Source organism: Crotalus tigris, unplaced genomic scaffold (genome assembly GCF_016545835.1).
Source record: "Crotalus tigris isolate CLP2741 ecotype Arizona unplaced genomic scaffold, ASM1654583v1 scf7180000017628.32516253702:7417878, whole genome shotgun sequence".
Lineage (NCBI taxonomy): Eukaryota > Metazoa > Chordata > Lepidosauria > Squamata > Viperidae > Crotalus > Crotalus tigris.
This window is the reverse complement of record NW_024096523.1, coordinates 1-72,089: the sequence shown is the minus strand read 5'-3', so window position 1 is coordinate 72,089 and position 72,089 is coordinate 1. Positions and strand designations below refer to the sequence as shown.

The 72,089-nt window shown below is 38.6% G+C and overlaps 1 protein-coding gene across 2 annotated transcripts; it reads left to right on the top strand.

Annotated features, from left to right (window-relative positions):
* The first annotated feature begins 26,318 nt into the window (after positions 1-26,318).
* On the top strand, positions 26,319-68,242 carry SLC12A2 (solute carrier family 12 member 2). 2 transcript variants are annotated; one of them, XM_039334149.1, is made up of 25 exons: positions 26,326-27,119; positions 27,479-28,297; positions 35,599-35,718; positions 37,614-37,689; positions 39,224-39,319; positions 40,126-40,265; positions 41,274-41,384; positions 42,360-42,468; positions 44,036-44,163; positions 44,242-44,326; positions 47,291-47,442; positions 50,348-50,455; positions 52,171-52,294; positions 53,300-53,401; positions 53,785-53,940; positions 55,083-55,182; positions 56,111-56,222; positions 58,255-58,395; positions 59,965-60,071; positions 60,531-60,610; positions 64,573-64,698; positions 65,696-65,743; positions 66,443-66,565; positions 66,680-66,791; positions 68,085-68,242. In XM_039334149.1, exons 2-25 carry the CDS (start codon positions 27,566-27,568, stop codon positions 68,173-68,175), a joined length of 3,279 nt encoding a protein of 1,092 aa, XP_039190083.1. In that variant the 5' UTR covers positions 26,326-27,119; positions 27,479-27,565; the 3' UTR covers positions 68,176-68,242. The 2 variants fall into 2 exon arrangements, 1 of the variants encoding a protein (XP_039190083.1); XR_005555598.1 differs by lacking the exon at positions 68,085-68,242 and having other exon boundaries at positions 26,319-27,119; positions 66,364-66,565; positions 66,680-66,707.
* The last annotated feature ends 3,847 nt before the right edge of the window (positions 68,243-72,089 follow it).

Sequence of the window (72,089 nt, the reverse complement as noted above, 5' to 3'; positions counted from 1 at the left end):
TCCACCTATTAAAGGGCAAGGGTTAAAGGTATAATTACAGGATGTAAGCAGTTCCATATAAAGCTGCCTTCTGTAATTGACTGATGGTGATTTTATTGATACCAAAGTTGTTCAAGTGGTCTTCCAGATATTTTGGGATTGCACCCAAAACACCTATTCCTATTGGTTCGAGGCGCCTATTACTATTATTACTAATTTTTTCTGCTGCCCATCTCATGGTTTGAGGCAACTCTGTGACTTTGAACTACGAGCTGACAAAAAATAAAACAAAATAAAACTGGAATAAAAAATTATAATAAATAAAAATATAAGTGATCTGGACGTTTTGCTTAGATTCTTGTAAGATGCTATATGCAGCAGCCTTTGAGAAAGTCTTTAGAAAATCCAGTTAGAGTAAAATACGGTAGTTTCTCTGCAGCAATCTCTGAAGCAAACATATTGCCAAAAGGACATCTTGTGTATATTTAAGTCAATATGCAAATGCCATCTTGTGCTGGTGTCCTGACATCAGATGCAAATATGTAAGTTGTAGCATTTACATTATGTTGTTATACATGTTTGGTCATTCCCCCTTGTGTCTCCCCATTCCGGAAATTATATTTGACCAACTAATCAAACCAATCTACTACAATGGGTTCTCATGTATGAGCTTCATCTAATATGCCAATTTTGACATATTAAATCTTAAACAGTTTAAGCTCAGGATATCTTCTCTACACATGAGCATTTTTGTTATCTGTATTCTTTATATACTACTAATATCTCATTAGGAAAAAGAAAGCTTGGGAGGCGGATCAATGTAACCCGTTACCTCAACTGACTATTTTACCTGGTTGGAATAACAGTAGAGTAGAATAGAGTAGAGTAGGAAGGGACCTTGGAGGTCTTCTAGTCCAGCTCCCTGTTCAAGCAGGAGAACCTATACCATCTCAGACAAGTGATTGTCTAGTCTCTTTTTAAAAATCTCCAGTGATGCAGCACCCATGATTTCTGGAGGCAAGCTGTTCCATTGGTTGATTGTCCTCACTGTCAGGAAGTTTCTCCTTAATTCCAGGTTGCTTCTCTCTTTGATCAGTTTCCAACCATTGTTTCTTGTTCTTCCCTCTGGTGCTTCCCTCTCTTCCTTGTGGCAGCCCCTCGGATACTGGAATACTGCTATCATGTCTCCCCTATTTCTTCTTTTCTTTAGACTAGCCAAACCCAAGTCCCACAGACATTCTTCATATGTTTTAGTATCTAGGCCTTTGATCTTCTTAGTTGCTCTTCTCTGAATTTTTTCCAAACTATCTTTTTTGTGATATGGTGACAAAAATTGGCTGCAGTATTCCAGGTATGGTCTTACTATGGTTTTATAAAGTGGCACTAATACTTCATGTGATCTTGATTCTATGCCTCCATTTATACAACCCTGGATTGTATTAGCTTTTTTGGTTGCTGCTGCACACTGCTGGCTCATAGTCAAGTGAGTGTCTACTAGGACCCCAAGGTCCTTCTCACAGTTACTGTTTTTAAGCCAGGTCTCGCCCAATCTGTACTTGTACCTTTGATTTTTCCTGCCTAAATGTAAAACTTTGCTTTTCTCCTCATTTTGTTGGATAGGGCCTGTTGAGTCCGTGGCGGGAAAACAGACACGAGAAGCAGCTGGAGTTCTCAGTTTCATTTATTCAGCGTTCAGCTTACAGGAAGATGGCTTCAGCCTCGCCCAAACGCCTCGCAGCCTCTTATATAGGCAACTCCCGGGTAAATGGGTTACTTTTCCCGCGCCAGCACCCGCGCATGCGCACGGCGCTGGCGACAGCCTGTCTGGTCCCGGGCAGCTTTGCACCTGCCCGGGACTGCCTGCAAACGCCCGAGCCGTTTGCAAGGCTCGGGACATAACACCCCTTTCCCCCGGGCTAAAACTACTACCAACATACAACATTTATTTTATACGACAATTTGCTCCCCAGTGCTCCCACTGATTTACTGGCTTTTGCCTTGCCAGCAATGTTATGTAATCTTCTAGATACTTAGGAGATTTCTTTGCTCTCTGTGACCTTCTTAGCTCTGGGTTACTGGCATAAGTCCCCTGACTGGAGGGAGGCGTGAGCCTGTTCTCTCTATGTGCCCTGGTGTCTTCCAAGGACTGTGCCCCGATGCCTGGCCTGCTTGCTTGCCCACCGGGCTCGTCAGGCCAGGGCTTCTTGTTACTTTGTGACCTGGTTGACCTACCTAGCTGTAGACCCTCAGGCCCCTTGAAGTGATAGCCGCTGCTGGCGTCTCTGTAGAACTCTCCTAGGTCAGTCCAAGACCTGTCAGGAGGCTGTCCATCCCCCTGAACCCCATCTGTGTTCGGGCTCGTGTGGGTTTCTGTACATTCCCAAAACTCAGGTGTTCCCTGATTTTGTGCTAGGGTGTTGTAGTCGGGACTTGGTTCCTCGACTAGCTCTGTGTATGTTTGACCCCCTGTAGGATTTGGGGTAAGGTCGGCCAACCTTGGGAATTGTGTGCCAGCTCTCGTGCGGGGAATGATTTGTTGGGATGCCCCCGGGTATCCTCCATTGCTGGAGTGCTGTGTGATGTGTGTGGAAAGTGAGTATGCCCCCGGGGTGACTCCCTGGCTGGAGTAGGCGTGAGTGCCTGTTGTGTGGGTAAGCTCCATGACTTTCTTTTCGGAGCAATTGCAGAACCTTGGGACGAGCCGTTTGTGGCTCCCTCAGTGGAGATGGGCAGTAGCTCTTGCCCTTCCCTTTGCTCCAAAGGGTCCCCCTCCCCCCCTGGAAAAGACCCAGGAGTCTCAGCAGAAAAGTCTCGCCTAGAGCGAAGTTGGTCGATGTGCCGACGCAGGATACGACCGTTGTCCAGGGCAACCTCGTAGGAGAGAGGACCTGTGATCCTGGAAATAGAAGCGGGGACCCATGTATGACCAGGCCCGTAATTGCGAGCCCAAACCGGGGCACCCACAAGTAGTTGTCTAGGTGCCCTAGGATGTGAGGTAGATGAAGGCAGTCTGTCCGGATGCAACCGGTCAAGTCTAGTAGTAAGTTGGCGCCCCCAACGAAGTTCAGCTGGACTTCTCCCTGTAGAAGTGGACGGTGTGGTGCGATAAGAAAGGAGAAAGTCAGCCAACCTGTGATGCCAGTCCCCGTAGGTGAGTCTCTTCAAGGCGTCCTTTGCGATGCGCACCATGCGTTCAGCCATACCGTTGGTGGACGGGTGAAAAGGCGCAGACGTGGCATGACGAATCAGGTTTGCCTGTAAGAAAGCTTGGAATTCGGAGGAGGTGAATTGAGGGCCGTTGTCGGACACAATGACATCTGGCAGCCCGTGTGCAGTACCTGAATAGTCTTTGCAGTGGTGGTGGATGAGACAGGCACAACCTCAAGCCATTTTGAATGGCTGTCAACAAGGACCAAGAAGAACTGGCCCTGAAAGGGCCCAGCGTAGTCAATGTGCACCCTAGACCATGGGGACTGTGTTTCCTCCCATCTATGCACAGGAGCTTGGGGCATCTCTGGGCGAGATCGTTGGCACAGGTGGCATGCGTGTACCTTAGCCTCAATATCTTTATCTAAAGCAGGCCACCACAAGTGGCTGCGTGCAAGAGCCTTCATACGAACAATGCCAGGATGACCCTCGTGGAGGGATTCTAAGACCCTAGTCCTCATTGAGGTGGGAATGACAACTCTGTTTCCCCAAAGCAGACAACCCTGAGAAAGGGACAGTTCGTTTCTTTTGGACCAGAAACTCTGAAACTCAGGACTAGGGCAGTGCTCAGGCCACCCGGACAGGACCCAGGAGCGGACACGTGAAAGTGTGTGATCTGTACCTGTTTCAGCGGTAACATCCCTGGCACTAAGAGGGAGCTCGGGCAAGGCTTGGATTGATAGAATGTTGACAGCTGGCGCGGGGTCAGCTTCTACTACTGGCAGAGGCAATCTACTGAGGCCATCAGCATGGCCCATTTCTTTCCCAGGCTTGTGGAGTAATGAAAAATCATATGCAGACAAGAAAATAGACCACCTAAGCATTCTAGGGGAAATGAGGTGGGGAGTCTGCTTACGTGTGGTAAACAGTCCCAGCAGAGGCTTATGGTCAGTGAAGACCGTGAAATGCCTGCCATATAGAAAATCGTGGAATTTTTTAATTCCAGCAACAACAGCCAGAGCCTCCCTGTCTATCTGAGCGTAGTTGCGCTCGGCAGAAGACAATGTTCTGGAGTAGTATGCAATAGGAACCTGAGTTCCATCAGACCTGAGGTGACTCAGGACAGCTCCAACCCCGTAGGGGGATGCATCACAAGCGATGCACACAGGGAGAGACTCGTTGAAATGTGCAAGAACACTGTTAGAAGTGAGCAAGGCCTTGACTTCTTTAAAGCAAGCCTCATGCGCTTGTGACCACAGCCACACAGCCTGTTTGTCTAGTAGCCTGTGAAGAGGCTCAGCTACACTAGCTTTATGTGGAAGAAAAGAATTGTAGAAATTCAGGAGGCCTAGAAAGGCCTGAAGTTCGGCCTTAGACTTTGGCCTGGGTGCATCTAAAATAGCAGTTAGTTTGGATTCAGCAGGATGAATCCCAGCAGCATCAATTTTGACTCCCAGAAATTCAGTAGAAGGCACCCCAATCTGGCATTTGTCTTTTCTGAGCTTGAGGCCTGATTTCCTGAATCTTAACAGGACAGCCCTAAGCCTTTCAGCTAGAATGTGTGTGGAGTCTCCTGCAATCAAGACATCGTCAAAGTAGGGGCAGACCCCTGGGATACCTCGTAGTGTGTTTTCCATAACGCTTTGGAAAATCCCAGGAGCGACATTCACTCCAAACTGTAGCCTTTTTACTTTAAAGGCTCCCCTGTGGGTCACAATGGTCTGAGCTATGGCAGCATCATCATCAACAGGCAGCTGTTGATATGCTGGAGCTAGGTCAAGCTTTGCCACCCCCCCCCCCCCAAAAACACGCCCACCCTTCGGAGAGGCACAAGGATGGACTGACCACAGGAACAGGATAGGCATGTTGCTGCAATGCCTTATTGAGTGTGCATTTGTAATCAGCACAAATGCGAATGGTCCCCATTTGCCTTTAGAGGCGTGACAATGGGGGTCTCCCACGGGCTGGAATCAACAGGTTCTAGGATTCCCTGTTGGATTAGTTTGTCTAATTCAGTGTCAATCTTACTTTTTAAAGCAAAAGGGACCCTTCTTGCTTTAATCCTAATGGGAGTGACAGTGGGGTCTAGCTTTAAGGACACAGGTGGGTCCTTTGAATGTGCCCAGCTGGGGGCTGAAAACATCTGCAAATTCTTTGCAGACTTCCTGTAGGTCGAGTGTTTGTAAACTGTTGAGTCCTGTGACGTGTATCCCCAGGGCCTCAAACCAATCGAGTCCTATGAGACTCGTTCGTTCACCCCCTACTACTAATAAGTCTAGTGGACCTTCAAAGCTCTTGTATTGCACGTTAAGGGTGGCCTCCCCCTTAACACACACTCTTGAGTTCTGAAAATCTGTTAATACAATATCAGAAGGCCTTAACTTGGCCTTAGACCCACTACTGGAACAAATCTTCCTAAATGTATGCAATGAAATGATGGACAGGGCAGACCCTGTGTCTAGTTCCATAGATAATGGAACCCCTTGTAGCTTCACGTTGAGTGACAGCTTTTTCTTCATGGGCTTGTGTGTGCCTGTTCTACAGATGCTTCTTCGCGAAGCGCAAAACCCTACCCTATTCTGGCTGGGGAATCTGGTACCCTTCAGGCGTTCTTCTTGGGGTTGTGCCTTTCGTCGGCCCAGGCACACAGCTGCAATGTGCCCTTGTTTACCGCATGTCCGGCAGGTAGCGGAGCGGAACTTGCAGTCGGTTCTCCTGTGGCGACCTCCACAGCTGATGCACTTGAGCGGAGCCGAAAAGCTTCCCTTCTGGTTCTCTTCCTTCGCGGGGTGTAGACGGTCGACTTCCTCGTCCGGATCCTCCTCGGAGTTTCGTCGGACGTCTTCCTGGTGCACGGACGCACCCTCTGCACTGTTTCTGATCGGCCGCATGTTTTTGACGGCGCCGCCTGCTGCTTCTTCTGCGGTGACTTCCCTTAAGGCGTCTTGGAAGGATAATTCTTCCTTTGCGAAAAGTCTCTGTTGTAGCTCGCGATGCCTTAACCCGCACACGAATCGGTCCCTCAGTCGTTCCTCGAGGTCCTTGAACTCGCAGGGCTTGGCGGCCTTCCGTAACGCGGCGATGTATTCCTTGGCTGACTCACCGGACCGTTGATCCCTCTGTTCGAAGGTGTGGCGCCATGAGATAACGGACACCTTGGGGTGGAAGTGCTCCTTCAGCAGCTTCTTCAGGTCTGCGTAGCTTACAGACTCTACTGGGACAGGTGCTGCAAGGTTTTCTGCGATTTCGAAGGCGTCTTGGCCGCAAACGCAAAGCAGGGTGGCCGCCTTCAAGCTATCTTCCCTCACTTGGTTTGCCTTGAAGTAGTTCTCCATTCTGGATACGTAGGACTCCCACCGCTCTGGATGTGAGACGTCGAATTCCGAAAGCCTTCCGATTTTCGCCATCTTCGGATCTTCAGGAGACGGGTCTATCAGCCAGCCTACCCCCGAATGCGCACCGGATTGGCGGGCAGCTGCCGAGTCGACGCCGTTCCTCTTCGCCGCTCAGGACTCCTTGGGTAAGCTTACACTTCTTCCTTTCCAGGTAGTGCAAGGCATCCCACCTTCGTCGCCAGTGTTGAGTCCGTGGCGGGAAAACAGACACGAGAAGCAGCTGGAGTTCTCAGTTTCATTTATTCAGCGTTCAGCTTACAGGAAGATGGCTTCAGCCTCGCCCAAACGCCTCGCAGCCTCTTATATAGGCAACTCCCGGGTAAATGGGTTACTTTTCCCACGCCAGCACCCGCGCATGCGCACGGCGCTGGCGACAGCCTGTCTGGTCCCGGGCAGCTTTGCACCTGCCCGGGACTGCCTGCAAACGCCCGAGCCGTTTGCAAGGCTCGGGACATAACAGGGCCCATTGTTCAAGTTTGTCTAGATCTTTTTGGATTCTGAGTTTGTCTTTTGGGGCGTTGGCTACTCCTATCAGTTTGATGTCATCTGCAAATTTGATGAGTTCCCCTTCAATTCCCTCATCTAAGTCATTGATGAAGATATTGAAGATTACTGGGCCTAAGATGGAACCTTGTGGTACCCCACTATTTACTTTTCTCCATGTGGATGTAGTGCCATTGAGGACTACTCGTTGAGTATGGTTTGTCAGCCAGCTACAGATCCATCTGGTGGTGATGTTGTCTATTCCACCTTTTTCTTGTTTACCACGGAGTAGGTTATGGTCTACTTTATCAAATGCCTTACTGAAATCTAAATATACTACATCCACAGCATTTCACTGGATTACTAGTTTAGTCACTTTATCAAAGAATGAAATAAGATTGGTTTGGCATTATCTGTTTTTAACAAGCCCATACTGGCTACTGGTTATGACTTTGTTTGCTTCTAGTTGTTCGCAGATCTGTTTTTTGATTATCTTTTCTAGGATCTTCCCAGGTATTGATGTTAAACTAATTGGTCTGTAGTTTCCTGGATCCATTCTTTCCCTTTCTTGAAGATGGGAACCACATCAGCCCCTTTCCAATCCTCAGGTACTTCCCTGGTGCTCCAGGATTTATGAAAGATGTGGTACAATGGTTCTGAGATAACATCTGCCAACTCGTTCAGAACTCTGGGATACAATCTGTCAGGTCCCGGTGATTTATATTCATCAAGGTCAGATAGGTGTTCTCTTACCATTTTCTTGCTTATTTTAATTTTTGTTTCTAGTATGTCTTTTGCCGTGGGTTTTTTGGTATGTTGGGCTATAGTTTCTTTTTGTGTGAAGACTGATACAAAGTATGAGTTAAATAGCTCTGCTTTCCCATTGCCTGTTATTTCCTTGCCATCTTTAGCGGGCCTACAGTTTCCTTGACTTTTTTCTTGTTGTTAATATGTTGGAAGAAACTTTTTTTTATTATCCTTGATTTCTGTGGCAAGTCTTTGTTCAATATGAGCCTTTGCTTTCCTGACTTCAACTTTGCATGTTCTGGTTATCTGCTGATAATTGGCCTTAGTTATGTGCCCCTCTTTCCATTTTTTGTATTTGTCCTTTTTGTCTTTCAGTTTGTCAGAGAGATCTTTGTGGAGCCATGCTGGTTTCTTCTTGAATTTCTTGTTTTTCTTTCTCAATGATATTGTGTTGGTATGGGCTTTTATGATCACATTTTTCAGGGTTTCCCACAGTTCTTGGGTTGTTTTCCTCTTTAGGATTTTCATCCATAGAATCTTTCTTAGGTTCTCTCTGAGTTTGTTAGTCAGCTCTTTTGAAGTTTAAGACACTGGTTGGATTATTTTCTATTACTAGTGTTTGCATTATATTAAATTCCAGTATGACGTGGTCATTTTCACCCAAGGTTCTGGCAATTTCAATTCCCTCTATCGCTTCTTCTCTATTTGTAAGGATTAAGTCCAATATAGTATAAGTCACATTGAAATAAAGTGTTTAAACATGGAATATAGGCTGATAGTTTTTTTTAAATAAAGCTTCTGAATATTTTTTTTGCACATGCAATTCTAGCTAAAGTCTACTAATAATTTATGTGTATATATAAAATTCATTTTAATCTTATATGTATGATTATATTAATATAATAGCAAAAAAAACCTCTTAACAATTCAGGGGATATACTTTGTTTCAGAATAGTGCTAAGGATATAGAAATAACCTTGTTTAATTAGGTTCAAGATCCATCTTATTATTCTCTTTCCAGCAATGATCAGAACAATACTTTTGGGAGCTCTTTAGCAAAGTATGAAGGCAATAGTGCTCTGTTGTTGTTTGCCTGCAATGTTCCCTCATATGAAATAACAGGAAGAATTTTGGAACTATAATTGCAATACATGGCAATGAGAAAGATAAATTATAAAAAAAACTGTTTATCCTCAAAGACTTAATCTAAGTCAGGTTATTTTTTCTGCAACCTCCCCCCCCCCCCCACAGTCAGCAACATGCTGAACTAAACATTTTACAGCTTTAATCAGAAATATTTAGAAATCAGAAAACTGAGGCAGTACCCAATATGTAGAACATATCTAAATTAATGAATATAATCTATAAATCCACAAATCATCAATCCCCTGCCAAAAAAATCAGTGACATAATCAAAACAAATAATATTGGAGTTTTCTCCTTCTGACATGCTTCATCAACAACTAGATAATTTGACAAGTAAAATACAAATAGATTTACACATGAAAGTTACTAACAGTAAATTTTACCAGTAATAAAACTGGAACAATTTTAAGATTGTTTATCTTTGTTATTCTCACTGTCTGTAACTCAAACTTCTAGAATTGGCCCTATTGTGAAAAGTAAAGCATATTTTGGGTGATAAAATGTTCAACAAATAGTTTCTGAATAGATAATTCTTTTGAAGAAACAGCATATTTATCTGAGGACCCATTGTTCTATTAAATAAATATTATAGTGTTGATGATACACAAACCTAATTATTTAATCTTCAACTTCTCACCATAAGAAAGAATTAGTAAATGCCTTTGTGATGGCTTTTTGCAATATGTTGTCTTGAACACATATTGGATTACTCTGGGCTACTATTCAGAATCTCTATGTTAAGATCTTTCTTTTCCTCTAAAATGCCATTGATAATGAGGGAAGAAGGTCAAAAATTGTAAGTTGCCATCCACTACTGAATAAATTGCCCCAGTGAAACTGGCTCCTTGCTGTAACAAGGTCCCACTTTTTCTAAGATGACTGGACCATGTTTACAACATTGTCTCATTCAGCATACAACTTATGAATTTGGTCCATGTCCTAAGTTCTCCTATTTGATGATACTAGGAATGTGAAATAAGACACACAGCAGAATCAAAACAGATGTAGAAAAGCTTTTGAATAGATAAAGATCAGCAAAAATTTGGTTCCTATGTTGTACAGTTGCAGTTCTGTACAATAGTTGTACAGTTGTGCAGCTCTTCACACTATTCTATTCTGAAATTAGGAAAGTTCAAGCAGAAAATCAAGGGTGTGTTTTTGTATGGAAGATTGAATTCTCTTCAGTTGTAAAATTTCTGGGCTCAGAAATCATTTTCAAGTGTACCTTTTTATACCAGTTTTTCACAAGACAAGCTTATGGGTTATTTTTAAAAAAGAGAAGTAGATTCCACAAGCTTGAAATCTGCTATTCCTGACTGAAGCTACATCTTCTGCGAGTTCACCAAAACTTACTTCAGGCATGTCTCATGTTCCATTTTGTCCATGCGCGCTGACCCTAATCAAACTGCCAAATTTTACATTATGGATTTAATTTATAATAAGGTGACCAACCGTCCTCCTTTAGGGAGGACAGTCCTCCTTTTGTAAGTTCTGTCCTCCCTCAAAAAGTGTCCTCCTTCATGTCCTCCTTTTCGATATTTGAAGACTAATCTGCAGGGCTTTTTTTTTCCCTCATAGAACGTTCAGAACGGCGTTCTGGCACCTTTTTTTGATGGTTTTTTTTTTCAACTTTTGCATGAGCTATGCGACTCCCACTATTGGCTTTCGAAAGCCAATAGGAATTGCTGCTGAGCGCGCCAAAACACCCGGCTGGCAAACTTTGCACATGCAAGTTGTCCGTATTATTGTTGCAATGAATAAAATGTTTCTTTTATTTACGATATTTTTTTCTTCAATTTATTTGTGTCCTCCTTTTTATTGTAAAAAAGTTGGTCACCTTATTTATAAGACTGATTGCAGTTTCATCTCTGGATTTTATTTTATTTTTTGGGGGGGGAACTAGCAGACTGAAAACTGTGAAAAGGAGTTTTTTGTTTTTGAGAAATGTTATGTCCTGAGCCTGTGAAGGCAGGCTCGGGGCATTGCAACGGTCCTGGGCAGGTGCAAGCTGCCCGAGACCAGACTGGCTGTCGCCAGCAATCGCGCGCAGGCGCGGGTGCGAGCGCGCCAAATGTTGCAGTTTGGCCTGGGAATCGCCTATAAAAGAGGCAGGGAGATTTGGGCGTTGTCGGCGTCTTGTAACCAGTACGCTGAACAGAAATAAAGGGTTCCTGAGAACTACAACTGCTTCTCGTGTCATTGCCATTTCGCGAAGGACTTAACACTGGCGACGAAGGTGGGATTGCCTTACATCGACTGAAAACAGGTGTAAGCTTACCCTAGAGTCCTGAGCTGTAGGAACGGCGTTGACTCGGCAGCTACCCGCCAACCTAGCGAGCATCGGGGGTAGGCTGGCTGATAGATCCTTCCTTTTTCTACAAAAATGGCAAAAGTTGGAAGACTTTCAGAATTCGACGTCTCGCATCCGGAAAGATGGGAGTCCTACGTAGCCAGGGTGGAAACTATCTTAAAGTCAATCAAGTAAGAGAAGATAGTTTAAAAGCCGCCACCCTGCTGTGCGTTTGCGGTCAAGACGCATTCAAAATTGCTGAAAACATAGCAGCACTTGCACCTCTAGAATCTGTTAACTACACAGATCTCAAAAAACTACTAAAGGAACACTTCCAGCCCAAGTTGTCCGTCATCGCTTGGCACCACACCTTCGAACAGAGGGATCAGCGACCCGGAGAATCAGCCAAAGAATACATTGCTGCGCTGAGAAAAGCCGCTAAACACTGCGAGTTCAAGGATCTAGAAGAACAGCTGAGAGACAGATTTGTATGCGGACTGAGGCATAGAGAATTACAGCAGAGATTTTTTGCTAAAGAAGACTTATCATTCCAAGATGCCTTGAGAGAGGTTACTGCAGAAGAGGCAGTGGGCGGTGCCATCAAGAACATGAGGCCGATCAGAAGCACTCCAGAAGCTGTGTCCGTGCACCAGGAAGGAGTCCAAAGGAACCCAGAGGAGGATCCTGACGATGAAGTAGACCGTCTCTACCCCACGAAAGAAGGGAAACAGAAAGAAAGCTCTTCAGCTCTCCCCAAGTGCCTCGGTTGTGGAGGTCGCCACAAGAGGACCGACTGTAGATTCCGCTCCGCTATCTGTAGGGCATGCGGAAAACAGGGACACATTGCAGCTGTGTGTCTGGGCCGTCAGAAAGTACAACCTTGGGAAGAATTGCGCCTGAAAGGTACCAGGGTCCCCAGCCAAAACAGGGTGGGTTTCTGCGCTTCGCGAAGAAGCATTTATAGGACAGGCACACACAAGCCCATCAAGAAAAAGCTGTCACTTAAAGTGAAGCTACAAGGGGTTCCATTGGCTATGGAACTGGATACGGGGTCTGCACTTTCAATCATTTCTATGCACACGTTTAGGAAGATTTGTTCTGGCAGCGGATTTCAGGCCAAGCTGAGGCCTTCTAACATTGTGTTAACAGACTTTCAAAACTCCAGAGTGTGTGTTAAGGGGGAAGTTACCCTTAACATACAGTATAAGGATTTTGAAAGTCCACTAGATGTAATAGTAGTAGGGGGTGAACGAACGAGTCTCATAGGACTCGATTGGTTTGAGGCCTTGGGAATACATGTCACAGGGCTCAATAGCTTGCAAGCAATTGACCTACAAGAAGTCTGCAAAGAATCTGCAGATGTCTTCAGCCCCCAACTGGGCACGTACAAAGGACCCCCTGTGTCACTGAAGTTAGACCCCACTGTCACCCCTATTAGAATTAAAGCAAGAAGGGTCCCTTTTGCTTTGAAAGGTGAAATTGACACCGAGTTGGACAAATTGATTCAGCAAGAAGTTTTAGAACCTGTCGACTCCAGTCCTTGGGAGACCCCCATTGTCACGCCTCTTAAGGCAAATGGGGACATTCGCATCTGTGCAGATTACAAATGCACTCTGAATAAGGAATTGCAGCAACATGCCTATCCTGTTCCTGTGGTCAGTCATATCCTGGCCTCCCTCAAGGGGGGGCGCGTTTTTGCAAAGCTTGACCTAGCTCAGGCATATCAACAGCTGTCTGTTGATGCTGCTGCTGCTGTAGCTCAAACCATTGTGACCCACAGAGGGGCATTCAAGGTAAAGAGGTTACAATTTGGAGTAAATGTCGCTCCTGGAATTTTCCAAAGCGTAATGGAAAACACACTACGGGGTATACCAGGGGTTTGCCCCTATTTTGATGATGTCTTAATTGCAGGAGACTCTACACACAACTTAGCTGAGAGATTAAGGGCTGTCCTGCTGAGGTTCAGGAAAACGGGCCTCAAACTTAAGAAGGACAAATGTAAAATTGAGGTGCCTTCTACAGATTTTCTGGGATTCAAAATTGATGCTACCGGGATTCACCCTGCTGAATCCAAACTGAAAGCTATTATGCATGCTCCTAGGCCAAAGTCCAAGGCCGAACTACAGGCCTTTCTGGGCCTTCTGAACTTCTACAACTCCTTCCTTCCAAACAAGGCTAGTGTAGCCGAGCAGTGGTCACAAAAACACGAACCAAGTTTCAATGAGGTTAAGGCCTTACTCACTTCTTAACAGTGTGCTTGCACATTTCAATGAATCCCTTCCTGTGTGCATCGCTTGTGATGCTTCTCCTTATGGGGTGGGAGCCGTACTAAGCCACCTCAGATCAGATGGAACTCAGGTTCCTGTTGCATATTACTCCACAACCTTGTCTTCTTCTGAGCGAAATTATGCTCAAATTGACAGGGAGGCTTTAGCTGTTGTTGCTGGAATCAAAAAATTCCATGATTTCCTATATGGCAGGCATTTCACGGTCTTCACTGACCATAAGCCTTTGTTGGGGCTATTTACCACACATAAACAAACTCCCCAAATCATCTCCCCCAGAATGCTGAGATGGTCTATCTTTCTGTCTGCCTATGATTTTTCCTTACTTCACAAACCTGGGAAAGAAATGGGCCACGCTGACGGCCTCAGTAGATTTCGCCTGCCGGTAATAGAAGCTGACCCTGCACCAACAATCAATATCCTCTCCATTCAGGCCTTGCCTGAGTCCCCTTTAGATGCCAGGGATGTGGCTGCTGAATCAGCCACAGATCTCACACTTTCGCGTGTCCTTTCTTGGGTTTTATCTGGATGGCCAGAGAGCTGTCCAGGCACTGAGTTTCAGAGTTTCTGGTCCAAAAGGAACGAGTTATCCACCTTCCAGGGTTGTCTGCTTTGGGGGAGCAGAGTTGTCATTCCTGCCTCAATGAGGACTAGAGTCTTAAGTTCCCTCCACGAGGGTCATCCTGGCATTGTACGTATGAAGGCGCTTGCGCGCAGCCATTTGTGGTGGCCTGGGTTAGACAGAGACATTGAAGCTAAGGTGCATGCATGCCACCTTTGTCAACGCTCGCGCCCTGAAATGCCCCAAGCTCCTGTACATAGATGGGAGGAAACACAGTCTCCATGGTCTAGGGTGCACATTGACTGCGCTGGGCCCTTTCAGGGTCAATTCTTCTTGGTCCTAGTTGATAGCCATTCAAAATGGCTTGAGGTTGTACCTGTCTCTTCCACCACCACTGCAAAGACTATTCAAGTACTGAGGGGGATTTTTGCTGCACACGGGCTTCCTGATGTCCTCGTATCTGACAATGGCCCTCAATTCACTTCTTCCGAATTCCAAGCTTTCTTACAGGCCAACATGATTTGTCATGCCACCTCTGCGCCTTTCCACCCGTCCACCAACGGTATGGCTGAACGCATGGTTCACATCACCAAGGACGCCTTGAAGAAAATTACCTATGGAGACTGGCATCACAGGTTGGCTGACTTCCTCCTTTCTTATCGCACTACATCTTCCACTTCTACCGGGAGGAGTCCAGCTGAACTTCGTTGGGGGCGCAAACTGACTACCAAGCTTGACCGGTTGCACCCGGACAGACTACCTTCCACAATTACACACCCCAGGGCACCTAGACAATTGCTTGTGGGTGCCCCGGTTTGGACTCGTAACTACGGGCCTGGTCATTCATGGGTCCCTGCCACTGTTTCCAGGGTCACAGGTCCTTTGTCCTACGAGGTATCCCTGGACGACGGTCGTGTCCTGCGACGACACATCGACCAGCTCCGCACTAGATGGGACCTTCCCACTGAGACTCCTGGTCTTTTCCAGGGGGGGAGGGGGACCCCTTTGGGCAAAGGGAAGAGTGCGGGCTGCCGCCTATCAGTAACGAGGGAGCTACAGACAGCTCATTCCGAGATTCCGCGAGTGCTCCAAACAGGAATCCATGGAGCCCAACTAGAACTCAGGCACCAGTGCCTACTCCAGCCAGGGAGTCACCCCGGGGGCATAATCACTACTCACCCGCATCACTCAGTACTCCAGTCAGGGAGGATATCCGGGAGTGTCCAAACAACCCACACCCTGCAAGAGAGCTGGCACACATTCCGTCTAGTTGGCCCAACACTACCCCTGACCCTAGAAGGGGGCAAGCACATAGGGAGTTGGTCGAGGAACCAAATCCCAACTACAACACTTCTGACATCACTCAGGGGACAACTGAGTTTTGGGACAGCACTGAAACCCCAACAAGCCCGGGTACAGAACGGGAACACGGGGAAAGACAACCTCTTGACAGGTCTAGGACAGACCTTGGAGGTTCTACCGAATTGCCCAACAGTGACAGTCACTTAAGAGGGCCAGAGAGCCTGCAGCCAGGCAGGACAACCAGGTCAAGCAGAGAAAGAAGCTCTGGCTTGATGAGCCCGGTGGGCAAGCAAGCAGGCCAGGCATTGGAGCACAGTCCTTGGGAATCACCAGGGTTTAGCAAGGGGGACAAGCATACATCACCCCTCAGTCAAGGGGTACTTGGCAGGTACCCAGAAGTCAGGAGGTCACAGAGAGCCAGAAGATCTCCTAAGTATTTAGAAGATTTTGTAACCCTACTGACAAAACAGAGTTAACAGAGAGTATTCCTGTACACATAGGAAAATAGAACACTGGGAACAATAGAAGCAGAGGGGATAACTGGTACAAAGTAGTATGGGCACCACACTCGTATTGGGTTGTATATTATTATTGTATGATCATAATCTTAGCCGGGGGGGAAGGGGTGCTATGTCCTGAGCCTGTGAAGGCAGGCTCGGGGCATTGCAACGGTCCTGGGCAGGTGCAAGCTGCCCGGGACCAGACTGGCTGTCGCCAGCACTCGCGCGCATGCACGGGTGCGAGCGCGCCAAATGTTGCAGTTTGGCCCGGGAATCGCCTATAAAAGAGGCAGGGAGATTTGGGCGTTGTTGGCGTCTTGTAACCAGTATGCTGAACAGAAATAAAGGGTTCCTGAGAACTACAACTGCTTCTCGTGTCATTGCCATTTTGTGAAGGACTTAACAAGAAAAATGTCAGAGTCAAAAGTAGCATGAATCTCAGACCAGTAGTCAGGAAATGTGCAAGACTTCTGTTTATGAAACTTAGGGAAATTAATCAACATGGGTTATAAGATATATGTCCTCCAGTATTCCAATTCTGAAGTTCTTGTTTTCAGAAAACAGTTGTGTGTACCAAATATAATTGCCAGAATCTGGTACTGCCTATTCAGCAACTGGTTGTTTATATCAACTTCTCAGGTAGGTGTGTAACATTTTAAATTCCTGCAACAGACGTGCATAACCCATGGCTTTCAGGGTAGCACTGAACAATAACTTTCAGCAATCCTGATAACTGACAGTGCTATATGGTCTATTGGAAAGCCGAGTGAGTAATCCCTGAGGGTTATGATGTTCATATTCCTATAGACATAAGAGCTGATAAAAAATTTTTATTTTATAAAATAAGTGTTTTGAATTAACTACTAATTTTCACATCACTGGAACTGCTATTGAATAAGAATCACATCTCTCTCTTAGTTCTGACGTGTATATATACATTAAATATGTTTACAATGCCATTAAAGAATCTTTTGTCAACTGAAGGTTGCTAAGTGTTTCTGCAGTTATGAAATTATCTTAAATGCCAAACAAACCAACTTAATTTCAAATCCAAACTGTCCTTATAGGAAAACAGATTTAATCTTATACCTGAAAGGGGGACCAGAGAAAATCTTACCAAAGAGCGAAGTAAGAAAGAGACCCAGTGTTGGTGACTTAAAACTAAGAACATGCTGTTCCTGCTCCCTAGCCAAGCAAATTTAGGGAACATGAGCTGGTTTAAGTGAGAAGTACAGAAGTAAATATTTGAGGTTTATTTAAAACACAAATTATATTTCAAGGAAAATACAGGAAATATACTGTAGAGATACAGAACTGTTTTTTCCTCATAGAATAATAAATAAGTTTGTTTGGCACTTTAGTATTTTTGCATAGAAATCAGAACTTTAGTAAGAAAAGCTGAAGGTTTAGATGTCAGTTGTAAAGGTCCAAAATTCAATCTCAATAGATAGTTGACATTATGGGGTTTCCATCTGATACCAATATTTTATAGCATTAAAAGCTGGAGTTGACACTGTTTTGAATGGAAGCCAATTAGCATTCATTAAAACAGGAGAAGCATCTATAACTTTATTATAGGAAGAATCTATAAATAGAAGATAAAGAGGTACCAATTAAAAAGTAATGTGAGACAGTACATTTGAATCAGGAAGGCCTACATTTAAATCTCACTCAGTGCTTATGTAATCACTTCATTTTTCAGAATAGACAATTTTAGAAGAAAGGAAGAAATGAAAGAGGAAGGGTAAGATTTGGACTGCACTGGGCATTAGCTTCATAGAGCCATAACATAGAAGAAACAAATGTGTATACTACCAGTATCTATCCTCACCCATTTAAAACACACACACACACACACACACACACACAAACACACACACGATACTCAAGATGCAGTGGCATCACAGGAGAGCAGAGAATACCTACAAAATGCTTGCTCTTCTCCATGTTCTCGGGAATCAGCAATATCCAATCAGGGTCCTTATTTCCAATATTTTCATGTTCCTGTTTCTGTGCTACTGAATATATGAATCAGAATTATAATGGTAACAGTTAATAAGCCCTAGTTATTTGTTAATTGCCAGATTTATACATTTTTTTTATGTTTTAATTGCTTTTGTATTTTTACAGTAATTGATATAATGATTTCTGTGAAAACTTCACTATACAATATAATAAATATTTTGATGTAGTTTCTTTTGCAACTATCAAATACTGCCTTGCATGTTATATCATTATTACTATTAAGAATGGGAACTGTATGGTCCAAAGGTAATGACTACCAGTGAATCAAAATACACAATGGGGTTATTAGCTGCTTTCAAGAAATTAGCAATGAGAATCATTACAATCATCATCCATGTTTTATGATACTGTTGCTCGTGATATTCCACTTATGTATACATGGAAATCATATGTCAATATTAAGTGTTCTATGTTCCATCCAAAAAATGCACTTGCTGTCCTTATAATCTTACTTAACATAGCTAAACCCATATTGTGAAAGCAGGGACAGATATTTTTAACTTCAAGTACCAAAACTTGAGAGAGATTCAGTAGGGTAGGTTCAATAGATAAGATGCTACAAATTCAACTCCATCTATACATTTTTGACAAAAGAACTATATAAACATAAGCATTGTAATTGCTTCAACCCTAGAATAAATAGATGCAGTCAACTTCCACATTGACTTTTATGAACCCCATTTCCTTGCAAGCATGGGTTTTACTGTCCCCATGTGGTATCTTATAACGAAAGGCATGAGATTGTAATAGTATGAAATATCTCTATGGAAAAATTTCTGAGAAAGCATAGGATGTGCACTTGTGCACCACAATTCCCCTACAATACTTTACTCCTTGCACTACTGGTTTCTGTCATTCACAGGCCAAGTTGCCTATTACTGATGCTATGCCGAGATTTATTCGGACTTTACCAACATAATGGAATTTTGTAGCAATCGTGTCCACACCCAGCAGGTTTAACTCAAGGATAGGATTAATAAAAGCTTTGTTAATGCTTATGAAAAAGGTCAGCACAAAGCACAATAATTACCATTGTTCAAGGTTATTATAATTCTTATCTGTTGCCATGTCTTCAGAAATTATGCAAAAGATAAAGTCATTAACACCAGTTATATGAGTATGTGAGATAAGGGTTGAAAGTAATAAGAAACCATTTCCCCACATACCTTCAGGTTTACCTTCTGCTGCGGGCAGCCAGGAATTTTACAGAATCTGACATAGCCAGATCCAGTGATAGGCTGCCAGGCCTCTAACCTTTTCCAACAAGAACTCATATATTTCCTCTTCTTTTTGGAATGAGGCAGAAATATTCTGTCAGTATTCTCCAGCTTTGGGGAATACAATTTAAGGCAGAGGTCCTCAAGCTTTTGGGCACCAGGGACTGGTTACCTGGAGAGATGTTTTTCCACAGACAGGAGGGGGAATGGTTTTGTGTGCTGCCTGCATCCCGCGGTGGGATTTTGCTTGTTTGTGCGGACCGGTTGCTGCTGGCATGCCATGGACTGGTACCAGTCCACAGACTGGGGGTTGGGGACCCCTGGTCGAAGGTGTTCTGTTTGGTAGATAGTATTAGGTTATTATGTGTTTTGTAATTCTGTAACTCAGTAGTTGTCTTTTCTTCACCATGGACTCCCTTTAATTAACCTTTTGTAGTCATGTACCATGGCCACAGACTACTAAGACTTAACTCAAGATTTAAATCATAACATTTCTTCAAGCCTTCATGGACCCTGTGGTGACATGCAGACCACAGGCTGAGTTTCTGCCTTAGTATTACCTCCCCATGGAAAAACTTAATTAACTAGTTTTGATATTTATTCAGATTTTTCCTGTATTTCCAGGGGAGAAGTGAATACCCTGGTTTCATGAGTACCAGTTTGAAATAATCGTTGAGTTTAAGGCATGGAATCAACATTAAGCCCAGACATTAAAGAAGTCATTGTTCTCAACTCAAAAGTGGCTGGAAAGCAATCCCATTCATTCGTTGAGTCAACAATGAAGAACTTGAGGCAGGAGATAAATTAATTTGGTAGGACTAATTCTGTAATTGAAAACTAAGCAGTTTGCTACTGAAGAGAAAGAGGAAGGATATAAATACCTAGGTGGGAAATTCTGGTGTATTCTCTGAAATATCTTCAGAGACAGAATGGGAACTTATAATAACACTTATGTGGCATAGCTTGGATTCTTGGCAATAGCTGCAGATTATATCCATTCAACACATTCTAGATTTCTGTTTTACATTTTGTAAAAATGTAGTTTATATTGATCAAAACTTCATAACATAAATACAGCTCTCCAGATGTGGTGTTATTAAATTCCTAGAATCTTGGGTGGTTAATGGTAAGTTTATGTAAACACCTGGAACATTATCATGAATGTATTCAGGCAGTGGGATTCAAATATGTGAACAACCGGTTCTCTGTATGGATGCCACTTCCGGAAGTCCATTCTGGACTTGGGCAACAAAAAATTAGCTACCGGTTCTGCCAAACTGGGGCGAACTGGCTGAATCCCACCATTATATTCAGAACTATCTTCATGTAGATGTAGGCTGGATTTACATTATAATTCCTGTATTAACAAATAGGCTCATGGCTGTAGTTTTATCAGACATTCCAGCCAAAGTTTTGACATTTACTTTAGATGCAGGAAAGCAGGCAATAGAGTCATAACCTTCTTAGAAGCAATTTTTTCACCCAAGACTGAATCACTGCAGTAGGTTTGTAGATTTTCTTAGTAGCATAAGTTTGGAGCATAGACATTTCCTTATTTTCCAGAACAAGAGGCTTCTACAAATTGTAAGATTTTCAATTTTATAAAGCTATCATGTTTTTCTCTAATTAGATGCCAGCTTACAAAAGTCATGGACAAAATCTAGGTATGTGGGATTCCTGATTCATGTATGACAAAACTAGTTGCACCCATCTAAGCATTAATAATTAAGCTTGCAAGGAATATTTGATGATCTGAGAAAATATAAACATCATGTTCTACAAAGATATTTTAAACAAGAGTCTTTATTTAATAATTGTGTTCCTGATTCAAAACTTCAGCATAGATTTGGAAAGCAGAAGACATAGCAGCAAATATAAATATCACATCAGTACACTGAAAAAAGCTTTTTGGCCTCTGACTTAAACAAAAAGTGTAAATTGCTTTAACGTGTTTTGGCCAGAAAGGATTAATCATGGAATTTGCTTGGCAAAATTTCAGAAATCTACATCACTATAAAGGAACAACAAAATTGTGTTTTACTATACAAATGCATTCCCTTAACGCACAATATTTACCTAATAATTTATCCATTATTCAAGAATAAACATAGCAGTTTCTAAAGCAGGCCTTTTGCTCACATTGAGACAATGACAGTTCAGGACCTATCCTTGTACATTAATTGTGCTACAAAAGAGAAAAAAGTCATCAAAACAAAGTGAACATTTCAATGGAAAATATAAGCCTGGAATTATTTTTATATAAGTGGCACAAAATTTTCTCAAGACATAAAAGTTTTATGAAAAGAAATTCAAATTTTGAATATGACCTAAATACATGGTTTGTTGTAAATTTTTACCTTAGGTAATGCAAAAGTCTCATAATATGACCAAATATATTGATTTTGAAGGCTACATTCTTATTTACATTTGCACAAAAGAGAACCCTATTATCTTTACTTGAATTATATTCAAAAAAGCATAAAATTGTGTGGCTAATATCACAATATCACTGTCCATATTATAGTATAAAAGTGCAATAAGACTTCTTGTTGCTTATTATAAAAACAGGAATTACTATAAAATTTGCATTTATATTAAGTTTAATTTGATTTAAATTTCAATTAGTTTTTAAAAAAGGCATGTACATACATACACACTAGTTTCAGATACATACATACTAGTTTACGGACAAATGCACTGCCAGGTGAGATATACTTTCTCTCCAGTCTTTCCCTCATTGCTATCAAAAATACTGTTTTTTCCATATTAGCCAGAAACAAGTGAAAATGGAAAATTCAGCATAAATATTTAATATTACTCAGTGTTATTCAGTGCTAATTTTCTCCCAATGATTTATCTATTTATTTTCATTTAGAAAATGAATAGATTCATAAGATCCTTTATAATATATATCCCATAAATTTGTTGAACATGCAAAACAATAGAAAAACCTTGCAACTTTGTTGGAAACTTTCTATTTTCATGGCAAATCCTGACAGCAATAAAAACCGTAATGCAAAGCACTTACTGTTACCACAGTCCTCTTTAATTCACGTGTCTGTCCCTTCCTTAGATTCTAGTCCAAATATTCTGGTTTATATTTTCCATCTTCTTCACTTCTTGTGGTGTTTTAACTTAATCCTCATTATTTCTTCAGATTTGGCTTCTCAGATATGTATTTCATGTTCAGGAATCTTCAGTGCAAGATATAAGTATATTATATGTGATTATATTAAATAGCTGCATATCTATGGAGATTCTCAGTCATCCAGTTTACGGTTGTCCCAAAGGTGCTTTTTCAGACATTCTGAAGTGAAGAAGCTTCTTGGATGAGAGGTGAAACATCTTCAAGGAAAAACAAAATCCATTTGCCTTTTGAAATAGCACCTTTGGGACATTATATTAAATAGTTACAGAGATCACGGATTAATGTACCAATCCAAATATCAGCAAATACAGTAGCAATGTAAAATAAAGTTTTAACAAATTTAGAACAAAACTTAATTTGTGATATTGTCCCAACACATGCTACATGGGTTTCATACTGGCATGTTGTTAGTTATGCCAGCTCATATTGTTACTAAGGAAGAACATTCTCCATGTCTGTAGGGAGCTTAGCCAGAAACAATCCAAGCCTTATGACTGCTTGTTGTTGTTTCAAAAATGGCAAAGAGTTTCTTGAATTGTGATGCCCTTGTCAATTCTGTAGTCTGAGCTGAGGCATCTTTGTTTATATACAAATGTAAATCTTAATTTTGTAGTGAAGAAGGTACTGAAATGCCTTGGCATAAAAATAAGAAACATTAGAATAATATAAGAAAACATTTGGTATTTATATTAGCTGAATAAATATTAACAAAAGATGAAAGTGTGCAATTTGTAATGGATTATATACAAACGTGCATGCAGGCAAGTTGACACAATATGTTGCAAATAAGCTATATGACAGAAATGAAAGCACATTACACCCAATTACATAACCACACAGCAACATTTTACACCCAAAAACATAAAGTTCCTACAGTTCTTTTCTCATTGCATACACGTATAGCCTGGTTCACAAAATATCTGGTTTATTTGGTTTCAGTTTATTGGGAAAAATCCACATTGTGATTTATAAAGCAAACCATGGTTTAGCGTGATCATGTCTATTATAATTTCATCAGTAAATGCCAATATGCTGTCTTAATATCATTTTGTAAAGAGAAAGCAGATTCCGCCATCAAATCTCAAATCTATCAAAAAATTATATGAAATGTTTCCAGATGACAGGTTTCTAATTCTACAAATCAAAAAAAAAAAGTGCAAATACTCATTTTACTCCTTTTTCATGAATGTTCTGGAGAAACAGAAAAAAGAAAATCAAAGCAACCTTTGGGTCCCTAAAAAATATGTAAATAATGTATACTTATTACACATTAAATAAAAGTCTCTGTCCAATGAATGCAATATTTTCTATTTTAGAAAGAAATATTGACTATATGTAGAAATATACAACATACTTGTTTGCAATATTTTTCCATTTTACCATAACATCAGATGTATAAATATTATCAAATGCAGGACAACTGGTACATGTTAGATTTCGTTAAAAAGCTATAATTCAGTCAGCTTTTGGGAAAATTTTATGAATTTCAATCTGAATATTCTTTACAAGGTTGAGTCTTTTTGCCAAAGTTCCTACTTGAACAAATTGTTTTTCTCTTATAATACACAGATTCAAATTGATAGCAGTTATGGATTGTTAGGTGCCTATCAATTTGGAAATAAAAAATAAGGAAGTTGTAGATGCCTTTTCCTGATTACTTGTTCAATTCAGTCTTGTATAACTAAGCTATTTTGAAACTATTTACATGTACATAGTGTTGATTACCTTTTCTTGAACCCACTCAATTGTCCAATATTTATGGGGTTCTTGATGCTTCCTAAACTGAATAGGGAAGTGACAAATGACCAAAAGTAAAAATAAAGGACCCAAAAACAACAACAAAGGAAGTCAAAACATTTATTAGAAGCAATCCAATTGGGAGCTGTTCAGGGGCTGTGGCAAGGGGTCAAAGCAAGAATCTCCTGCCCTTCAACAGATTCCACTAAAAAAAATACAAAAATTAATCCAGAATGAATGCATATGTTTATGTAAGAGAAGAGGAGAGGAAGAAGAGGGAAGTAGGGAAGAGAAGAAAGAGAGAAAGAAGGTAGAGAAGAAGGAGTGTGGATACAGTGAAAGGGGAAATTGGCGAGCAACACCAAAAGTCATGTGTATGTATTTATTTCATTATGAATGTAAAAAGAATGTATGTTAACATCTGATAAATATCACGGTATATGTATGGGGGAGAGTTTGGAAAAATAAAAAAATTATTAAAAAAAAAGAATGCATATGTTTATGTACAGGTAATCCTCAACGTAACAACTACAATTGGGATCAGAATTTCCACTGCTAAGCAAGGCAGTTGTTAAGTAAGCTGAGTCCAATTTATGATCTTTTGCCATAGTTAAGCGAATCACTTCAGTTATTAAGTAAGATGCAGTCCTTCAGCGAATCTGCCATAACCCATTGACTTTGCTTGTCAGATTCCAGTTGGGAAGGTTCATAAATGGCAATCACATGATCCTACAATGCTGCAACCATCATAAATAGATGCTGGTTGTGAAGCCCTTGAATTTTTATCACATGACCAGGGGGGATACTACAATGGTCCTAAGCATGGGCCACCATAAATCCCCTTTTCAGTGCTATGGCAACTGTTCAGATTTTCCAAGGGTACCTAAACTTACAAGTAATTTTATTGCTGTTGATATAGAGTAGGGGTCTTCAAACTGGCTGAGGAATTCTTAGAGTTGAAGTCCACAAGTCATAAAAGGGCCAAGTTTGAAGACCCCCGATATAGAGATTGCCTGTTTTTTTTTCTACCCACAATACTAAACAATTTGTACAAAGGGAACTTTATATATTTTTAAGTCCCCTCAAAAAAACTACATGAATGATTTTTGTCTTTGTAGGTAATGCTCATACTGTGCCAGTCTGCAAATTTAATAATTCTCCACTTACCTAAAAAGGGAATCTATTACAGACATGGCTTCAACCTCATAGATACACATTTATTGTATTAAAACAACTGGGTTCACTCAACACAATAAGATCAAACCAGATGATATGCAAACCCATTTAACATCTCCTTCTGATTCCTTGGATTTCTTTTTAAACTTTAGAAACCACTCCCATTCAGGGTAAAGGAGTAACATCCTGGCTTCTAGGAGCTTTCTACCACAATACTATTTATGTAAGGGTATACTGTTTCCTACTAGAACAAAGTTGTTGGAAAATCCATGATGGCCCAGCTAAAGTTGCCAAAGACAGGTGGGGACTTACCCATTTCCCACCATTTTTATGCTACATGTAAGTGCAGACCCTAGAAGGGTCTTAGTTTTGTAGCGCTGCTCTACGTGTTATCTATTTCAGCAGGAAAAGAGTTAACTCGAAATAGTTTCCATGTTCACGTGACACCGTTGATTTAGAAATACCCCCTCTGCTAAATAGGTTACAGAATTCACATGACATCAGCTAACCTTCCTTGACTCGGTTGAAAGTGTGAAAACAGGGCCCTTAACATAAATAGCGTGCAAGGATATTACTCTTTTCCCCTGAATGGGAGTTGTTTCTAAACTTCGGGCCTTGAGGGAATAATTTCCACATCATTTAGTCTGCTCAGGAATCCTTGCGCACCCTTAGGATTCAGGGTTATTTTGGAGGATGCTCAATTCAAAGCAAGTATTCACTGGTATACACCACAAATACGTATGGCTCAGTTAACTCCTGTGTAGCAACTGCCACCAACTTCTCAGAGTTGTGATAAGAGTAATAAAAACAGCTACGCTCTTCATTAGGTTTTGCATTATCACGGGTGGACTGTTTTTGCGTGGGGATTGTGTTTTGTTTTTTCCTAACGTAGGACACTTTCGACAGCATAGGAAAGCAAGGGCATTATCTTTTAGCAATGGAGATGTCCGGAGCAGCTTTTTCTGGGAAGCGAACGGACATACCACACCCCCCCCCCCCGGAGCACGAGGAGACCGCTCCTTCCTTTTATAAACCGCCCGCCTCAACGTAAAGCTTGCCGGGCTTCTTGCAAGCTCAGTCGCGTCTGCGCGCCTGCTCGCGAGATCTCGAAGCTTGGTTTTCTTCCTCCACAGCAGAAGAGTCGGGGAACTTTCCTAGCCGTCCAGCTATCCGTCCGCCCACGGAGAAGCAGTGGCTTCGTAGGCCCGCCCATCCCCGCTTTCAGCCGAGCGTCAGTTTTATAACCCGCCATCTGCCTCAAAGCACTTCTCCGTCGCGAGGAGACGGAGGCAGCAGCCCACCGGGCGGATGCCTTCTTCTTCTTCCTCTCCGTCCTCCCTGAGACGACGAGAGTAGGGCGCTGCTGGCTGGGTCGCCCTGCAGGGGAAAGCGGAGCCACGCTGAACCGCGGCCTCGCTCTTTCTCTGAAAGGCGCTTTAGCCAGCTGAGGCTCCCGGCGGCAACGCCGCAGACAACCTCTACCCCGAAGCACGCCAGAGCCGGGCCAGCATCCGCGAGCTCCAGAAGCAGCGCCCAAACACTGCTCCGCCCTCGCCGGGCCAGATCCCTCCCTGCTCGGGCAGCGGATGCTTTAAAGACTCGTCCCCGAGCCGCGCGGCTGTTAAGTGATTGGCTGCCGCCGGCCTGCTCTTGTTCTTGTTCGCTCCTTGGCGCCCGGCTTTCGTTCGCCTCAGGGGAGCGGGGGGGGGCATAAGCGGAGGGCCCAGCGGAGGCTGACTGGCCCGAGGTAGCAAGGCGTTACACACGTGTCACGACTGCGTTGGCTTATTCAGACTGAGACAGGGAAAGTGTAGGTCTGTGTAGAATCGGCCAGTCGGCTTCCTCCTCCCCTCCGCGGTCCCCCAGGGAGCGCTGTCGCCTTGACGGCAGAGATACGAAGCGTGTGGCGTTGCTGCTTCCAGCCGTCCCTGAGACTTCGGGAGACGGACCGAGGGTGGTCCTTGTCTGTGGGGACGTGAGGTAAGAGAAAACGGGAAGCAAAGGGACGGGGGAGTAGCGGGGATGGAGATCCTCCTCCCAATAGCTCTTCCCTTGTCTCGGGTTTCGAGGAGTGGGACCCCATAGGCGGAGGGGCTAGAGGGGCCAGTAGCTGCGGAGCATCATCACCTGGCGCGGCGGCGGCGCTATAAGGACTGGGGCGGGGTAACCGGGAGGGAGGGGCAGGGCAGGGCCGCGCGGTTATCTGCCTAGGAAGTCCGGCGTGCTGCCTTGCTTTTTCTCGAAGGCGGCGGAGTGGAGCCCTGCAGCAGCGGGGCGCCATTTGGTGGTTTAAAGCGCCCCGAGCGGCAGCCGACTGTGTTTGTTTGCTCGGTTCCTAGAAACGAAAGGACTTCATTGAACCAGCCAGAACCGCAAGAAGGTCTATTTCGGCCCGCATTGTCGCCACCCGAGGAGAAGCAGAAACCATGGAAGCAAAGCCTGTGCAGCAAGCTTCGCGAGCTTCGTCCCCGCCGCCCCGCTCTGGCTCGCCGAAGCTCCAAGCTGCAGCGGCAGGAGGAGGAGCCGCCGATGCAGCAGCATCCACGGGAGCGGTGGAAGCATCTCGTCTGCCGGCGAGTGACGGGGATGCGACGGCTGGCACAGGCGGCTCCTCGTCGGACCCCGGGAGCGGATTGGCTCCTGCCTCTGCAGCCGCTGGAGATGGGCTGTGCAGACCTCTGGGTCCCACACCCAGCCAGAGCCGCTTTCAGGTGGACCTGGTGGCAGAAAACTTGAGTCGTGCGGCTGTGGCAGAAGAGGCGAAGACCACGGAAGCGACTCCCGAAGTTCCCGGTGATGGGCATAAGAAAAGCAGTGAGGAAGCAAAAGGTCGGTTCCGGGTGAATTTCGTGGACCCCTCCGCTGGAGATGACAGCTCTGATGAACCTGGAGGTGGGGGCCCAGAAGGCTGCAGCGTCAGCTTCCAGAATGGTGGTGACACAGTTCTGAGTGAAGGGAGCCTACATTCCGGGGGAGGCTCAGGAGGGCACCATCACTACTATTATGACACTCATACGAACACGTACTATCTGCGCACCTTCGGCCACAATACCATCGATGCCGTGCCAAGGATAGACTATTATCGGCATACTGCTGCTGGTCTAGGAGAGAAACTTATTCGACCCAGCCTTGCAGAGTTGCATGATGAGCTGGACAAGGTGAGTGATGGTGAGCAAGTAAAGAACATGTGGTAACCCCATTTGGAATAAAAAAAAATGGGGCATCAGGCTGACACAATGTTGTGCTGACAGTATAAAAATAGAAAAATACTGTGTTTTTCTAAACTAGATGAGTTTTATCTAAAAACTGAAAAGGTATGTTTTCTCTGCATGGACTTCAGCTTTATAGATATGCATTGCAAATATATTTGCTTTCGTCTTTCTGTCTTATGTTACATATTGTCTCATGTTTGTGCACCTTTTATATGGAGGCAATATACTTTATAGGTCTGTAAAAGTTAATGGAACATTAGAGCAGTACTTGTTGACTTTTCATTTCCTCCTCTCCCAAATTTCTTAAGTTCATTTTAGGATTTGACATGGGGTTAAATAGTTGCCGAAATCTGAAGAATGAAACAATGTAAAGTCTCTGCATGGTGTAACAACAACCAAAGGCCATCTTGAGATAGGCCAGAAGAAATCCCTTTATCTCCATTTTATATCAAGAATCCATATTAATATTCTTCCCTGGTTTTCTCTGTGCTTCGATTATTTACTGATGCCAAGTTCTTTGTCAGTTCACTGGCCAGACTTACTGCAATGTTGATGGATTTATAAGCTGTTGATAGATATATAAACTATGTTTGACAGACTGTTTTCAGAATAACATAACTTTTCAACTTTTGCATAAATAATTTAATAATACAGGTTGCTTTAAAGTTGCATCTTCCCAGTAGGTCAGAAAACATCCATATGTTATAATATGATGAAAGGAATTTAAACTCAGTAGCTTAAGTACTTCCAACTGTGTGTAGATATGAAACATATTTAAAGAGTTATAATTCATTATGCATTTTATTAGTGCTTATTTATATTGTAATTGAAAGTTTTGATAACTTTCTGAGCTCTGTCTTTCTGAAAAGTGCAACATACCAGTTATATGGTGATAATTAGCGTTTAAAAATATCTGTTTGGTAAATCTATGTCATGAGCCATTGTTAATATTTCTGATTTTATTAAAGAATTAAGATTTCCCAAACAAAATTGCATGTTGAAGCTAAACTATTGAAAATCTGTTTGATGAATTAGTATAAAGATTATATAGTTGGTTGAAGCAATATGTTAAATGTTAAGAGTAAGGTGAATATACAGTGGAAATCTGGTTTCTCTTAATGGCATTAACAGCCTTTTGAAGATAGAAACATCTGTAGCTGATAAGGAAAAAAATCTGGCATGATGAATGTTGAACAGGTATTATACTGCTCCAAAATCTACCTATTGCAGATAAAGTTGCACTTTTATCTACCGCTGCAGATAAAGTTACACTGTTACAGGAAAAGAGCATTTATATTCTACTAATATAATTCTTCCATACTACACTAGTAGTAAGGAAGAATTATATTAGTAGAATATAAATGCTCTTTTCCTGTAACAGTGCAACTCTGTTAACTTCAGAATTCATTGAGTTGGCTTGGAGCTTAGGGTAGACCTATCAAAATCTATTAGTCTTAAGTATTATCTAAATTAGATTTCAGTTTTTCAGGAAGTATATTCTAAGCATGGCAGTTTGACTCTAAATGCATAGATTATATTTATGGAAGAAGTAGAGTAGTTTAACAGTCTTAGATAAATGAGCATTGTCCATTAAAAGTATATGATTGCTTTTTAGCAGAAAAATTGCTACACATTTATAAACAGTTTTAAGATGGGCAGAATATTCTACAAGAATGTAAATAAATGTTTATTAGTTTAAAAATTGAAGTTAATGTAAATGATTCTGCTTAGAAAATGGTTATTTTTATTATCTTTCTGTGTGAAAAATTCATGTAGCTTTCGCATCAAGATATCTTGCAGTATTAAGGAAATACTCTAGAGTTGTGATTATGTTGGTTATGCGAGGGCAGCCTGCCCTATAGAACTACATGCAAATGTGGCATGTTTGAGAATTACTGGCAGGTCATGTGCTGAAATGTTAGCTGGATGGTTCATTATAACTTACCTGGCTAATTATCTAGTAACTTAACATTAAAAGTAACCAATAGAAAATGTGAAAGCACAATAGATAGCCAAAGAAATATATCTAATGAAATCTTATGCCAAGCTGAAGAGCATCAATTCAGTTGGTCACATTGGTTCTGCATTATTTTATATCTTTTTAGAAATTGATTAAAGTGAGGAATCCCTTCTTTGAAATTGGTTATTCATATAGCACTAGTTCAGGTGCTTTATGATATCAAATCAGTTGACGTTATAAGAAGGTTCAGCCAAAACTACTACATCCCATCTCCCAGTAGCAGATGCATTAATCATCTTGGCAATCATTCTGGCTATGCTGTAGTGTGTGGAGTGTAATCCTGTCAATAACATTTTATGTTAAAATTTAAATAAAATATCAATTTCTCATTTCTTAGAATATTTTAAAGTTGACCTATATTATTTGGGCAGATGAAGAGTGGTCTACTTTTTTATTCAGATAGTATTATTTTGGTTATGTATTGTGTAAAACTAGTGAGTCGGGATTAAGAATAGAATGGCTTAATGTATTAACATATTTACTGGTTGTAAAAACTTCTGAATGATAGATGCAGTTTAAAGATGTCGTCATGTTGATTGTAACTAATGTACTTGGACTGAAAATACTGGTGCATAAAGACTGGTTTGATGAAAACCATAAGACTGTTTCAGCAGCACTCCAGGTTAAGAACAAGGCCTACACAGACTGGCAGAATGAACTGACATCTATCTCAAAGAAAGAAAGGCAAGTTTAAGCACCTACAGAAATGCAGTATGAGTGGTGGCAGAGAAAGGCTGAGCAGGTGGAACATTGCCACCAAAATTATTCATCATAAAGTCAAGATGCTTCCCTTTGCTGTCATCTGATTGGCTGAGCTTGATCAAAGATCAGGAAGAATTGAAAAATCACTAGGCTAAACAATTTTTTAATCTACTCAATAGGTTATCCACAATTGATCCTGATATCTTATAGCAGATTCCTCAGCTGACAGTTTTGAATGTCCTAGACCCGCTTCCCTCTACTAATGAGATCAAAGTGATCTTGCAGATGAACTCAAATAAAGTAACAGGGCAGATGATGGTATTCTTGTTGAAATCTTTAAAGCTTTTCACCTAAACACTGGAAGTTTTTAAGAAGAGACTGGACAGCCATTTGTTCCAAGGAAGACATTTAGTTGGAAGACATTTAGTTCACGGAGGAGATGCCTGATGACTTCTGTGATGCCCTCATAGCTATCTATAAAAATAAGGGAGGTTAAATCAAACCATGGAAATTATAGGGGTATCTCACTGCTGTCCATTGCTAGATTCCCCCCCCCCCACATTCTTTTGAATAGACTTGGCACTGGTTTGGAAAGAAACCTCCTGGAGGCATAATGTGGCTTTTGGCAAGAAAGAAGTATAGTAGACCTGATATTTGCTGTGAGGCAAGTCCAAGAGAATTTCACTTAGCAGAACAAGCCTCTGTTGTCATTAACTTGACAAAGTCATTTGACACTGTAAACAGAGAGACTCTCTGGATCATCTTGAAACATTAAGAATGCCCAAAGAAAGTTGTGAAGTTGATTCAGCTGTTCCACATCAGAATGACAGGGCAGGTCTTTTACAATGGTGTTAAGTGAGCTGCATTTACCATTTCCAATGGGGGTGAAGCTGGGCTATGTACAAGCCCCAGACTTGTTCAATCTGTCCTTTGCTTGCATGTTATCCTGTCCAAGGTCTGAAGGAGGGAGTTATATCAAGTAACCATTGGACAATACTCTTTGACCCTTGTCCCTTGAACACGTGGACAAAGGGCCTCTATACATTCAAAAATAATGTTTGCATATGATTGTGTGCACTTGACACACAAAGACAGTAATCTATAATTGATGTTGAATACAATTTTAGATACTGCTATACTCTTTAGCATGGCTATCAACCTGAATAAGACTGAAGACTTTACTACCCTGTGTCAAATACCAACCCTATAGAAAATCACTGTTGACAGCAGCTGACAAATGTAAACAGCTTCAAATCCCTGGGAAGTATCTTCTTGATATAAAGGTCTTTGGACAAAGAAATTGACCCCAGGATCAGTAAGGCCAGCCAGACTTTAGGGCAGTTGAATACTAGCCTGTTCAATCCACACAGTGTGCATATCTCCACAAAGCTGGATATGGATTCCCTTCTTTCCTATAGACATGAGTCCAGATGCAATGGATGAGAAACATCATCAGAATGGATGAGCATTTATGTCTCGTCACTAACCATATGGTGAATTGGAGACCAGAAAGAGATCTCAAGGTTGTCCATGCAAGTGCCACAAAGAAGCTGCCACCAAAAATTGATAGATTATGAGCAGCAGAACAGAATAGCACCCACAATTATTGTAATAATGGACTTTGAGTGCCCCTATTTTCTAGACTCTGTGCTTCCAGACTAGGACTGCAGAGCCACCTCCGTGTTCATAGATGAACTGCAGAAGACTTGTCTCCTTTGAATCCAAAGGACTAGCTGTTATTGTGTGAACAAAGCTTAAAATAGTTTGCTTTTAACTCTTCTGGGGAGACAGCAGGTTTATAGTGAAATAATCATTTATTCTGCCTTGTATTCTTGGCTACCAGATTGGATTACTTCTATTTCCCTATAATACCTCATGATATTTGGTTACATGGGTAAAGGCATTTCATCTACCAGAAAGCATGTTTGAAGAAACTTTCAATCTACTAATCTTACATTATCTGAGAATTACTAGACTATCACATCAGAAAGTTTAATGAAAAGTAATGACTTCGATGTTACAAGTATTAATAGATATAATTTTTAATTTAATTTTAGCCTAATGAAGTTCACTGTTAAATGTGGATTATTGATTTATTTATTTAAAACATTTATATAGCCTCCCTTTACACCAGATTCTGGGCACAAGAATTAAAACCATATAAAACTCTTAAAACTATAAAATTCAAATCAAAATAAAAAACCTGACACCAAGTTAAGCTTCCAACATTTTGTCCCCTTAACCTATCCCAGCGCTTGATGGAAAACCCAGGTATTTGGTGTCTTTTTGGAAGACTAGAAATGCTAATAAAGTTGATGATTTGGCATATTGTGCATTGCTGAGCCAAAAAAAAATATATGTGTAAAAATAGTGAACCAAATAGTGCTGGTTTGTGTGATTGAGAATGAAATGAAAGCACAGTTCACAAGTTCACATGAAAAAGATTAATGAACTTTATTCAGAGGTAAATTGCTGTCAAGCTTGCATTTCATAGGAATGCATGGGTCACGTTATTGAAGTTCTTCAATTTTGGAAGATTGATGCAAATGAAGTCTTCCTTACATCAAGGGTCAAAAATTGCCAGCAATTATTGTTAAACTACTAGAACGAATGTGAGGAATTTCTTCACAGAAATTGTGACAGCCGACAAAATAAGTCTCAGAAACAAAATGTCAGTCCATGGAATATTATACTGAGAATGCAAAACATAGAGTTTGGCAGGAAAACTGGTTATAGTTTTTGAGATGCAGATAGTGTTGTTCACACAGATTTTCTTGAATCTGTCACTACTATTAACTCAGAGCACTATACTACAACATTCACAATAAGGTTCGGAAGGAAAAGAAGGAAATTAGGTCTCATATCTCTCAAGCCACCCAAAAGATATTTGAAATTGAATTTCACAATCTCATTCCATCTATCATATATAGTCCAAACTTTGTACCATGCAACTTTCACCCTTTGCCAAATTTATGAATACTTTTATGGATATGCGTTGGACTCAGATGAAGAGGTAGAAAGGTCTGTCAAGACCTGGTTGAAAGTGTGGAGTTCTTTCACAATGGGTTTAAAAAATAGCTTATCCATCATTGGCAGAAATGTAACAAGTGGTGGTGATTATAGGACATACATAGAATACATAGAAAATGGGAGGAAGGTGTGTTGGATATGTTCATTGCCTTGAGTTATTTATAAAAATAATAAAGACAGGATATAAATAAATAATGTGGAGAAGTAAATAGAAATAAAAAATAGAGCTCATTTCATTATTATTTTCTGTTTCATTTATTAAAATATCCATATAGATATTATGGAGATTAAGGCATTAATTAAACATAATAATTTTCTGTGCTTTTTTAAACATTAAAATCTACAGCAGCCATTCTTAACTGGGGTACCATGACAAGTTATTTGGGGTCTACAAGAGATCATAATTGAAAAAAAAAGTTGTTGTTTTTTTAAATTTATATACCAACACATGGAATTTTTACTCACCTGACTCAACTCCTGGTCTGCTGTTTTGCCAATGTTTTAAACGTAGACATGTTTTGTATAAGCTAGAGCTGAATTCTGTTGTAAACTTTGTAGAGTATGCTTTGTGATTTTATATAGGGATTCGTGAGATCTGAAAATTATTTCAAAGACTCTTCTAGGGTAAAAAGGATTAGAAAATCTGGTCTAGGACATTGATCCTTTTGACTGAATGTAAAAGGAGCTATGAATTATGTATACAGATAGTTTTCATTTAACCATCACAAATGGGGCCAGCAACTCTGTCACTAAATAATATCATTAAGCAAGTCATCATGTGATAACAACAAACTTAAGTCCTCATTTCCACCACAATTGTTAAGCAAGTCAACCCTGGTTGTTAAGGGAGATATCAGTAACCAAAACTTGCAGTTTTACTGCCGGCTTCCATATTGACTGCTTGTCAGAAGCCAGCTGTAAAATGTGCAAATGGCAATTGTGATCACAGGATATTGTGACAGTTATAGAATAGCCACCAGTGGTGAAGTGCCCTAATCTCTATCATGTTATTACAGAGACACATTGACAGTTGTAAGTGCAAGGACTGGTTGTAAAGTTACTTTTTCAGTGCTGTCATAACTTTGAACAATCACTAAACAGGACAGTTATTTAGCAAAGAATATATATAATATAATATGTGCTTTATATAATTGCCATGGTACTTTCTGTAGTCTTTTGTGGAAGTTATTAATTTAACTATATTTTGTATATCATGTAATGCATACTTACATTAAAATCCATGTATTTAATAAATACATATCATATGAATCATATAAAACATATAAAGCTTCATTAATTTTATAATAAAAGATGTTATCGTACAGTGGTAGACTACTTTTCTACAAAGAAAAAACATTTCCTGGCTTTCTGATATTAGTCAAAGTAGTCTGCCGTTTAATCTTTGTTGGTTACAACACTATCAACATTAAACATATTTATTAGAGAGTCTTTCTTGGTAACCTCCCTTTCTCTTCTGATTGTTACTGTGTCTTAGGAGCTATTTGAAGATGGCTATGCAAATGGAGAAGAAGGAACACCTACTGGAGAAGTCACTGCAGCATATACTGCTGATAGCAAAGGGATTGTCAAATTTGGTTGGATTAAAGGTGTATTGGTGAGTATAACTTGTATTTCAAGTAATTTTTGACTTCTGTTTAATGTTTTAAATCATATGTGGGGTTCTGTTTAATGTTTTAAATCGTGTGGGTTGCGATTCAACATTTCATGAATTTGTGAAACAACAACAACCTTAAGACAGAACAAAGCTACTTGTAAAATAAAAATATTTCAATTTGGTCACTTAGCTCGCAGTATTTTTTGTTGACTAGAATACCAATATTTAGTTGTATTACTGGTTTGATATGTAATATTTTTCAAGTTCATATATAGGGTGAGGTAATTTAGGATATCCAGGTACTAAAAACTGTGCAGACCCTGCATTTTTTCTAGTCTTGCTTGTCTTCAGTCGTTTTCATATTGTCATGTCACATCTCCATTTTTGCCTGGTAAGAGTTTTTCCTTCTCTTTGCCTGGCAGCAATATCTTTGGTTTCCTTGTTGCCTTTCTTCTTGCATGATAGAAAGGGTGTGAGAGCAGGTGGGGGTTCTCAGGGAATGGTGCTGCTCATCATAAGGAGATTTGTGGGATTGATAGTGTTCCCTGTGCCTGAAAAATATGCTAGGCTGGCGTATTAAGACAAGTTGTGAGACTGCTAATTCCAGACTGCTTCTATTCCAGGCCTTTTTCTGTGGCCCGGCATTATATTTATAGAGCACTCATTGCCCTGCCCTTGCTGTTTAATATCCATGAAATATCATTATAGGCCATAAAAAATGGTCTGGAAAGCCAGCATTTTGAGACCTCTGTCTATCTGGCAGTTTCACAATCATTACCCCAAAGATTCTTTTTTTAAAAGAAGGAAATAGTAAATTTAAGAGTAAAGAAAAGTAAGCTATGAAAATGTTTTCATTTGTGTATTTTCATTCTTGATATTTTGTTATTTTCCTTTGTTGGTTGGATTACTGTAATCCAGAGAATATTTAGAAAAAACCCAAATCCCATATAATTTATTACTCTACCACAGGAATATTCTAGAGCAAGAGTGTCAAACTGCCAGCTCGTGGGCCGGACGCGTCACATGGAAGCTGCGCCCACTGACAATGTCAAAACAGTCCCCAATACATTGCGCAACGTCACATGACGTCACTAGTTTGACATATCTGTTTTAGAGCTATATGGTTAATAGTAAAAGGCATACTGTTCATATTGTTCACTTTAAATTTGTAATAAGCAATATTATGCTTAGTTATAGGTAATTAGCATTTTCTAATTTATTTAATTTGAGATTTCTGGCTTTATTTTCCATTCACTTATGCTGGCTTCAAGGATAGTGTTACATCTTTTCTATGGTTTAAACACCCCTTATAAAACAGTTTTCAGTTTGACATGTTAAGAAACTACAGCTCAGTACTCATACTCTTCCTATAACAATACAAAGCAAATGGCTCCAAAAATGGCTCCACAGAACAACAAATGATGTAGTTTTTTGAGTGACATTATATGTTTGCTTTATTACTATTGATTTATAAAATCTGTCTTTTGTTGGTGAACATTTTTTCTTCCTATTAGGAATCTAGAAATGTAATACTTTTGTTTTTTGTATATAATCTATTAATTAACTGTTAATAATAATGTCTTTCAGTAATATGCAACTAGCTTTTAAAAACTGACATCTTACTGCAATCTTGTTTTCTAACTATTTATATGTAAATTAGAAACATTTGCCTCTGTATTAAAAATATAAGATAACAGTTTTATAATGAGCTTTACTTCCTGAGAAATTCATCTGTGTGCCATTAAAGTTAGATGGGTTCCAAGTTGCATCTTGAAAAGAGGGTTTGAAAGCCTGAGATCCTTGGTTCTCTTGTAAGAAACATTTAACTTGAACTGTTACAATTCTTCAAAAATCTAATTTTAATATAAATGTTCTTTACTTTGATGTTGAAATAGGTACGATGTATGTTGAATATCTGGGGGGTGATGCTCTTCATTCGACTATCCTGGATTGTAGGACAAGCTGGCATAGGTGAGTACTTCTAAACACCACATTTATATATTATTTTGGCTATTACTAAAAGCCCTGTGACTTCTAATATCTGACAAAACCTGGATTATAGAGTAGGATTACTGCTGAATGTCCATAGTTTCTCAAAAAGAAAGAATTGAATGGTTAAATAACTGCTTTTTTTTTTTTGCAGAACTTTCTAATTTTGAGGGGCGGGGTTGTTTCCATAGTAAAAACATAGCATACCTGAATGATTAGCCCTGTGTTTGATTTCCAGAATATTATGTAGGTGGCTTTCTTACTAAAAATTAAGATGGTTTCTATATTTGAAAAGAATATAAAGCAATTGCTGAACCTGTTTCAGTTGCTGTGAATTATACTCTCATTGTTAAACATGTTTCCATATTTGATTTTTATACTACTTTTGTTACTTTTATATATTGCAATCAGTTGTTAACCATGTTCAATCAACACTTATTGATCAGATAAATGGATTTGAATCTTCAATTCTTCCAACAGCATATCTGTTGCTGCTATAATTGAATCCTGTTACCTTGCTGATAGCTATTGTTATCTTCTCTTTTCTTCTACCTTTGCCAGCATTGTGGACTTCTCAAGGGACCTTGTCCAAAATATAATAATTTGAGCCTGGTTATTTGTACCTCAAGTCAGAACTCTTGTTTGATTTTTTCATTTGTTTTCTTGGCTATTCATGGTATTCTCAAGAATTTTCCTCAACACCGGAGTTCAAAAACATCAATACTTTTTTATTGTGTTTCAGAGTCCATCTTTCATTTCCATGACTGTCACAGCAAAGAAATTCTACATGATTCTAGTTTTTATAGGTATAAATGTGTCACAGTATTTGAGGCCTTCATTACTAGGCTGCCAAGTGCTAGCCTGCAGCATATTTATTGATTGCTATACTGCTTGATAAACTATTCACCACTTAAATGCAGAAACTATTCACCACTTAAATGTATTTAATTTTAAGGCTGGGTTACTGTATCTGTTTTTATTAATTTGATTTTCTTTATATTTAATTATACTCTCATTTTCTCACTAAAGTTTTAGACTTTGATTACTAGATCTATCTAGTAATTTGTATCTTCAGCTTTCAGAGTAATGTCACCAACATAGCCCAGTTTGATGTTTATTTTTCCACTTTTAAAACTACATTCATCATCTTCTGATCAAACTTCTTTTAATATATATTTGACACATAGACTAAATAAATAAGACAGAGAATTTAGTCTTCGCTGACCTGATGTGATCTACTTTGCTCTGTTCCAACTGGACCGCAGATTCCTGTTCTATGTGGTTTTTGCATTTGAGAATGATCTGAGATGTCATTTGCCTAAAGACCTATCACAGTACAAAAGGCTCTTGTAAATAGGGATTATCTTCTAAGGTAATTTGGATGTTGACATTGCTGTTATTCAGAATTCAGTACATTTTTTCCATCTTTCTTTGAATCAGAATTTTTTTATTAATATGCATTGTTTTAGGAAACATATAATTCTTACAAATCCTAACAATTCTTTTTTCCTTACAGGACTTGCTGTCTTGGTTATTGCAATGGCCACTGTTGTAACTACTATCACAGGCTTGTCTACATCAGCTATAGCTACCAATGGTTTTGTGAGAGGAGGTAAAACTTCATTAATATATACATGATTAGTAGTCTTTAAATGTAGCTGGTATAAATGATTTTTAACTCTGCATATATATAAAAACTTATGTATGTAAATTCTCTGATGGAAGCATTTTTCATATAATTTAAAAAAAAGTTAAAAGACCGTGAAATATATGATTGATGTGCATCCAACAGTAATTTGATACTACCTACAATAGCAATAACAAAATTTAACCTAGCTTGTCAGTGTCAGTGGGTTTCAAAAAACATGTTTTTGGTGACTTGTTATAAAAATCCTCTATTCATCATGAATGCTTTGCTTAACAAGCAGGACAATTATTTGCATGCAGTTTTATAGTTCTTTGGTTGTAAGGAAAGTTCTAGAAAATACATCAGTGCTTTATCCCTTGATCTTTTTCCATACAATTAGTAGCTGTAATTCTCTATCTTTCTGTCTATAGTATCTATCTGTCAGTAGGACAGTCTGTCTGTTAGGTGGTGTTTACTTCAGTATTAAACAGATGCAAACATTTTGTTACAAGTGAATAATATTGATAAAGATATTAATACTGTACTTATGTACATGAATAATGATAATACTGTACTTCTTGTGCGCATGAATATCAGAATTGACCTCAGATAAAAAAAGAGAAAAATCATCTTAAAATGTTGAAGTATGTTTCATACATAAAATCCAGGACATCCTGTCCTTGTCATAACAATTTGAGATGATCCTCAGTGCTTGTAGGACATAAGCATAAATTCTGTGTAAAAAAATATAATTTGTATCGTAACTTACATCTTACACTCTTCTTCTTTAGGAGGTGCATATTATCTCATTTCCAGAAGCTTGGGGCCAGAATTTGGCGGTGCTATAGGCTTAATCTTTGCATTTGCTAATGCTGTTGCCGTAGCCATGTATGTAGTCGGTTTTGCAGAGACTTTTGTTGACCTACTTGAGGTAAACTCATTCTTCTAGTGTGCTGTTTGTTATCTTTATGTTTCATAATCTGAACTTTACTAAATTTTCCTCAGTACAGTTCTACTTTGGAATAGTTTATAAAAACTGTTTTAGGGAGATGTGAGACAGCTTGGATTTAGTGGTGGTACTAATTCAGTGGACAAATATTTGCTCAAATTAGCCCAATATCAAATGCATCATTTAATTATGCTTACTGAAAACCTAAGGAGGTCTATGATTCATCAAAAGAATTTGATGCTTCCAGTAGAAATGAACCTGTGTAAAGCCTGCAATTTTGTAAAGTATCCCTTTTAAGGTTTTGCAACTCTAGGAATAATCATAATGTGGGATTTGATGCTATGAAGTTTATTCAGTCATTTAACATCTTTAATTTACTAATTATTGATAACTATAGCTTGTGCCCTGTATAATGTGTTTTCCTTCATTGATGACCAGCCTAAGGGGAAATTAGGGCAACATGAAAATATGGAGCATACATACCGTAAATGCCAGCGTATAAGGCGACTTCCGCGAGCGCTGAAATTGGCGCCAAAGATGGGGGTCATCTTATATGCCGAGTCGTCTTATACGCCGGAAATACTGGTAGTTTCCGGCGTATAAGACGACGTTCTAGGAATGCGGCCCGGCTATAAAGACGGGGGTCGTCTTATACGCCGGGTCGCCTTGTACGCCGGCATTTACGGTACTTGTCATGTATTTTTAAATCACAACTTGAGTTTTTAAAAACGTAGTAATCAATTCAAATACATTACAGTTAGATGAGTTTAACATTAATCTTTATAATAAGAGATAGTTTTTATAAAATAGAGCAAAATAAACATCAACATTTGTACAATCAGGATTTTCTAAATCTAATTATTGTATATAACAAACTAAAATGAAGTCCTGTTTTCAAATATTCTTCGTAATCTTTTTTGTATTTGTTAAAATGATTTTCACTTGTTGCAATATTAACTCTATCACAATTATCTCAATTTTTTTTTGTAGGAACATGAATTGCTTATGCTGGATCCAAATAATGATATCAGAATTATAGGAGCAATTACAATTGTTGTTTTATTAGGCATCTCGTTAGCAGGAATGGAATGGGAAGCTAAAGTAAGTAACTATGATTTTAAAAATGCTATTATAAAAATGTAAGTAATGTATGAAAAAAATGTGAAAATAAGCATATATGACAAAAATAACTAATATTCAGACATCAACAAGGAACATTCTTGCAATAACGTTTCATCCTATAGTTACAATATAGAGATTATTTACATTTTGTGTTAACATAGCTTTTCCATTAGGGTAATGGGAGGGAAGGGTTCTTCAAATATGACTGTTACAGTCCTTAAAAGACTTTCGTTGTGAATAAATAATCCAAACCAGTAGTAAAAGATTTGTGACATTTCTGTGCCCCCCAAAAGAAAATTCTATTGAAGCCATTTCAGAAGTAAATACTATTATTTTAATGATGATGAAATTACACATAGGACTGCAGCATTCTAATTTTTTTAAAAATATAATATTCCAGTAGGAAGCAGTTAAAATAAGATAGTATTTATTCAGGCTTAAAAGAATGCCATAGCCCAAATAGACCCTAATAAGGTACTTTTTTATAAGGATATATTAGTTACATTCTATGTAAATCTAACAAATTACTATCCTTATATTCTTTTTAAAAATATTTAAGATCTTAATATGATTTAGTTCAAAGAATTGCTATGCTTAAATGCTTTCATCAAGTAGAGTAAATTTCTAGGTGAATTACCATCTCTGTTACAAAACATTTTCAAGCACAAGCATTCCTACTTTTGGCTCAATTGAAGAGAGGTTGACATATCTAAAAAACTGTATTTATAATGCTTATTTGACTGCCTACTTAATCAAAGTAGTTATTTGACCAATTGTGTGTGTGTGTGTGTACATATACATACATACATATATTACATATATATACAAACATACATGTACATATACAAACATACATACATACATATATAAAGAGAGAGAGTGAGTGATGTTGGTCTTAATTTGGAGAATTTTTTTATATAAATAATGTTGATATTATCCACTTGAAAATTATAGGCACAGATTGTTCTGCTGGTGATATTACTAATAGCTATTGCTGACTTCATCATAGGAACATTTATTCCGTTTGAGAACAAAAAGCCTCAAGGATTTTTTGGTTACAAAGGTAAGACAAAATGATAAAACAAAAATCTTCCCAAATGTAGTCTAAAACCTGTTATTTCACATACTAAAATTGGCGATATTAATGTCATAATTTATATATATTACTAAAACATATTCTAAGTTATATATCAACTATTTCTAGTTTTGAAATATTAAGTGTTTGACTTCAATATAGTATCCTTTGATATGCAACCCAATTAGATTTTCTACAGACTATTGAAACAAAACATCCCCACAGTCCATTTTACTTTCCAGGTGATCCCTTAAACTTGAGGACTTAATTTTTGTAAATGCCATATGTATGAGGAAAGCTACAATCTAATTTTAGTAATTAATTTCCATTTTATATCTTGCAAGATTTTCAGGCACCAAATGGGAATGTGTAGATTTCCCCCCCCCCCGATAACATTCTAGTAACGTTGGGCCACTCATCACTCACTTGAGGATTATGGGCATAATGATGGCTTTCATAGAATATGTGAAAGTAGGTCCATTTTCTTCCACTTTAGATATAAAAGGAATATGTCATTCAATTTCTCCAAAATATGAATGTCTTATGCTCCTTACTCTTGAGATAGTTCTAACCAACTTTATTTATTATTACAATAAAAGTAGTTCTTACTTAACAACCTAATTGGGACTGAGAACTCCATCACTAAGCATAATAGTTGCTAAGTGAGAAATCAGATGACTGTGACTGTGCTTTCCGACTGGAAAGAGACGAGTCTATTTAGTTTCACATGTTCTGCTTTGGCTTGCCTCATATTCACTCCCATGTCCTTTGAAATGCTCAAGTGCCCGCTACTATTTTAGTTACATCAAAAGCAATGTGATTGTGCCAGCTGCCCAGGGCTGGCAGCCATAGGCATATAATGCAAACAGCTTAGTCTCTTTAAATCCCTTCCTCTCCAGATTCTCAGCTCTCAGATAGGGATGGAGAAAAAAAGCAAGTAATTTCTCTAAGTAATCTCTCCTTTGTCTGACCCTTTCCTAATTTCAGCACAATCACATTGCTTTCAATGTGTAGAAGAGCAAACAGCTTTCTCTCTTGCAATCCCATCTCTCTTCTGCAAGGTGGGGAAAAAAGAAAAAAAAACCCCAAAGGTCAGACATAGGATGTGTACTGCCTGTAATGTAATGATCATGTGACTGAGGGATACTGCAAAAGTCAAATGATCTAAGTCAGCTGTAAAGTAGTTTTTTCCAGCACTATTCTAATTTTAAACAATCATTCAATGAGTGTTCAATAAGTGAGGACTATCTATATATTTTTCTAGTCAATATGTCTACTGTAATCCTACAGGAATTTTTAATTGATATCTGTGTTAGTTAATAATGGCAGAAATATTACAGGTAATACAAGAATATACTGATTTGGTGGAAGATTGTATTTGTTAAAAAAAACAGCAAATTTCTAAATATCCACCTTACAGTTTATTTTTATTTTTTAAGTATTATGTATTTTTTTTTTTAGCTTCATGGTAATTTCTTCAGAGGAATAATAAATGCGAAGTACATTGGACAACACAATGTTAAAATAACTCTTTTTTAACATTCTTATTTAATAGCTGAAATATTTTCAGAAAACTTTGGACCAGATTTCAGAAAAGAAGAAACTTTCTTTTCAGTATTTGCTATATTTTTCCCAGCTGCAACAGGCATTTTAGCTGGTGCAAATATCTCAGGTGATCTTGCGGTGAGTGATGTTTAATTATTTTGTTGCTATTCAGTTCTTTGGAGCGCTCTTGTGGTTCATAAATGCCATTTTTTCCAGGATCCTCAATCAGCCATACCTAAAGGGACACTGCTAGCCATCTTAATCACTACAGTGGTTTACATGGGAGTAGCAGTATCAGTAGGTAAGCAATTTTCACTTTTAAATTGTTTGGACATTTCTTGATGTTTGTGTGGATAATTTTTTCTAGGTTGATTTTTACAATTTAATTACTGCTTATCCTTCATATAGAGACAATCATCTTATAATTTACCAAATACAAAATCTATATACTGTGCACCATCTTAGACCGACCTTCTGTACTGTAGTCCACTTGGTATTACCAAGTATTTATACCTTTACGTACGCAGAAAAAGGAAAGGCAAGAATAATATTATAAATATTGTATATACTTTTAAAGGAGAACAAAAAGAACAAGAAAATCCAAACTGTAGTACAGATAAATTAGTTGTTTAAAGTTTTGTAAAAATAGATTGTAGGTGTTTTGAAATTATATTTGTTTCTTTACAAGATGTAATCAGTAGAAATTCTCCCCAAAGCCAGACATTGCTTTTGCTTGTTATGGTATTTATGTTTTATATTACTTAGATTTTTATACTGCCAGTATAAATTTATAGTGTATGTCATCTACTTGGGTTTCTGAAAAATCCTTAGCTTTCCAGAATATCAGATTAGCAGTATAGAATACTGGAGCCAAGCATACAGAACAAATGTTGTTAAGGAAGTTATTAAAAAGGAAAGAAAGAAGAGTCATTGCTGAAGTCCTATTTTTCTCCCTTATAACATATAAGACAAACTTTTATTTAAAAAAAATACTGTGTTAAATTAGATAAAGCTAATTTTACCAGAGTTTGGTCAACATTTTTTTTATAGTTGTGAAAGTTAGGTTTAGTGGTGTTTATATGGCATTTAAGAATCATATCATTCAAAAATAAGGCATTTTCACAATTCTGTTTCCTCAGTAGCACAAAAATTTATTTTAATAAAATAAAATAAGTAGAAAAAAATCATAATTTACAAATGCGATTTTTTTCAGAAGCTAAATTTGTGTGCAGTGTAATGGACTATTATTTTTCTTTTCCTGCCTCTACTTCTGGTTATCAGATGTTTGGAATCTTTTGCTCCCAGACCTCATTTGTTGTTCCTAGGAAAGAATCTGTACATCAACACAAGCAAATACCTGAGCAACATAACTTATATTTCTTTGCCTAAGTAACATAACTTATATTGGTAGCCAGAGGCTTTTCATAAATGTGCAGGGCTAACACCATTGAATTGCTATAGGACGTGCGCCGTCGCCCCAGTCCTAGGCCTTCAGCTGGGTTTTATAAAACCTTTTCGTTTTAGGCCTCTGCCGCTGTGTGCAAAAAAAAAAAAAAAATCAATTTCAACTTTTCGCGGGGAAAAAAAAGATCCCGCAAAGTTGGAATTGATTGATTGAACTTTTTAGTCCCATCCAATCTACCGTTACCACTGCAGCTACGCCCACCCAATGGGCCACGCCCACCCAATGATACATAAGTGGGTTTTGGGTTGAGGTTTGGGCACTCGGTCTCTAAAAGTTTCGCCCTCACTGCTATAGGAAGTCCTTGACTTACAACTGTTCATTTAATGACTCTTCAAAGTTACAACGGCACTGAAACAAGTGACTTATGACTGTTTTTCACGCTTATGACCATTGCAGCATCCGCGATCAAAATTCAGATGCTTGGCAACTGATGGTTGCAGTGTCCTGGGGTCATGTGATGACCTTTTGTAATCTTCTGACAAGGAAACTCAGTGGGGAAGTCAGATTCACTTAACAACCAGGCAAAAAGTAAAATGTAGCAAAATTCATTTAACAAATGTCTCACTTAGCAACAGAAATTTTGGTAAGTCGAGACCTACCAGTATTTGGATACAAATTAAGTCGTATAAGTTACCACTTTAGTAGCATTCTTATGTGTGCTAAACCTGACTTTTTAAATCAAGGTATAACCTAACATTCTAGGAACCACATGTTGAATTGAAAAGCTTCTTCAAGGTACTTTCAACCATAATTATTAAAAATCAGTATGGTTTTCAGTCATTTGGAAGCAGGAAATATAACCCAAACAAATCTTCCTGAACTATCTTCCAAACTCCAGCGAATTGAAATAGATATGTTCAAAACATTCCCTTCTTCCTGCAAATCATACCATGTTCCAGCATATTATATATATATATATCTAAATTATTGAAAATCTTGGCTCCACCTATATTTGAGAAAATGAACAGATCCCCTTTAGGTCATGACTACTGTGACAATTGCAGCATTCCCATTGTCACGTGATCAAAATTCAGACGCTTGACAACTGGTTCATATTTATGACTGTTACGTCCTGTGATCATGCGATCCCCTTTTGTGAACTTCTGATAAGCAGAAAGCAGAAGTTAATGAGAACAACCAAAAAGATCAAAGGAAAAAAAGAGATAAAATCCAGCAGGGGGTTAAACTAAATCAGCATTCAGCCAGCCAATTAACGTTTAAATATAAAGGACAAAGAAAAACTTGAAAAAGTGAAATTAAAGCCCAGACTTGATTATGACAATGTTCTGCTGGTAGAAAGAGGTAGAGAAAACAATAACTTTTTGCTGCTCCTACAGGGAGCTGGAATCTTCATGTTTCCCTCTTCCAGGTGGGTCCATAGCTGTCTAAAAGTCATCTTGGGTCATTGTTAGGTGCCCCCACTCAAATTCAGGAAACAACACTGCTAAAGAACCAGCTTTGGCAACAAAAACAGCAGATATCAGTAGGGGAGAAAAATTTCCTTAGTGAGTAGCAACCATCCTGGGGGAGGAGTAGCTGTTGATATTATTTAGAAAGATCTTTAACAAAATCTAAATCAGTGGTTCTCAACCTTGACAATTTTAGGGCATGTGGACTTCAACTCCCAGAATTCCACAGCCAGCATTGCTGGCTGTAGAATTCTGGGAGTTGAAGTCCACATGCCTTAAAATTGTCAAGGTTGAGAAACACTGATCTAAATGGACCTTCTTTATAGGAATGGATTAAGATTTCTGTGCTTTTCTACTTGATAAGTCATCTCTTCTTTATCTACTTTTCTAGGTTCCTGTGTTGTTCGGGATGCCACCGGGAGCCTTAATGACACAATTGTTAATGAGCTGACAAACTGTACATCAGCAGCTTGTAAACTAAATTTTGATTTCTCTTCCTGTGAAAAGACAAAATGTTCTTATGGGCTAATGCATGATTTCCAGGTAAAGCACTATTTCCAATCCTGGGAATTCTTTGAGGGAGGGAATTTTCCATATCATACATTAAGAACTCCCCAACCTTTCCTGGTTGGTGGCCCGATGGGAAAGGGAGGAGCAGGGAAATGTGTGTGCTTGTGCGCCTGCACAAACAGGTGCATGCATAGTGGTGCTAGCATCCACACACATGCAAAAGAAGGCTGTGCACACCCACGGTGGTGGTGGTGCCTTTGTGCGGGCTGCTAGGGCCCAAGTGCATGTGCAAATGGGCCACTAGCGCCCTGCGCATGAGCAAATGCCACTATTGCCCATGTGACACTGGCAGTGCTAGTACTCCCGTGCATGCGCAGATGGGGCCACTAGTGCCCACCCGGCTGCATTAGCATGAGTGGGGGGTGTGTGCACATGCGTGCATTCTTCAGCCATTCCCATGTCCAACAAGCCACGGCCTGGTACCGGTGGAAACCTCTGCCATACATGATTTTACAAATTTGTGTAAACTATTACAAATGTGGAGAAAGATCTTTTTGTGTTAAAAGGATGTGAAATCAAATACTTAAAATGGAAAATGTTTCTTTCATTGGATATTTGATTGAAAACCAGTTTTTATGTTAGTGGTTATTTTTTGTTGTTACTCCTTCACACATACACACACACACAAAATCTCTATCATCTATCTATATCTAGCTATCGAGCTATCTACAGGATTTTAGTTACAATAGTAAAACCAAATATAAAAAAGAAAAGTGAAATGTGCAGAGGAGAAGAGAAAACAAAGAAAAAAAGAAAATAGAGAAAAATATATGAAATAGTGTCTTCCATCTTTATAGTGTCTTCCATCTTTACGTTCATAAATATTTTTGTACTCTTCACCCCTCTTAGTTTATAATAATCTCTTCATCCTATATTCATCTCTTATCTATAAAAAAATCCATAATGCATAGTCTTTTCAGACCTAATACCAGTAGAAAGTCCATTAAAGGTTACCAGAAATAATGCATTTTATTTTGACCTTGAACAAATAAACCAACTTTATATTTCTTCCTTTTAGTTTTGAATCTTAATCTTTTATCCATTTAAACAATGTTGCAGAATTTTATTTCATTTCTTCTTTGTCCCTTCTCACAAGATTCATGAAAGCTTTAATAAGCTTTTTTGTAAATCCAATGTAGAAGAATTACCGAGGTCACTCTCGTGGTTTATTATTTTTATTTTCTTTTTGATTATTAAAACATCAATTGGTTGTACATGTCTAGACAGACATCTTTTTCCACGTCATTTTAGTAATGATCATTTGTAGATCCATTTCTATCCATATCTGTCTTGTTCTTCACTTGCCATTTCTTCCATAACATTTTTGTACAGTCTGTTGATGGAAACAAACCTTGCTATTGACATTGTTGATTCCATGTTTCCAAAACTGCCCTTCAGTTATCCATCCCAGTTAATTAACTGTTAATTAAGCGTGTGTAATTTGTTCCTTTAACTAAAATCTTTAGTTCCCTCTAGTGGCCAATTTTTAAAATTGATTTATTTTCCCTTGCAAAAGTCCAAACAAATTTCCGACAGGAAAGATTCTTTATAATTAATTCCCAAATCTCATTCCAAATTTACCTGAACCCTTAATCCATTTATAAATCTTATTTAGCTTTTTGCTGTTTATTTCATTTTTTACAAAATAGTAAACTGTGATTAAAATTTTATTTCATTAAGGATTGAAGGGAAAGGCCTGCAGGGACCAGGTGGAAGGCTAAAAAGCCTGCAGAGGCCCAGCAGACGGGAAATGGATCACAGGGTGTTTTGGGGGTGGGGGGGAGCCTTGAGAGGCTCAGGGCAGATGGGCCTGGGTCTGGGCCTGTGCTAGGTCTCCAAGGGCCTCCCTCATGCCTGAGGCACCCCATGCTCTGCTTAAAGACCTATTCATTTAATGATTGCATCAGGAGAAGCAGGGAATGGGGTCATTAAGCGAAGCCATCTTGCTTAATGGCCATCACAACATGCAACTGAAATGGGCAAACTCCATTATGGTCATATCTTGAGTACTATCTTTACTCCTTACTCTTATTTTCCCCACAATAAGCCTATGAGGTAGATTAAGCTGAGAGAGTGACTGAATCAAAATCATCCAGCCAACTTTATTTGTTTTTCTTTCCTTTTCTGTAATAATAATTTCAGGTTTAATCTTGGCAAACATTTTTCTTGTCTTCAAGTTTTCAGAGATTATGAGGGCATTGAGGCCAAACAGAATATGTAACAAATATTTTAATTAGAAATATTGTCACTCAACTTTTTTAGGAAGTTGCATTTCTTTTGTAAAATTTAAAAAGTTTTAAAGCTATAATTACTTAGTAGTTCTTTGAAAATAATAATCTCATTGATAGCCCATATATTACCCCACTATCTTACAGCTGATTCAAAATAAGAATTGCTCCGTATTATTTTTTTCATCAGAAAAAATAAATTCGTTTACATTTTCTGCCCAATAAAGCTCAAATAAGTTTGGCCACTTCAGTGTTGGAAAGTCAGTATTGTAATTAGAACCAAGAACTTGCCGGGATTACAAGTATTTTGAATAGGAACCCATAATGGTGACACCATATCATTCACGTTCCAGACAAATAGTGTTAACAAATAACACAAAAGTATTGTTTAAAATAAGAAAATTAAAACCACTGTTTTAAATGGAATATTATCTATCTATCTGCTAGCTGAATAATCTAAGTAACTTGAGTCTAGGTCCTTCCATAAAAAAATAATATTTCATTACACTTCATTGCAGTTTAAAATGTTTAAATGCAAGCACCATGGGCCTTGCTTTCAAAATATAGATATCATTCTTAATTCAGATATCATTTTCACAATGTTAATTCTTCCCTGCAAACTATTTTCTTATTTTCTATTCAATATACAGGTAATGAGCATGGTATCAGGATTTGCCCCATTGATAACAGCTGGTATATTTTCTGCAACTCTTTCTTCAGCGTTAGCATCTCTTGTCAGTGCACCTAAAATTTTTCAGGTAAGAAGGATTGTTTTCATTATTTTCTTCAAATATGCACCATATATAATAATAACATAAAAATAAAAACAGATAATATAATAATAACAAAAAACAAAATAATAATAACAAAAACATAATACAATAATAAAACATAATATAATAAAAATAGATAATAATATCATCATAATAAAAAAACAGATCTGTGAATATCTAGAAACAAAGATATAACTAATAGCTAGCATGGGTTTGTTAAAAACAGATCATACCAAAGCAATCTTATTTCATTATTTGACAAAGTGACTAAATTACTAGACCAGCAAAATGCTATAGACATAATATACTTAGACCTCAGCAAGACATTCAACAAAGTAGACCACAACCTACTTCTTGGTAAACTAGAAAAATGTGGGCTAGACAGCATCACCACCAAATGGATTTGTAGCTCACTGACAGTTACATGGATGGAAGTAAGCAGTGAGGTACCACAAGATTCCATCTTAGGTCCTGTGCTCTTCAATATCTTCACAAATGACTTAGATGAGGGAATAGCAGGGGAATTCATCAAATTTGCAGATGACACTAAGCTAGCAGGAATAGCTAACCCCCAGAAGACAAGCTTAGGATCCAAAAAGATCTTGACAGACTTGGACAATGGTCTCTATCCAACAACATGAAATTTAATGTGGAGAAAAACAAGGTTTTACACCTAGGCAGGAAAAACCAAACAGATTGGGCAAAACCTGGCTCAAAAACAGTAACTGTGAGAGGGACCTTGGAGTCCTAGTGGACAATCACTTAAACGTGAGCCAGTAGTGTGCGGCAGCAGCCAGAAAAGCTAATACAATTCTTGGTTGTATAAACAGGGGCATAGAATCAAATTCATGTGAAATATTAGTAGCACTTTACAAATCCTTAGTAAGATCACACCTGGAGTACTGCATCCGGTTTTGGTTATTACATTACAAAAAAGATGTTGTGACTTTGGAAAAAGTGCAAAGAAGAGCAACTAAGATGATTAAAGGCCTGGAGACAAAAATTTATGAAGAACGGTTGCAGGAATTGGGTATGGCCAGTCTAGTGAAAAGAAGGACTAGGGTGACATGATAGCAGTATTCCAGTATTTAAGTGGTTGCCATAAAGAAGAGAGGGTCAACCAGAAAGCAAGACAAGAAACAGTGGATGGAAACTAACCAAGGAGAAGAGGCAACTTGGAATTAAGGAGAAACCTCCTAATAGCAAGGACAGTTAACCAATGGAACAGCTTGCCTTCAGAAGTTGTGGGTGCTTCATCACTGGAGGTTTTCAAGAAGAGATTGGACAACCACTTATCTGAAATGGTATAGGGTCTCCTGCTTGAGCAGGGGATTGGACTAAAAGACCTCCAGGGTCCCTTCCAAGGAAGTCAATATCAATATTGGCAGTAATATCAATCAATCAGAATAGACTGATTGATTGATATTAAAAAAACACTTTTCTCAACTTGCTTATAATTTATGTAATAAGTCTTCATTTTTTAAAAAGACTACAATATATCTAATAATGCTGCCTCCCTGGTCTATCAGCTATATCTTCTTGTGCAAATCAGACTAGATTGAGTTGATGATCTGTACCGTTTAATGTTACTGAATTTTTTCTTACTGCCAATGTGTGCTTGGCCCTTGTCTTTAAGATTTGATGCCTTGAGTATTTTTCTATATGTTTATACTTTAATTGGTCATCTCTTTTGATCCTAGGCATTGTGCAAAGACAATATTTATCCGGGTTTCCTGATGTTTGCTAAAGGCTATGGGAAAAATAATGAACCTTTACGAGGGTATCTTCTCACTTTTTTGATTGCTCTTGGATTCATATTAATTGGTTAGTTTAAATCATTTTTTTTAAAAAAAAAACTTGTTTTAAAAATCTGAATTATGTGGCATGATCTGTGGAAATAAGATATGTCAATACAATACCTGAACTGAGCTTTACAATTTTTATATAGACTAATGTCATCAATCACATTAACCAGTTAGACTTCAGAGGCTTGTCACTAGAATTTCTCATTCTCTAAATATTTGAAGACTGTTTCTGTGTTAATCCAGTGTTCAATGTTATCAAATGCAAAGATGTAGTTCTACCTAGGAATTACACTTATGATAAAGCAGATAAAGATTCCTGTGAAAATTAACCTGCTTAACTGTGATAGTATGCAAAATATTACATTATTAAAAATAAATAAGTTATTGAAATGGCCAGGTCTAAGCTCAAATACTTTTGTCTTATGATCAGAAATATCCCACTTTGAATTCAGAGCAGCTGTACAAACACTCACCAGAAGTATCCCAATATTCTATCCATTATAAAAGAATTCTAGATCCATAAGTACAGTTTTGGAATGCTTCTAGAAAGCTCAAAATATTTCAGATTTAAAATATTTCTAGTTCTAAACATTTTGGCATGCTTTCGAAGTATGGGAGGGGCTTTGTGGAACCTGTGCTGAGAAGAGAAGGAATTATATATATATATTTCATAGACATTCTGTGCAATTCTACATCTCACTGTATCCTGAGTAAATATATTTCAGCTTCATTTCAATTCTAGAGTTGTCTCATCCAACTATCCCAATTAATACAAGAAGCTTTAGCAGAAAAGCACTTTTGCCACCCTAATCCAGATTGTATATTTCTGCATATATGAAGAAAATAGTCCTCTTAATCTCCCATACCACTTTTGGAAGTTCTGTTTGTAGTTCATGTAAAAGCCTCATTATAAAAGGCTACAAAGAATACAAAATCAGAAGAACCACCAATTCAAGTAAGGAGCTGTTTTTCCAAAGCAGTCTGCTCTAAAAATCAACATGATTATGTGTTTCTGTCTTTGCAGCTGAATTGAATGTAATTGCTCCAATTATCTCCAATTTCTTCTTGGCTTCCTATGCTTTAATTAATTTTTCCGTGTTCCATGCTTCACTGGCAAAATCACCAGGTATGAATTTTATATTGATCCTAGTGAGAACATGGGGTCTTTTTAAAAATATTTTTGAACACTAGTTGTACATCCATTTTTAAAATATAAACACCAACAGCAATAAAAAAAATAACTTCAAGCTTAAGCAAATTGCAAAAGTTAGGAGGGTAGGGAGAAGGCATAGTATTACTGTTATTTTCCTTCATTTTTGATATATTTAAGTATATAGCAATTGTGTGTGTAAATGCTGGCAAATTTATGTAACAAGTTTTTGTTTATACAATATATTAACGTGGCAATTGAAGGATAAGTTTTATATATGTTACATAACATATATGATATATACATATATACATAAGTATGTACATATGTTTTTTTAATTTTTATTTGCTTTTGAATAGGCTGGCGTCCTGCTTTTAAATATTACAACATGTGGATATCTTTAATTGGAGCAATTCTCTGCTGCATAGTCATGTTTGTTATTAACTGGTGGGCAGCACTGCTCACATATGTTATTGTTCTGGGACTCTACATTTATGTAACTTACAAGAAGCCAGGTGGGTACATCTTTTTGAGCCAGTTGCATATGCATGGTTTTCCCCTTTACTACTACTTTACACCAAGTCTAATGTTAAGTTTAGGTGAAGTAAATTAAAATCAGGATTTGGCAATATAAAATTCAAACCTTCATTTTTTTCAGAATAATAGTTTGTCAAGGGAATCAGTAACAAAAGGAAATAAAGCACTTTTTCAAATAATAATTTTGAATAGTTCAATAATTTTATTATATTTTATGTTTACACAGCAGTCTTATTTTGCAAGACTTTTTTAGCTAATATGCTTTGAATAGCTTTTCGTTCAGACCAGATTCTTTTAAGTTCCATCTTAGCAAAATTCACACAGCTTTGAAGAGAGGCAATAAAGATTTTCTTGGTTACATCTGGATTTTCGAATCAATTCATTATCCATATCTTTTTCCTTACGTTTCCTTAGATTTCTTCTTTCTTAAATTTCTTTAGTCATATATCTGATATCTGAGGCTCTGCTTCATGCCTTGAAATTTCACTATTGTCTCACAGTATAGCTTCTTGGCTTCTTATTCAGTACTTCTTTCCTATGTGACTTTTTCAAATAGGATTCTCTGTTTCTTGAACTCAGATTACCTCATCACTTTCTGAAACTGTTGTTATCAGTCATTTTAATTTTCAGTATACATTGTCTAGTTTGGTCAGAAATGCCATTCTAATACTTTTTACCAATTAATATTTTACTTTAATTTCTCATTAATCTAAGAATTTGAACTAGAGCTTTTTTCTAATAAAAGTACCCATGGCAACTACTAACTATCCTATTAAAAATATTTAGCTATAAAAAAATATAAAGGGACCCTTAAGTTTGAAAAATTTGCATATCTGATTATTCTTGGAGCTTGTCTGAAGAGAACATACTATGCCTGCATAAGGTACTTTATTGGATTATAAAAATGAATTTTAGAATCAAGTAAATGGTTGCCTATGTAGTTTATTATTTTTCTTAATGAAGTGCTGAGTTAATTTATCTTAATTTGTAAATCTTGAGTGTATTGGGATGTGGTTTGCTTGATAAGTAGAAATATGAGTATAATCTTCAATTATGTTTCCTTGAAATTAAGATTGTTATAGGGCATTTTCTGTTTCAACATTAAAGCTGTTTTTTGCAGATGTGAACTGGGGTTCCTCAACTCAAGCTTTGACTTATCTGAATGCTTTGCAGCATGCTGTCCGCCTTACTGGTGTGGAAGACCATGTAAAAAACTTCAGGTAACTTGGGAAATATTAATCAGCATATTGCTAGACTTGAAGTATAAGAACAGCAGTCTGGGGAGAAAAAACTAATATTTTTGAAGTCAGATGTTTGGAAAATTAGGTTCAGTTGACTGACACTGAATTGGAATGCTCAAAATGTGTCACTGTTGGTATTGGGTGGTTATAGAAATGATAATAGCCTTATTGATCTTGTATATTAGTGTGTGTTTACCATTTGCCTTCAGATCTTTTAAAATGACTTGATTGGTGATATGGTAAATATGGTTTGAAATATGCATAGATTTCAGAATTCATTTAATGTACTTCCCTATTGCTGATTTGGACTAAGTGTTCCTCTGACAAAACATATAGGTGGCTAGTTTCTAGCTTCACTATGTGGTATTTTTATGGATAGCAGAAGAAGAATTTTGAAATTTATGCATTGTTTTTATTAATTACAATCTCCTAGTGCTAGTAACACCAGCCAATGTGCAGCAAAAGTTCATAAATCAGTTTTTATATGCAGCTGGGAATGAGATATTTTTTCTGTGGGGAACTTGCTTAAATAGTAGTTGATAGCTTAATGATAACATCAAAATATTATTTAGTTCTCCTATCACAATATGTCCTTGGGTTGTATTGTCTCCTTAGTTTTGATGTTCTTCAGCCTAGTCTCTGATCAATAGATTAGGTCAGAATCTGTGCCTTTATTTTAGTAAATGTATGTGCAGACCATTTTTTCCTCATTTGGACAACATTCAAGGTCAGTATAAGGGAGTCTTGATATTACAAATGAATAACAAGTGGTGATTCCAGTTACATGAAAAACATGGTGCTAATTCCATATTGGTTTCATGTGCATACTGCTTAATGGCAACATTTTAACAACAATTCAGTTTGGATTGCAAAAATGTACATGTTAACTGTTTGAATCTAAAATTAGGCCACAATGCCTTGTCATGAGTGGTGCTCCAAGCTCACGTCCAGCTTTGCTTCATCTGGTCCATGCCTTCACCAAAAATGTAGGATTGATGATCTGTGGTCACGTACATATGGTAAGTTTCTAAATAATTGGCTATACTATATATATATATAATTTCTTATATAATTTCTGTCCTGTTCTAATTTTTCCCTTTCCCCCATTTATATAGAAGTCTATCTAAGATAATGCAAATTCCATGAAATAGAAGAACTGAAATAAAAGAAAACAATGATATTTTAGTTACCAGTATCAAATATTTGTTTAATCGTTTTAACTTTAAAACCGATAGCACATCCTGATTCTTAATAATCATAAAGGAGGTAAAGGTAAAGATGAACAGATTATCTTCCTTTCAGATAATTGCTTTTTTTTTGGTAATGTTATTACAATGACCATTCAAAGAATACTATTTGTCAGCTGTCCTCTGCCTGCTGCCGATAAACTCCAGACACAGAAGTAACAAGTGACCAGCAAACTTTAATGCAAAGAAAAAGTCAGCACTGGGAGTGAACTGCTCCCAGCGCTTTACATAGACGTGCCCCGCCCACCAACCCCACCCCAATCAGCAAGCCAGCATCTGGTCCGTATGGATAAAAAGCGTAGTTCAATGTCCTCTTTCCCCCCCTCCAGACGCACCAACGCAGCCTCCGCTATTCCAGCTGTTCTATCAGGCAACCAGGCAGCATCCTCATCCTCTCCTGTCAGTCGTCTCTCCCACCAATCCCTCAAAGGAGCCCTGTGGGCTGGTGTAGCCACCCGTCCGGGCTCCGGATTGGCCAATGCAGGGCTGTGCCACCATTCCCCCAACACTGCAGGAGCCACAGCACCCTGGGTCTCACCTGCGTGGGGCTGCAGGCTGTGGTTCCACCACCTTGGGCCTAACTACTGGCTGCACCTCCTGGGCGTCAGGTTCAGGCCGTTGCTCCAGTCTGGTCGGCCTCTTCTGCCACCGGAGAAGTCTCCTGTCTGCCCTCTGCCATCTCAGTAGAAGTCAAATGCCCAGCCAGTTGTGGGGACGTCTCCACCATCCATTTCCTTGGAGGGAGGCACCCGCGGCGTCTGGCGGCCTCACCAACTCCCAGCTGATTTCCAGGAGCTGGGCCGACATGCGGAGGCTGGGCCAACTCCCAGCTGTTTTTCGGGAGTTGGGAGGCGCATGGCGAGTCCGCCGACTCCCAGCCGAAGTTTGCATGCTGGGCCGACTCCCAGCTGGCTGTCAGGAGCCGGGTGGTGTGTAGCGGACCCGCCGGCTCCCCACCAACGTCTGGATGCCAACCCGACTCCCAGCTGACTGTCGGGAGTTGGGCGGTGCTTATGGCCCCCCTGCGAACGTCAGCTGGCTGCTGGCTGCGTCCTCCCCGTGTCCCCCCAGGGGCTTGACACTATTGATATAAAGATCTTGTCAGTCAGTGTTACAATTAACATCTGTAATATGATACAAGTTTATAATATTAGTTCAGGATATGGGCTGAATTCAGTTTTTATTAAGTTCCTTTGCTGCCGGAGGTTACAATTTAATAGTGTGTCATAAAACACTAACATTTTATTAAAAGTTTTGCATGTTGCCCATTCTTATATTATTTTTGTAAAATCAGTTATTGCTTGTATAGGGAGTAATGTTTGTTTTATGTAAGTTTTATAATGTTGTGATTGGCTGAATACAAGCATGCAGATAAGATGTGTTCTTGGAGAATGAAATTTGTTTTTTAGCTACTGAAGAATAATTTGACAAGCCTAGTCTATCTAATATTCAGATATCACAGTACACAGAAATACTTGAAATGCAGAAGGTTTTAGGTATGCAGTTTCTGCATGAATTATATAAAGATCACCATATATATGTTACCCATTCGTAGGGCATGTGAGATTTCTAAATTGAGAGTAATTATCAGTAAAGGGATTTTTTTGTAGTTTGGCTTTTGTGTTAAAAAGGAATACTAATTTCTGGTTCATAGTTTCTTCCACTATACTCTGTTCTAATTAATTTGTTTAAGATATTTTTTATCTAATCTAAGCAATATCATATATTTTGATAGAGCAGTACATGGCCTTCAATGAGGAATGCACTTTTAAATTTCTTCCAAAATTTTTGATAATTCTTTTAGGGTCCCCGCAGGCAAGCCATGAAGGAATTGTTAGCTGACTTGGCTAGGTACCAACGGTGGCTTATTAAAAACAAAATGAAAGCGTTTTATGCTCCAGTACATGCAGAAGACCTGAGAGATGGTGCACAGTACTTAATGCAAGTAGGTGGTCTTTCTAAAATGGAGTTTTCTCTTTTGTAATTCTTTTCTGAAAATATAATTTGTATATATAACATACATCCTGTAAGATGGGAAGGCTTTATAAAATTGTCCAATAAATAAATTCTGTTTATAAATAAATATTATCTAAACATGTTTTAGAATTACATCATAGGAAAAGTGATATCCAGAAAATAAAAATGGTCAGGAATAGGTGAATGCTGTTTCTTGTATATCAGGAATTGAAGCTTGCCTGTTTTTCATGTATTGGACATAGATATTCTTTTGGTTTTGACTATCAAAAAGTAGAGGGAAGGAAACTAACAGCTGGATCGCAATTCACTGTCTCTCATTTGCTGGAGACCATTCTAAAAATTGATACAGTTTATAGAGCTCCTCCTTCTACTCTGCTGTATTATTGAAAGGTACAGGTACTCAAGAAAGTCATGTCTCTTCATTAGACAGAGACATGACAATATATTTGAAGTAAGTCTTAAAGCTATAAAATTCTGTGTGCTCTTATAAGATGACAAGACCACTCTCCTTCCTTTCAGAAAGAATTTTATCCAGAATAGAATGAAAAATATTAGGTCTCTGAACAGAGATAATTCTGTTGGATTCCTTTACCTTTATAATTGTATCCACTTTTCTGAATTTCATTAGCAAGATTTAGAGCAGGGGTGTCAAACTGCCGGCCCGTGGACCAGTTGCATCATACAGAGGCCGCACCTACCCCAGCTCCGGCAATGCAAAAAAAGTTGCGATATGTCGCGACATGTCATGTGACACGGCAAGTTTGACATCCGTGATTTAGAGGGTGGCTGAGTGATATCAGGAAAACAACTGCGAACCCTGCACCAAAAGTACATGATTTCAGTAGGAAGATCTCTTTACAGCCTATTCTGTTTGTGTTTACTGAAATTAGGTATGGGAGAAATGCTACTATTCTTATGCTACCCATAGCCACTCTCATGGAGTACCTTTGAGTGACATAGTGACTTCAAAAAGTATGAGAATGTGGATAAAAATATTGATTAAATGTAATGGTACATTATATATAGGTAGATGGATTACTTATGATATTAAGAATTTTATGCTGGTCTATTAAAAATCTTGGAAGAGTTTTGAAGACATTAACCTAGGCTTTGAGGAGATATATGCTATCTAAGACCATAGATAGTACATATCAACATTAATATCATGTTGTAGATCTTCAGTAAAAAGCAACAAAAATGCTCAAATCAATAGTTAGCGAGAAATTGCTCCAAAATGAGAAGGGTCCTTTGGTTCTAACAGAGGACATGGTGATCCAGATGCTAACCTAGTCAGTGCTGTGACATAGAAAGTCACATGTTTGAGCTTAAATTTGCTTACAAGGTTAGTTTTTACTTCATTCCTCATCTTGAGGTATTTAGAAGGTTTCTAAATTTCAGCCAAAATTGTCCAATGATTCCCAGTAAAATACAGGACTAGGTAGGGTAGAAAAATTCCACTGTTTTTATCTAATCTAAATAAAGCAAAGTTTAAAGGTAGGCATACCCTTCCAAAGTGTTGTATATACTTTTTTTCTAGGCTGCAGGCTTAGGAAGAATGAGGCCAAATATTCTTGTTGCTGGATTCAAGAAGGATTGGCAGTCAGCTGATATGAATGATGTTGACATCTACATCAATTTATTACAGTAAGTAATAGTGATTAAGATATTGTTCTTGTAACTGAATATCTATACTTACCAATTTATCAGAGTTTTCAGAAGAATTATAAACAGCTTTTTTCTGCTAATATATTCTGAAATTGTGGGTAGTAAGTCAGTACAATACTGCCTTATAAACTGATCTAGGCATATTAATGGTTCTGTAGTAGATCTCATATTTCATTCAGAGTCTTTTTGATCATATGTGGGGAGAGTAAGTGCTTTTTTCGCCACTCTCCTGTTGTGAATGTTCTGAGATTTCAATAAAACAGGATCCTAGATTGTACTGACAACTGTACATACAGTTGCCATACAGCTTTTTTGTTTTATAGGATAACCCTTGGAGACATTTCCTTTATTGATCAAACTTGCTTATCCTTTCAGATTAATTGTACTAATTAGCCAATTATGAATGCTTATTAGTTGACCCACTTCATTTTATTACAGTGATGCTTTCGACTTTCAGTATGGAGTGGTTGTCATCCGTCTGAGGGAAGGTTTGGATATATCTCATCTTCAGGGACAAGGTAATCCTTAATATGACCTGGGATTTTCATAGTATTAGATTTATATCCTTCATTTACAACAACAGCAACCACTCTTCTGATTTTCTCTGTACTGTAATAGATAGATATTATTGTAATGTCTGCATCAGACGCTTGAAAACCTGAGGGGAAAAACAAACCCAGCTCCTTATAACATTCTGTTAGTAGCACTGTACTTAATCCTTTTGTCTGCCCACTATAGGCAGTTTTCAGTTCTATTTCATTCTTGAACATTGTATCACAGCCTCTGATGGTGGCTTCTTGGGAGTTTTGCCTTTTCTTTTAGCTAAAAATGATAAGGATAAGAAACATTTTTAAAAAGATCTTTCTTTCCATAATCACACATTTTTGGCACTAGTGAGTTCATTACTTATTAGCCCGGAGCTACTGTTTCTTCCGCTGCATCTTCTCCAGCTTTTTATTGGCAATTTCTATTGATTTCATTTCTGCCATCCATCATTGCTAGTTTGATAAACTTGGCTCCAAGAATTAAGAGCATGAAATTTGTGCTACCTTCCCCTCCCCCCCAACCCCCCCCCCATCTCTCAGGTTGAAAATAAATTACCTCTGTAACAGTAATCCCAGGTTCAGCATGGAGATTATTGCATCTCCAGTGATCAAATATTTCATCAGACTTTATTTACAAAATATTATTGAAATATTTTGCATCAAGATATGCATCAATGGTGTTCCTTTTTTACAACAGTAAAACAATGAAAAAAGTATAAACATAACAGCAAAATAATAGAACAATAGAAAAAACAATGAGAATATAGCAATATGAAAATAGAGAATGGGTGGGTAGGAAAGCAGGGAGTGTGGGGGGCGATGGGGTTTGCTATCAATTTAGCAGCCACCTCCAGTGTGGATATAAGTTACTTATATATTGTATATAATTAATCTTATATAAGCATTATCTGCTTAATCTAGTCAGGACTAAGCAGTTATTTCAGTCTTTGGTTCAGTGCAGTGGACTATAACATGGAATGCTTACCAGTCATTAAAACCTTACTTACCCCAGATTATTAGTTGGATTCTGCTAATAAGCATACTCCTGGGGTATTCAGAAGCATAGACACCTATGGCCATTTTGATCTTAGCAACATTTCTAAGAGGAGTTAGAAATGCTTGACAAAAGGCCTTTACCGGTTTCACTACTATAAACCAATATGGGATTTAAGAAAAGGTCACTGCCAGTTTATAAGAAGTGCACAGTTTTGGGTGCCCTTCGTTTATCCATATTACATTGTACTAGCTCCTAGTTCTTTTCTGTATGTATCTCAAAGTCCTGGCTATGACCTTTAAAGCGCTGCATGGCACAGGATCCAGTTATTTCCAAAACAGAATCTCCCCAATAGTATCTGCCTATTCCACCAGATGCAGATCCTTCACCTTAAACATGGTCCCCCAGTGAGTCCTAGAAACTCTGCCTTTTCTACAGTGGCATCAACCTTGTCCCCATGATCCAGCATGCCCTAATTCTCTTAGCAGAAGCCCTTAAAAAACTGGTTGTTCCCTCGAGTGTTGGATAAGGTAAGACTGGACTACTAATTGTTAATGGATTGAAAAGCACTATTTATGGTTCTCAAACCTATTTTTTTGGAACATTCATTTTATTGGTTTTGATTTTTATTGTTTTGTGAACCACCCAGAGCTGTGACACATAAGGTGGGCCTCCCTGCCAGTCTTTTGAATTAAATAAATAAAATAAAAGACATAAACAAGTGATAAAGTCAGCAAACCGTATCAAACTGAAATTTTGTCCACTGCATGTAAAGTCCCCTAAATGGGTGTCCATAAAATTTTGATTTTACTATGCAGTAACAGCATTACACTATTATAATGGGTATCAGAAAAAGCAGTAAGATGGATCTGATTTTCTATACTTCAGAATACATTTCTAATAGAAGTCTACCTCTCTAGTTTTGACAAGAAATTTCTTCAGTTGAAATCAAACTCCTTCATACGAATTGATGTTTCACCTAACTCTACTTTGTGATCTTTTTCTGTTTTTTGAGAATTTCAGCCATCATCTTAACTGTCTCAGCAATAAAAACGTAAAAGTCCAGATTCTGTAGCAAAGTAGGCAATAAATATATCATTCAGGGACATGGATGCACAACTGCAATGGGCCACACTCTTAATATACTTTTCCTTCAGTGTTATTACAAACATTTTCAGAGTATTCTTAGATCCCTTAGCCCTTTGTATCTGGTCACACTGTCACAGCTGAAGCAGCTGTGATTCTCAATCTACTTGTTATTTCTAAAGAACTCATTGTGCTTTCCAGCTAGAGATAGTCTTCTGACACAGAATAAGGCTGATTGCATAATTTAGCTCAGCATTCTCTTTGTCTGGTAACCTGGTTCTTTTCTAGCAGATATTTTCAGTAGATTTAGGAAATTTCCTAGAAACAGTATATAAACCTTCACTTGAAAAAACTATGGTTATTAATTGAATTCCTTAAGTGGAATTAATATACATGCTTGCTAACTATTACTGAGAAGTTTTTCTGTTTTTAATTTAAAGTTCTATACTTCATTTCATTAAAGTATATTTACTGCTCTTTCTGGTGTACCAGTCTCAAATTGCAATTCAGTCTCTTTCTCCTCGGATCTGAAGTCTTTAAGGATTTTCTAGTTGTCTTTCGTTTTTACATTTCTTACAGGTAGTCCTTGTTTAGCCACTACAGTTGGGATCAGCAACTTGGTTGTTAAGTAAAATGGTCACTAAATGAAAAACAACTGTGCTTAAGACCTGAAAAGATTGTAAGCACAAGGATTGGTCATACATTTTCTTTTCATCTCCCTCATAATTCTGGTTTCTAAATGAAGCAGTTGCTAAATGAGAATTACTTATATTTCAGATTGATTATTATGATGCACTTGTGGCAACCACCAGAAGCATGGACAGTTGCCCCAGCGTTACAAGCAGAGCTTTAGTACTGACTATCATTTCTTTATCTATTCAGAAGACTAACATAACTGTGACTGATACTTCCATTTTATCTAAGCTAGTTTACAAGTTCTACTTAGTTAATTGTCTCATCCACCCTTGGACTTCTCTAGGCCAGGGTTCCCAAATCCCTGGTCCGCAGACTGGTACCAGTCCACAGCCTGTTAGGAACAGCCCATGCAAGTGAGCAAAGCTTCATCTGCACATGTGCAGGATCTAGGTAGTGCACGAAACCCCGGTCCCTGGTGCCCAAAAAGCTGTTCTAGGCTATCTTTTGGTAGGTTCAAAATCTTTTCTTTATTATGCAGATTCTGGTCAAAAGATTGGTCAGTCTTTAACTCTTCCCCAGAGGGCTAATACAATGTGATTGTCTTTGGTCATGGGAAACCTTTACTGAAATCCTAATACAGTTCTCTGCAAAGTGATCAGTGTCACTTTGCAGAGATTATCCATTATTGTTGATCTTAATATTTAAAGTACTATTATTCAAAGTAGTGTTTATTATTTTCAAAAAAAAATATTTTGGGATCTTGACAGATGTGAAGAGTTGGGGACACCTTCTTGTCTAATGTTGTGACATAACCATCTTTATATGCTTTATATACTCATAAATTGATGTTTGGAAAAATTATTTTACATCCATTCTTTTGTAGCCTGGACCATTGCCAGTGATACACTTGATAAATAATTATGCACTTATATAGAGACTATGAAGAATGAGGACAGATTATTTTCCTGTGATTTTAGCTCTTCAGTTATATCACATTTACACAACCAATCTTCATTCTCTTGTGCAAATGCTTCCTTGACAATTATTACTGTGCATTCTCAGCATGAACATTGAACATTTTTAGTTATAGAGTTATAGTGGAACACTAATGCAGAATCCCTTTGTGCAAAAGCTGACATTATTCCTGGAAAAATCATGGCTTCAAATAGCAACCTATTCTTGTATAAATAATCAGTCATATATATTTTATTATTCACAGAAGAATTATTGTCATCCCAAGAGAAATCACCAGTAACCAAAGATATTATAGTAAATGTGGACTACAGCAAGAAGACTGATATGGTAACTTCTAAACCTGTTAGTGAAAAAGGACCTATTCATAAAGGTAACTATGTATTTAGTACATGTATACTTCTTTTTTTTTCCTAGGAACTGAAGGTAGCAGGAACAGTTCTTTTCACAGAGATGTATGTGTGCATTTAGACATACATACACATAATTATTATTATACCAACCCTACAATATTGATTTGACTCCAAACAGTAACTGATCACAATGTCATAATTCTGTGGGTATTTGGGTATTTAAACCTAAGACTCCTTGTTATATAATGGAATAATTGTGCAGCTCTTTTATTAGTTATATATCTGATGAAGGGAATATGTAAAGTCTTTTCCTTCCTATTACATTTTGTTCCATATTGCAAAGTTTAAAACCAGTGAGAGTTTCTGAACTAGCAGTTCTCAGTTTAGTTGGTGCAGTGTGTTACTGAAGGTTATTCATTACAAATGATATGAATAAATAAAGCTTTTGGTACATTGAGGTACTGCATCAAAAGGGCTTCTGATACAATTATGGCACACTTGTTGACTATAGTGTGGATTAAACTTAACAGATAAATACATTGGCTCTGCCAAATCTAAAATATGTCCTTGTAGTCACTTGTAGACTTAGCCCGTTTTACATATTTGCCTAGTGGTAATGCTTGTCTTGGGTTAAATGTGACACTGATCATGGATTTTACTCATCTTCTTTCCATCTTAAGCTAATGTAGAATTTTAAAATCTATCAATATTTTCTCCCTGGATAAAAAGATTTTTGTGTGTATGTATGTTTGAATGCATGTGTGCATTCATATGTCTAGTGCAAAGAGAGAGGGATATTGTGGACATTGTTAGGACATGTGTACTAACATGTTTCTTTTTTTAAATAATGTAGTGGTATAAAGAAAATATGTGAATATGCTAATTAATAACATTCATGAGGGCATGTATTAATTCATATTCGATTTTTACCATTGAATGGTAAACAATTGTTCATTATCATTAATATTGCAAATAACCTTTTTTTCATTTTTTTGTTTACTTTTAAAACTTGTCCAGAAGAAGAAGAAGATATCAAGACTCCAACACAGCCACTTTTGAAAAAAGGCAGGCCATTTTCCATCTTCTTTTGTTTAATCCATTTTCCCTTTCTGTCAGTGTCCATTTATTATTTCTTTCATATCTTATTTTGTATAGTGTTTATCACAAGTGGAAGTTAATAATTCAGACTTCCTCTAGAACTTGGGTGGATGTTTTGGCTATGACAGCTTTAGTATTGTTTTATGAATTTCAGTAATTTATTTATCTAAATCATTTTTAGCTGTGCTAAAAATATAAGGATAACATTACAATGTATGTCTTTCATTGCACCAAACAGCTGATAACAATGATGTTAATTATTTCAAGCCCTGACCAATTTGATGAGTGTTTCTCAAGCTTGGCAACTTTAAACTGGGTGGACTCTTAACTGGCTGCTTCAGGAATTCTGCAAAGTCCACACAGCTTAAAAGTGCCAACATCGAGAAACATTTAGATAGTGGAATCAAAAAGTGGTTGACCACTCATTTATACTCCCACTCCTCTTAGCAGCCACCTACCCGGCATATTGGGAGTTTCAAAGGCATCCAATGTGATGATATTATAAAAATTCAAGTGTGATATTAGGTCTGTATATTTTAGAACATATCTTCTTTATCTCTTATTTTTTTCTATTCCTTGTAAACCAGCTTCTGCATTTGAATGGAGATGGCTGATCGGATATTTTGGACTTCATTTTCTTCCAAATGTCACTTCTCAATTTTACAGATCCTAAGGGCCCGTCTGTTCCTCTGAACTTGGCTGATCAAAAGCTGCTTGATGCAAGTTCCCAATTTCAGAAAAAGCAAGGCAAAAATTACATTGATGTTTGGTGGCTCTTTGATGATGGGGGTAAGACATTTTTTTTAAAAAAAAACATTACAAGAAAATTAGAAATGTTATCTGGTATTTCCTTTTCCAACACTGGCTCTAAATTAAAATTGGGGTTTTTTTTCCCCCCTACAGGCTTAACACTTTTGATTCCATATCTTCTGACAACCAAGAAAAAATGGAAAGACTGCAAGATCAGGGTGTTCATTGGTGGAAAAATAAATAGAATTGACCATGACAGAAGAGCGTGAGTTTAATGAATTACAATATTTCTCTGGCTAAGATTATTTTTTCTATTTTAACCTAATCAATTAATCAAATCCAGTCAGTGCATTGATATATTTGTTATATTATTTATATTAAAATTCATAAATTGCTTTAGAGTAATCAGTGATGGTGCTCCAGTGAATGAAACGTTTTTATTTATATATGACTCCTGTGTTTTGTTGATTGCCTTCAAAGCACTTCAGCATTTATGAGGATTGTATATGAAACTGAAGTGGGATGAAGAACTAATTCAAATTACCTATTCTTTTACTGAATCATTAGATTTCTGACATATTAAAAAAACATCTCATGCAAAATATTTTATCCTAAACATTTCATAGCAAATAAAACTGGAAGAAATAATTTAGTCTAATCTCTGCACAGTGCAGAAATCTACTACAGGTAGCCCTTGACACATGATTGGTTGTTTAGCAACTGTTCGGATTACAGTGGACCTCCCCAGAGCCATTTACAACCCAGATTCAAAGTTCTGATGGCTCCCCAGTCACATATTGGGTGCTTCGCAACCATGCTTTATTTATGGCTGTTTACAGTGTCCTTTAGTCATGTGACTGTGATTACTGTGATTAATGGCGGGTTTTGCCAGTAGCTGGCAGTTACTTTCAGTTTACAGCAAAAAATGCTCATTGTGAACAATGGACTTGTTGAACAACCATGGCTATGCTCACTTAATGACCATGATGTTTGCTTTACAAACTCTGCATTTAATAACCACAAAAAATGTCATAAAATTAGGTGGGGATCACATGATGACCCACTTAACAACCGGCACTACCATAACTCAGCTCAGTTATAGTCATAAGTTGAGGACTACCTAAATCAACAATATCCTTAACAGGCCCATCCAGTTTCCGTTTAAATGCCTTCTGTGAAAGAGGATCCACTACTTCCAAGGCACTATACATTTCATTGTTGACTGTTCTACCATCAAGATTTTCTTCCTGATGTCCACCTGTGCCTTGTCATTTAAAGCCATTGCTGCTGCTTGTCTGCTGAAGCAGTTTTATTGTTCAGCCCTATTTCCTACAAGATGGCCTTTCAGAGACTTGTACACAACCATTAGAGTTCCCCATCACCTGCTCTTCAGGCTACCCGTACCCAGTACCTCTTAGCCTGTCTCATAATTTTTTTTATTGTGGCTGCTGTCCTCTGGAACCATTCCAGCTTATCAATATCCTTAAATTATGAATTTCAGAATTGGATGCAGTATTCTAAATTTCCACTGTTAATTACGGTCTCCTTTAACTTTCAGGATGGCAACATTACTTAGCAAATTTCGGATAGACTTTTCAGATATCATGGTCCTTGGTGATATCAATACAAAACCAAAGAAAGAAAAGTAAGTTGCACAGTAATTTCCAATATTAATTTCTATGTAATTTAAATGAGATATTACAATAATATTTAGATTCTACTGTAAAATGATTATACAATGAGGTTTCATTTTTAAAAATAATTTAAAATAATTATTAAGAAAAGCATAGATACTGGGTAAGAAATAGCTTTTACAGCTCATGGACTGAGTTGCTATTAAAAACAGAATCATTAAGTACTATATGAATGTCATGCTATTATTTAAATAGAATTTCCATGTGATAATTTATTTTATAGTTTTAAGTGCAGTACCTCAATAATGAAAATAATGTCTTAGTATGGTTTCTTAATTACCAAATAACCATTAATGCCATTTTCTCAGACCACAATCTGAAAAGAGATGGTAATATGGAAGACTACAGATAGTCCTTGCTTAACAGCTGTAATTGGGACTGGCAACTCCATCGATGACACAGTCATTAACTGAAGTATCACATGACCATGCCAAATGTACAATGTCAGATGCATTGCAAGATTAAATAAATGTAAGGACCCACCCCACTTTGCATCTTAAGAAGACAGAACTCTTGGAATAGCTCTTCCAACAGGAATCCTTTATTAAGAGAAAATGGTTGCAGGCATGCTAGACAGGACTTGGGGTTCAAGCTCTCCCATTCAAGGTTTTAAGGGGTTCCCCAGTAGTCCCACCCAATCAACCCCCCTTCCAGTGATAGTTTCAAGTATCACAATTCCATCCCCTTTCTTCTTCCGTCTGGATGGAGACTTCAGATAACTACATGAAAGGCAATTACTCTTCTTTGATATGTTAAAGCTTAGAGGCCACAATAAACACACATTCAGTCCTTTGAAGTGTGCTGAAGGAAGTGAGGGCCATAAAGCCCCTTTGCTCTCCCCCTTTTCTCCCTCTTATGTCAGAATCCAGAGAAGGCAGAATTGGGAGTTTCTATGTTTGATAATTAAAGATGAAATATAATTGGATTCTGACATCCGGCCCCTCTTAACAATAAGAGAGAACCACCTGAAAGAAAACACAAGTAAAAAATTTAGTTAGGCTTGTTAGGATACTCTGTGTGAAACTTCTTCAATAGCTTCGGGGCTCTGACGTGACGTTTATGGACCCACTCATTTTGTGAGGCAGGGAGGTGTTTCCAGGCAACTAGGTACTGAGTTGTTCCACAATATCTCCTAGAGTCAAGGATCTCTTTTATTTCGAAGTGTTTTGTTCCCCTCCCCATGATTGGAGTGGTGGGGGGGATTTTTGGCCGTAGAGGTGACTGTTGCTCTCTTTTCAGCAAGCTGCAATGAAAAATTGGGTGTATTTGCCTGAGGTTTTTGGGTAATTCTAATTCTACTGTTACTGGATTTATGATCCTTTTAATTGTAAAAGGTCCTATATATTTTGGTCCAAGTTTTTTACAGGGCTGTAGGGACTTTAGGTATTTTGTAGATAAGTACACCATTTCTCCTATAATGAATGGTGTAGGCTCAACCCTTTTTTATCGGCTTGTGCTTTGTATGCCCGCCTAGCTTCATCTAGTGATTTTCTGACTATTGGCCAGGTGTTTTGTAGGCTTTCCATCCATTCTTTCAGTGAAGGGATCGTTGGTTCTTTTGGGGTTAACTCTGGCATAGGGTTGAAACTTTGGCCGTTGGCTATTTGAAAAGGAGTGTAGCCTGTGCTGGAGTGGACTGCATTATTGTAGGCACCTTCTGCAAAAGGAAGTAAGTCCGTCCAATCACTCTGTTGGAAATTTAAAAAACATCTCAAATATTGCTCAAGTACCGACTGGCAGCGTTCCTCTTGTCCATCTGTCTGAGGGTGATGGCTAGATGTCAGTCCCTGAGTGGTCCCTAAGAGGGATAAAAATTCCTTCCAAAATGTAGACGTAAATTGCACTCCCCTATCAGAGATGATGCGTTGGGGTGCCCCGTGCAATCTGTAAAGGTGCTGGATAAAAAGTTTTGCTAAGGCCTTTGCAGTGGGAATTTTTTGGCAAGGGATAAAGTGCACCTGTTTGGAAAATAGGTCCGTGACTGTCCAGAAAACAGTATTCCCATTGCTTTCAGGCAATTCCACTATAAAATCCATGGCTATTTCCCTCCAGGGGGCTGAGGGACTTGCCACTGGTTGTAACAGCCCTGGCGATTTCCCTTGCAACCTCTTTGCTGATGCACAGGTTGGGCAGCTGGCAACATAACTTTCTATGTCCTTTTTTATTGATGGCCACCAAAATTGCCGTTTAATTAAGTGTAAAGTTTTTACAAATCCAAAATGCCCTGCTGATTTTGTGTCATGGCAAAGTGCATGAAAGTTAGTCTTTGAGTTGTTGGTATATATAACTTTTCCCCTACCCAAGGCAATCCGTCTCTCATTGTGCACACATGTTTGTTTTTCTGGAACCAATCATCTGTTTCCAAACTTTTTCTGAATTCAATCCCAGTTTGGCTGTCCAGGTGTGGTTTTATTTTGGCTTGGGTTCTGGTGGTTACTGGCGCTGCCAGTTGTGACTCTGCCATTATTGGTCTAGAGTCTGTGGTTCGTGCGCTGTTATAGTGGGGCATGCGAGAGAGTGCATCTGCCAGGAAGTTCTTTCTTCCTGGTAAATGTTTGAGCTTAAATTGGAATTGGTGAAAATGCTGGGACCAGCGGACTTGTTTGATTGGCGTTTCCTGGAAGTTTCAGGGCTTCTAGATTTTTGTATCAGTCATACCTGGAAGGGGAGTTTTGTTTCCTTCGAACTGTCGCCACGTGAGTACTGTCCACGTATCCCAGAAGCTCCTTCTCCCATACGCCGCGCTGTTATTCTGTATTTCCGTGAGTTTTCTTTAGATGTATTGCACAGGGTTGCAATACTGCAATCATCATTTTCTTGTAATAAGCACAGCCCCCCACTGCCACATCACTTGCATCTGCTGTATTATGAAGGGCTTGTCATATCTGGGTGCCTAGTACTGGTTCGCAGAACAAAGTCCTCTTTAGTCTCTCAACGCTGCTTGCACCATTGTTCCATGTTAGTGCTGGCTAGGTTTTACTGAGATGTTCCCATTAGTTTTTAGTAGGTATGGTGAGGGGCAAGGCTATCTGGGCAAATGAGGGGATGAATTGGCGGTAAAAGTTTGAAAAGCCCAGGAAACTTTGTAGTTGCTTTCTTGTGCGGGGTGGTGCCCAATTTAGTACTGCTTTGACCTTCTCTGGGTCCATTTCAATGCCCTGTGGGGATATGCGATAGCCTAGGTAGTCTATCCTTTCCTGGTGGAATTCGCATTTTGAGAGTTGGCATATAGGTGAGCGGCTCGCAGCTTCTTTAAAACCGCTCTGACAAGTTTGACGTGTTCTTCTTTTGTTTCAGTAAAGATAAGAATGTCGTCCAAGTAAACAAGGACCCCCTTAACATTGACCTCCCGTTAGAACTTCATTGATTAATTGCATAAAGACTGGCAGGGCCCCCTGTAAATCCAATGGCAAGCTTTGAATTGATAGCACCCCATTGGCATTTTAAAGCAGTCTTGCATTCGTCCGCTTCTTGATTGCTAGCGAGCGATAGTAAGCTTCCTTAAGTCTAGTTTAGAAAAAATTTTCCCCTTTCGATAGGTGTACAGCATGTCTTTCATGAGGTGCAAGCGGGTATAGGTTGCTTTCACTGATTGTATTCAGGGCCCTATAATCCACGCATAAACGTAAAGAGCCATCCTTCTTCTCTCTAAAAAGGACCAGGGCAGCCACTTTAGGCTTGGCTGGCTCAATAAAACCTCTCTCCAGGTTTTTTTTTATAAATCTTTCCATTTCCTCCTTCTCCTTTGGGCTCATGGAGTATAATCTGGGCTTCGGGAGTTTTGCCCCAGGCTTGAATTCAATGGTACAGTCGGTGGGTCGGTGGGGGGAGAGCTCATTCGCCCTCTCCTCACTGAAGACTTTAGCAAG

Bases quoted from the DNA above. Each gene is read 5' to 3' on its own strand.
- SLC12A2 (XM_039334149.1), top strand. From the start codon at position 27,566: ATGGAAGCAAAGCCTGTGCAGCAAGCTTCGCGAGCTTCGTCCCCGCCG. The intron at 28,298-35,598 runs GTGAGTGATGGT...ACTGTGTCTTAG, and splicing joins TGCATGATGAGCTGGACAAG to GAGCTATTTGAAGATGGCTA. The intron at 44,327-47,290 runs GTAAGCAATTTT...CTACTTTTCTAG, and splicing joins GGGAGTAGCAGTATCAGTAG to GTTCCTGTGTTGTTCGGGAT.